The sequence below is a fragment of the Lepus europaeus genome, chromosome 18, assembly GCF_033115175.1.
Source record: "Lepus europaeus isolate LE1 chromosome 18, mLepTim1.pri, whole genome shotgun sequence".
Classification (NCBI taxonomy): Eukaryota; Metazoa; Chordata; class Mammalia; order Lagomorpha; family Leporidae; genus Lepus; species Lepus europaeus.
Genome location: NC_084844.1, coordinates 3276835 through 3342316, shown reverse-complemented (window position 1 = coordinate 3342316; position 65482 = coordinate 3276835). Strand labels below are relative to the sequence as shown.

The 65482-nt window shown below is 64.1% G+C and overlaps 6 protein-coding genes across 9 annotated transcripts; 4 read left to right on the top strand and 2 right to left on the bottom strand.

Moving 5' to 3' along the window:
• The first annotated feature begins 4756 nt into the window (after positions 1 to 4756).
• C18H17orf99 (chromosome 18 C17orf99 homolog) lies at positions 4757 to 9301 on the top strand. Its single transcript, XM_062216143.1, has 3 exons — positions 4757 to 5054; positions 8815 to 9084; positions 9201 to 9301. Exons 1-3 carry the CDS (start codon positions 4757 to 4759, stop codon positions 9299 to 9301), a joined length of 669 nt encoding a protein of 222 aa, XP_062072127.1.
• A 2143-nt stretch (positions 9302 to 11444) lies between these two features.
• SYNGR2 (synaptogyrin 2) lies at positions 11445 to 14610 on the top strand. The gene is made up of 4 exons (XM_062216011.1): positions 11445 to 11579; positions 12918 to 13155; positions 13445 to 13584; positions 13670 to 14610. The coding sequence occupies exons 1-4, from the start codon at positions 11481 to 11483 to the stop codon at positions 13865 to 13867; spliced, it is 675 nt and encodes a 224-aa protein (XP_062071995.1). The 5' UTR covers positions 11445 to 11480; the 3' UTR covers positions 13868 to 14610.
• Positions 14611 to 15321: 711 nt separating this feature from the next.
• Positions 15322 to 27113, bottom strand: TK1 (thymidine kinase 1). Its single transcript, XM_062216281.1, has 7 exons — positions 26982 to 27113; positions 26878 to 26909; positions 26168 to 26278; positions 23945 to 24038; positions 16808 to 16897; positions 16423 to 16542; positions 15322 to 16344 (listed from the first exon to the last, which is right to left on the bottom strand). Exons 1-7 carry the CDS (start codon positions 27045 to 27047, stop codon positions 16153 to 16155), a joined length of 705 nt encoding a protein of 234 aa, XP_062072265.1. The 5' UTR covers positions 27048 to 27113; the 3' UTR covers positions 15322 to 16152.
• A 235-nt stretch (positions 27114 to 27348) lies between these two features.
• On the top strand, positions 27349 to 37483 carry AFMID (arylformamidase). 3 transcript variants are annotated; one of them, XM_062215969.1, is made up of 11 exons: positions 27349 to 27434; positions 28483 to 28573; positions 31965 to 32069; positions 32172 to 32220; positions 33223 to 33308; positions 33570 to 33642; positions 33833 to 33930; positions 34130 to 34208; positions 34706 to 34847; positions 35040 to 35144; positions 35512 to 37483. In XM_062215969.1, the coding sequence occupies exons 1-11, from the start codon at positions 27372 to 27374 to the stop codon at positions 35542 to 35544; spliced, it is 924 nt and encodes a 307-aa protein (XP_062071953.1). In that variant the 5' UTR covers positions 27349 to 27371; the 3' UTR covers positions 35545 to 37483. The 3 variants fall into 3 exon arrangements, with proteins under 3 accessions (XP_062071953.1, XP_062071954.1, XP_062071955.1); XM_062215970.1 differs by lacking the exons at positions 33570 to 33642; positions 33833 to 33930; XM_062215971.1 differs by lacking the exons at positions 33833 to 33930; positions 34130 to 34208.
• Positions 37484 to 42138: 4655 nt separating this feature from the next.
• Positions 42139 to 53862, top strand: BIRC5 (baculoviral IAP repeat containing 5). 2 transcript variants are annotated; one of them, XM_062216664.1, is made up of 4 exons: positions 42139 to 42306; positions 43380 to 43489; positions 44481 to 44630; positions 53448 to 53862. In XM_062216664.1, the coding sequence occupies exons 1-4, from the start codon at positions 42196 to 42198 to the stop codon at positions 53653 to 53655; spliced, it is 579 nt and encodes a 192-aa protein (XP_062072648.1). In that variant the 5' UTR covers positions 42139 to 42195; the 3' UTR covers positions 53656 to 53862. The 2 variants fall into 2 exon arrangements, with proteins under 2 accessions (XP_062072648.1, XP_062072649.1); XM_062216665.1 differs by having other exon boundaries at positions 42143 to 42306; positions 44481 to 44598; positions 53448 to 53624.
• A 6539-nt stretch (positions 53863 to 60401) lies between these two features.
• Positions 60402 to 64991, bottom strand: LOC133746720 (uncharacterized). The gene is given in 8 exon segments (XM_062174965.1): positions 60402 to 61346; positions 61588 to 61780; positions 61941 to 62078; positions 62242 to 62427; positions 62780 to 62868; positions 63273 to 63356; positions 64694 to 64847; positions 64849 to 64991. Coding segments are annotated over 8 exon segments (1176 nt in total). The 5' UTR covers positions 64897 to 64991; the 3' UTR covers positions 60402 to 61062.
• Positions 64992 to 65482: the final 491 nt, after the last annotated feature.

Here is a 65482-nt window from a genome sequence, read left to right as displayed (position 1 = left end):
GAGCACAGGAAGCAGGGGCCAGCCAGGTCTCTGTGGCCCGTGGAGGAGTCACTTTGGTCACTGAGTTGGGACGGGAGAGCCGTGAGGCTGGGACCTGGGAAGCGAGGGGGAGGGATGGGAATGCTGGGCTCAGGGGGTGGGGGGGTCCTGCCCTGAGGCAGCTGGGGGTGGGTGGGGGCGGAGGCCGGGCACCAGGTTCAGAAGTAGAGGACGGAGCACCAGCACTTGGACAGGTGGCCTGGTGCAGGTGGGGACCCCAACAACCCTGGTCGGCGTGCGGGGAGACTCCAGGGATGGTGGCTAAGGTGGACTAGCTCGGAAGCCGTGGCCTCGTGTCCAGGGGTTGGTGAGCGAGAGTGGTGGGGAAATGCCAGGAGGATGTTGACCCCCCTCCCGATCCCGTCCAGCCCAGGGCCAGGAGGGCAGTGGGGACCCAGCACCCCAGACAGCTGCGGCTGGGGGAAGCCCACGGCCAGGGCAGAGTGGGTTTGGTTTCCGTGAGTGTAGACAGCCCATTGGAAACACTGAGGGTCCAACGGCCCCCTCTGGCCCTGCTCTCACTTTGAAAAAGTATTTATGTATTTATTTCCTTTTAAAAAGTACTTATGTGACAGGTGTAGGGAGAGAGAGAGAGAGCAAGAGAGAGAGATAGAGTGAGAGCGAGCTTATAGGAAGTGACCCAATGAGGCTGGTGTCACCGGAGATGGAAGACCCTCCCGCCCCTCCCCACCAGCCATCAGGAGAGCTAGGAGCAGGCAGGACAGCCAGGGGCCCCCAGGAGGACTATAGGACTATAATCCGAGGTGTGAGTTTGCTTCCCATGGTCCAACAGGTTTCCCCAGCCAGGTAATCTGCATTTCTGGGCGGAGCTAAGACAGGAGAGAGGGTGTTCCCACTCGCTGGCTCACTCTTCAGATGCAGGCCAGGGCTTGGGGCCAGAGCCAGGAGCCTGGAACCCCATCCAGGGGCTGAGTCCTGGAAGCAGGACCGCGGGCTCCCAGGGTGTGCGCGGGCTCCCAGGGTGTGCGCTAGCAGGAAGCTGGAGTCAGGAGCCGGAGATGGGAAAGGAGCCCAGGTACATCCTCACCTCCAGCCAGAGGCCGCTCCCTGAACACAGCTTTAGGGGAACCCGGTCCAACCTTTGACAAATCGGGTTGCTTGCTCAAAATCCGGTCCCTGGGCCCTCGCTCGCTCCCCAGGGTTGGGAAGCCCTAAGCCTCTGCTGTCACAGAGACAAGTCGGGGTGGGGGGGGCAGGGCCCGTCCTGAAGCCACACAGGCCAGTGTCCAGAGCTGGGCCTAGACTCCAGACAGCATCCCCTGTCTCCAGCACCATGGACCCTTGGCCCAAAGAAGGAGGCTCGGAGCAGCCACCCCTAGCCCAGGTCCCAGGGGTGTGGCCTTTTGATCCTGGGTGTGGCATCCTGTCACTCAAGCATCCTCACCAGCAGGTGAACTTTAGGTGGTAGATGGCTTGTTATCACAGGGCTAGGTTCATGAATGGAGTAATCACAAGGGAACCCCCGGGGCCAGCGCTGTGGTGTAGCGGGTTAAAGCCCCGGCCTGCAGTGCTGGCATCCCACATGGGCGCCGGTTTGAGTCCCGGCTGCTCCACTTCTGCTCCAGCTCCCTGCTGTGGCCTGGGAAAGCAGTAGAAGATGGCCCAAGTCCTTGGGCCCCTGCACCCACGTGGGAGACCCGGAAGAAGCTCCTGGCTCCTGGCTTCAGATGGGTACAGCTCCGACTGTTGGGGCCATTAGTGGAGCGAGCCAGCAGATAGACGATCTCTCTCTCTGTCTCTGCCTTTCAAATAAATAAATCTTTAGAAAAACAGAAAAGGAACCCACAGGTCTGTTGGAGTGAACGGTGGGTGCCCCTGGGCAGTGCACTTCAAACGGGTCCCTCTGAGAGCTTATGCAAATCCGGCTTCTATTCACAGCGATCGGAAATGCAGGAGGCAGCGAGCAAAACCAGGGGTGGGGGCGGTGATGGCGCCCTCAGGCCCCTGCCACCCCCACGTGAGCGGGGACTGTGGTCTTCGATGTGTTTGGACCACGAGCAGGAAGCCACTGGCCCGCCCCCGCCCCCGGAGGGCTGCAAGAAGGCTGCCCTGGGGAGGGAACAGATCTCAGCGATGAGAGAACACGTGCCGGTCGGCAGCTGCGCAGTGACGATGTGGGCATGGGACCCCCGCACCCACATCCTTGTGCTGCTCCAACTCCAGCCTCCCGCTGATGCCCACCCTGGGAGGCAGCAGGCCCCGGCTGCAATGGCTGGGTCCCCACGACCCACTGGGAGACCAGGATGGGGCTCCTGGGCCCTGGCTTTGGCCTGGTGTAACCCCATCTGTGGCAGGCATCTGGGCAGTGACCCAGCGGAGGGAAGGTCTCTGTGTCTGTCTCTCTCCCTCTGTCTCTCTGCCTTTTGAATACTTTTTTTTTTTTTTTTAATTTTTGATAGGCAGAGTGGACAGTGAGAGAGAGAGACAGAGAGAAAGGTCTTCCTTTTTTACCGTTGGTTCACCCTCCAATGGCCGCCGTGGCCGGCGCGCTGTGGCCGGCGCACCGCGCTGATCCGAAGCCAGGAGCCAGGTGCTTATCCTGGTCTCCCATGGGGTGCAGGGCCCAAGCACTTAGGCCATCCTCCACTGCACTCCCGGGCCACAGCAGAGAGCTGGACAGGAAGAGGGGCAACCGGGACAGGATCGGTGCCCCAACCGGGACTAGAACCCGGTGTGCCGGCGCCGCAAGGCGGAGGATTAGCCTAGTGAGCTGCGGCGCCGACTTTTTTTAAAGATTTATTTTATTTGGGGCTGGCGCTGTGGCACAGTGGGTTAACTCCCTGGCCTGACGTGCCGGCATCCCATATGGGCACTGGTTCGAGTCACGGCTGCTCCACTTCCAATCCAGCTCCCTGCTGTGGCCTGGGAAAGCAGTGGAAGATGGCCCAAGTGCTTGGGCCCCTGCACCCACGTGGGAGACCTGGAAGAAGCTCCTTGCTCCTGGCTTCGGATCAGCGCAGCCAACTGGGGAGTGAACCAGTGGATGGAAGACCTCTCTCTCTCTCTCTGCCTCTCCTCTCTCTGTGTAACTTTGTGACTTCCAAATAAATAAAAAAGATTTATTTTATTTATTTGAAAGGCAGAGTTAGAGTTACAGGGTGCAGAGGTAGAGACAGAGAGAGACAAAGACAGAGAGAGAGATCTTCCAACTATTGGTTCACTCCCAGGATGGCCGCAACAGCCAGAGTTGGGCCGGGCCAAAGCCAGGAGCTTCTTCCTGGTCTCCCATGGGGTGCAGGGGTCCAAGCACTTGGGCCATCTTCCACTGCTTTCCCAGGCCATTAGCAGGGAGCTGGATCGGAAGTGGGGCAGCCGGGACTTGAACTGGCGGCCCTATGGGATGGGATGTTTAACCTACAATGCTGGCCCCTACTTCCTTTTTCTCTTCTCCTTCTTCCCCTTTTTCCTCCTCCTCTACTCCTCCTCCTCTTCTTCTTCTTGTGAAATTCACAGAACAATGAAAAGCAGCCTCTTAAAGTGACAGTGTAGGGGTGGGCAGTGTGCACAGTGGGCTAAGCTGCTGCCTGTTTCGCCGGCATCCCATATGAACATCGGTTCACACGCTGGCTGCTCTGTTTGCAACCCGGCTCCCCACTAATGCCCCTGGGAAGGCAGTGGAGCGCGGCTCAAGTGCTTGGACCCCTGCACCCGCGTGGGAACCTGAGTGGCGTCCCAGGCTGCTGGCTTCAGACTGGTCCACGTGGACTCTGGTTCAAGTCCCAGAGAGGCTCCTGGCTCCTGGCTTTGGATCGGCCCAGTCCTGGCTGTTGCAGATATTTGGAGAGTGAACCAGCGGATGGATGCTCGCTCGCTCTCTCTCTCTCTCTCTCTAACTCTGCCTTTCAAATAAATAAGTAAATCTAAAAGTATAAATCAAGTGACAACGCAGTGGCCCCGCGTGTGTCCCAGCACTGCGCACCTGTCACCTCTATCTCGTTCCAAAGCCCCAGAGGAATGGTCACAGCCACCGAGCGGCTCTCCCTGCTGCCCCCTCCCCGGCTCTGCCATTTCACACACAGCAGCTTCTCCCGTCCCTCACTTCTCTTTCCTGAAGACCACACTCGGCCTGATCGTCAGCTGCGCAGCCCGGCAACACCTCATTCGGTTCCTTCCCGTTCTCCCATTTCTCAGAGGCACCGAGGCGTCCCCGTGTGCCGCTCGCCGTCTGCGCACCGTGGTGTTGGGGCCAGCGTGGCGCCACGTTCTGTGTCCCGCCCCTCTTTAATGCCGAGTAATATTGCTTTTTCTTGTTTATTGGAAAGGCAGCGTTGCAGAGAGAGAGAGAGAGAAACGGGGTGGGGAGCTGCCACCCACTGGGTCACTCTGCAAATGGCTACCACGGCCGGGGCTGGGCCAGGCTGAAGCCGGGAGCCTGGAACCCGCCCGGGTCTCCCACAGGGGTGGCAGGGGCCCAAGGACTTGAGCCATCATCTTCCTTGCCAGGACGACAACCAGGCACTCTGATACAGGACGTGGGCGTCCCAACCAGAGGCTAACCCACTGTGCCGCCACGCCTGCCCCAGGCCACCGCGTCTGCTATTGGCTGTGACGGTGCTGCCGTGACACGCGTGTGCATGTGGGTCGTTCCCGGCATCCCTCTGCTCAGCCTGGCAGCTGCCACCAAGCCACGTCTTCGTCACCTACTTGATTAATGCGTTTTTTTTTTTTCTTCCTCCTCCGACCACTTCTGCCAGAAATGGCCCCAGAGACCTCCATTGCCTACAAAGTCCTGGAAGTTTACCCCAGAAGGCGCCTGGTCGTCATCACCTGCCACGCACCGCAGGCGCCCCCGCCCGTCACCTACTCCCTCTGGGGGAGCCAGGACACCCTGGTGACCAAGAAGGTGGTGAGGACCCCCGTGCCGGCCTCCTTCACCATCAACGTCACACTCAAGTCCAGCCCGGACCTGCTCACCTACTCCTGCCAGGCGGCCTCCAGCTCGGGCGCCCACGCGGCCAGCGCCACAATACACATGTACTGGGAGCTGTGGGCCAGTGAGTGAGGGCCCCGCGGGGTGGGGCGGGGCGGGGCGGGGGGAGCTCCTGGGTGGGGATTGCGGGTTCTGAGGGCTGGGCGAGGAGGCTGCCACCTGCAGCCACCCTCAGTGTCCTGGGGGCTGGTCCCAGGTCAGGCCCCACCCCGGCTGGAGATCCCCTGGGCAAGAGCCCAAGGACGCAGCACGAAGGAGCTCAGGGTGGGAGTGACCAAGGCCCAGGTCCTGACAGGTGCAGCTCCGAGCTGTCCCGGCGGCTCTGAGGGTGGGCTCCAGGCTCTGGTCCAAGTGAAGCCCCAGATGTTCACGGGGGAGTGGAATTAAAAGACAAACTTCTTTTGGTGCAAAACAGCTTGAGGTTCATGAACTAAGAGGTCTTCAGGATGCTCAGCAAAAATCCATGTTGCAGAAAACACGGATTTCAAAAAATGTGGGGGCCAAAAGAGTCGTATCCTTATTTATTTTATTTGAAAGAGAGAGAGAGAGAGAGAGAGAGAGAGAGAGAGAGAGAGACAGGGAGAGAGAGGGAGGGAGAGAGAGGGAGAGGGAGGGAGAGGGAGGGAGAGAGGGAGAGGGAGGGAGAGAGGGAGAGAGAGGGACAGGGAGGGAGAGGGAGGGAGAGAGAGGGAGATGGAGGGAGAGGGAGGGAGAGAGGGAGAGGGAGGGAGAGAGGGAGAGAGGGAGAGGGAGGGAGGGAGAGAGAGAGAGGAAGAGAGAGAGGGAGAGGGAGAGGGAGGGAGATCGTCTGCTGGCCACTTCCCAGATGGCTGCAGCAGGCGTCTGGAGCTCTGTGCCCGTCTCCCACGTGGTGGCAGGGCCCCGTACTTGGGCCACCCCTGCTTCCCCCAGCACGCCCATCAGCAGGGAGCTGGAATCAGACACAGAGCTGGGACTTGAACCCAAGCATCCCAAAAGGCAGCTTGAGTGCTGAACCAAACACCTGCTCCAAGAAACTTTCTTTTAACTCCATTTTCCACAAAGTTCTCTCATGGATGTGGAAGCTAACGTTCTGAAAGATCCCCTAGGGCTGGTGCTGTGGCGCAGCGGGTAGAAGCCGCCACCTGCAGTGCTGGCATCCCATATGGGCACCGTTGAGTCCCGGCTGCTCCACTTCCGATCCAGCTTCCTGTTAATGTGCTTGGAAGAGCAGGGGAAGATGGCCCAAGTCCCTGGGCCCCTGCACCCACGTGGGAGACCCGGAGGAAGCTCCAGACTCCTGGCTTTGGCCTCCCCAGTCATGGCTGTTGCAACCATTTGGGGAGGGAGCCAGCAGATGCAAGATCTCTCTCTCTCTCTCTCAGTCTCTCTCTCTTTCTCTTTTAAATAAATAAATAAACAAACAGCTTGTAAGAGGCTAAGGTTGGCTTCCAACCACCGTGTCCGGTTCCACACCGCCTGCTTCCCGTCCCACTGCGATCCTGCTCCGCTCTCCTTGGAGGGGTTGGGGCACCAGGAAGTGTGCCTGGGCCAAGGTGGGCCTGGCACACGGCCCCATCCGTTCTTTGAACAGCCCAGGGAGGCGTGCCCAGGTTCTGCCTGCAGGTCGGGCCTCAGAGCCCTGCAAGGGCTGGGCACGCAAGTCCTCAGCCCAGGGGCAGACCGGGGCGAGAGGGAGAGCTCCATGTAGGTGGCCGGGGTGGAGCCGGGGGCCACGGCTGCCGCCCAGGAAGGATCTTTGAGCCCGGGGCTGAAGGGCCTGGAGATTCCAGAATCCAGAATCCCCTAAGCGAGGTCCTGCGGAGCTTGGCCCCCAGTAGGAGACACGGCGCCCAAGGACAGGCTCACCAGGCCAAGCCCTTCGCCGGCTTCACCTGCGGCCTGGAAGCCACAAGGCTGCAGGGGTGTGGGCGCAAGGCGGGGGCGGGAGACACAGCGCAGGGTTAACGTCAGGTCAGGCTCAGCTTGTTCGGTCCCCACTGAGGGATCGGGCAAAGGGCACTGGCGATGCTGCTGTCACCGACGCCTCCTGCGCGGTCATCCACAGCTTCCGCTGAGGAACCTGGCGCCTCCGTGCCTGGTCTGTGCGGGAACCCAGTTCAAAGCAAAGCCCCCACCCACACCAGCCCCCACCCCCGGTAACAACTGGAAGAACACGGTTAGGACTGCCAGGGAACTTCACTGCACATAAGGACAGACTGATGCTAGCAGCTTGTCCATCGTGTGTCCGACATGAAAATGCACCTGCGATTTTTTAAAGATTTATGTATTTATTTGAAAGGCAGAGGCAGCGAGAGAGAGAGAGAGAGATAGAGAGAGGTCTTCCATCGCTGGTTCACTCCCCAGATGGCCACAATGGCCAGATCTGATCTGATCCGAAGCCAGGAGCCTTTTCCAGGTCTCCCATGTGGGTGCAGAGTAGCCAAGGACTGGGCCATCCTCCACTGCTTTCCCAGGCCACAGCAGAGAGCTGGACTGGAAGAGGAGTAGCCGGGACTCGAACCGGCGCCCACGTGGGATGCTGGCACTGCAGGCAGCAGCCTTACCTGCTACGCCATAGTGCCGGCCCCCATACCTGCATTTTTATTTGCTGAGTCTGGCAACCCAAAATAAACTGCACACGAATGGAGCTCTCTTGCGGGGGCTGGTGCTGGGGTGCAGTGGGGTGAGCGGCCACCCCGGAAGCCTGCATCCCGTCTCAGACTGCCTGGGGTTGCATCCCACCCCCATGCCAGCCCAGCTTCCTGCTAACAGATCTGGAGGCCCCAGGTGATGCTGGGGCCCTGGCACCCAGGCGAGAGACCTGGAAGGGCTCTCTGGCTCCTGGCTTCCTCCTGGCGCAGCCCTGGCTGCTGCAGGCATTTAGGGAGTGAAGCCGCAGAGGGAAGTGCGCCACTCGCTCGCTCTCTGCCTTTCACATCAAAATGTATTTAAAAATAAATTTTAAAAACCTCAAATGTGAAACTGGTTTGCACTGCAAGCAGAGTAGACTGATAGTGAGTGGAGGCGGCACTCCAGCGGGCTGCCTGGAGGAGGCAGCGAGCACAACCAAGCCTCATTAGGTGATTATTTTTTGTCTTTTTGTTTTCTTTTTTTGCCCTTATTTTTAATTTTTTTAAAAGATGTTTATTTATTGGAAAGGTAGAGTGACAGACACAGAGAGAGACAGAGACAGAAAGGGAGAGAGCAAGAGAGGTCTTCCATCCAGTGGTTCACCCCCCAAATGGCTACAAGGGTCAGGTCTGGGCCAGGGTGAAGCCAGAAGCTCCATCTGGGCTCCCACGTGGGTGCAGGGGCCCAGGCACCTGGACCATCACCTGCTGCCTTCCCAGGGGCATCAGCCGGGAGCTGGACCGGAAGCAGAGCAGCCGGGACTCCAATGAGCGCTCTGGGACGGGATGCTGGGGTTACAAGTGGCAGCCTAGCCCCTGCCTCTGACTTGTTTTTATTTTACTTTATTTATTTATTTGAAAGGCAGAGTTACAGAGAGGCAGAAGCAGAGAGAGAGAGGTCTTCCATCCGCTGGTTCGCTCCCCAAATGGCTGCAATGGCCAGGGCTGCGCCAATCCGAAGCCAGGAGCCGGGAGCTTCTTCCCCGTCTCCCACGTGGGTGCAGGGGCCCAAGGACTTGGGCCATCCTCCACTGCCCTCCCAGGCCACAGCAGAGAGCTGGCCTGGAAGTGGAGCAGCGAATCAGTGCCCAGATGGGATTCTGGCACTGAAGGCGGTGGCTTTTACCCGCTATGCCAGGGCGCCGGTCCCCCCCGTGTTTTGATTAGGGAGGGGTCTAAAATGTTCCACCATGCCTTTGCCCCCCCTTCCAGAGCCAGTGTCGCAGCTGCAGGCCTCCTTCATCCTGCAGGACCAGGGGTCAGGCCCCGAGGCGCAGGTGTCCTGCCAGGCGTCCTCGGGCAGCCCTCCCATCTCCTACAGCCTGGTAGGGAGGGACGGGCAGGTCCGCCTGCGGCAGACGCCACTCCCCGGGCGGCCCGCCAACTTCTCCATCCCGCTCTCCCGGACGCCAGGCTGGCTCCAGTGCCGGGCCGAGAACGAGGTCGGAGCCCAGAGCAGTTCCTTCACGCTGCTGCCGCCAGGTGAGGGGCCCGGCGGCTTGCGGGGGCCACTGGCCCCCCGGGACCGGGAGGTCCACAGGGCGGGAGGGTGGAGGAAGTGGGACAGCTCCAGCTGGCCGCTGCCACCTCCCTCACAGGGGAGCTGCCCGAGGGACCCGCCTTCGTGCTGGCCAGCAGCCTCACCGTCATTTCAGCCATCACCTCCGGGATGCTGGGCTGGAACATGCGGACCAGGTAGGAGACGGGTGCCGCACACAGGGAGGAGGGGCTGTGGTGGCCTGGGGCACCCACGGGGCCTGGCTGGGGCGCGGGGGCAGCAGGGGAACAGGGCGGACTGCTGAGGAGTGGTGGACAGTGAGGACCACCACCTTCATGGTGCACCTGCCTGGGCCGCCCTGGGATGGATTCAGCTGGCTCTGGGTGCCCAGGAGCGTCCGCCCTCAAGGGGTGAGAGGAGCCAGGGGCTGGGCTCCCTGCTCCGAGGCCACGGCCCCACTGTCAAGTGTCCAGGCCTTTGTGTCACCCACCCACACAGCCTTTGGTGGGGGCTACCCCTGCTCCCTTGTGGACACTGCCATGTCCTGGCCAGTGGCCACAGGCTGTGCCTTGTCTTCCGTCCATGTTGCCCGAGGGGCTCCACCCTTTCCAGAGGCCAGATTCAGGGTGACCCTGCCACCTGAGCCTCCATTCTCCGCTCTATGAAGTGGGCACAGGGACCTGGCTCCCACTGGCCCATGACCCGGGCCAGCCTCCTCCCATCCTCCTGCCTGGACTCCCTTGGCTGACCGGGGCCTCCACGCCTTCGTCATCAGGCTGTGATCCGGGACGTGGCTTTGCTCCGTTTTCTTGGCTGCCCTAGAGAGAGACCCGCGGCGGAATGAAGACAGGCGCAGGTCGTGGTGGTGGGGGTGGGGAGTGGGCCATGCAGGTCAGGGGACAGGAAGTAGCGGACGTGTGGGAGGAGCAGGCCCCACTGGAAAGGACGCGCGGGACACTGGTGACGAACCGACCTGCACGTGGACTGTCAGCTGCTCTGACACAAGAATGCGGCAGCTATGTGAGCCCTGCACTGTGCACCTGCTGTTGCTGTCTCTGTGTACCCCTAACATTCACAATAAAATCCATCTAAAAAAAGGGGTGAGTGTTGGGGTGCAGTGGGTTAAACCAGCATCCCCCATGAGCACTGGTTCGAGTCCTGGCTGCTCCACTTCCGATGCAGCTCCCTGCTAATGCATCTGGCAAGACAGCAGAGGACGGCCGGAGTGCTTGGGCCCTGCACCCAGGTGGGAGACCCAGATGACATTTTGAGCTCCTGGCCACGGCCTGGACCAGCCCTGGTCTTTGCAGCCATTTGGGGGGCTGGTGAGCCAGTGGATGGACCATCTCCTCTCTCTCTGTCTCCCCTCACACACACTCTGTCTTTTAAGTAAACCTTTAAAAAAAGGCCAGGCCAGGCCAGGCCGCCAGCTGTGGCTCTGTAAGCGCCAAGGGCCTTTGGCAAACACTTGAGCAGCGCTGGTCTGAGAATCCAGCAGCTGACGGAAAGCTCCCGCCTCCTCCCGGCTGCCAGTCACCTGCTGTCACCCGCTGTCACCCGCAGCTGCTCCCTGGCGGCTGGACGCGGACTGCTGCTGGCCCAGTCCTGCAACTCAGCTCTTCCGCTGACCAGCTCCCTGCCGGGGGTACGCAGGGACCACCCCCACCCCGCGCGCGCGTGGGAATCCTCGCTTGAGGCCAGCCAGGTCGGGGGTCCCGGCCGGCTGTGCTGGGGTGGGGGGGTGGAGCTGTAACTGGCGTCCACCCTGGCCCCTGGCCCTCACCCTGGGAACCTGCGGTCGGTGCGTGCGGCGTCGGCGTCACGGAACCTCCCCGTGCGACCACCCCGCCCCGGGAGAATCAAGGGGTGGGGGAGGCCCGGAAGGGAGGGGCGCCAGGCTGCGGCCCGGGGTGTGGAGTGCGGCGCCGGGGACGCGGCGTCTGCAGGGTTCGCTGACCCTTCCGGGCGCCCGGAGCGGGGACACGCAGCGCCCGCGGCGCCGCCGCCCCGCCCCGCCCCGCGCCGCGCCGCGCCAGGCCCCCACTCTGCCCCGCCCCCACTCTGCCCCGCCCCGCGCTGTCCCCACCGCCGCCGCCCCGCGCGCCCGCCGCCCCGCGCGCCCGCCGCCCCGCGCGCCCGCCGCCCCGCGCGCCCGCCGCCCCGCGCGCCCGCCGCCCCGCGCGCCCGCCGCCCCGCACTTTGGCCCCGCCCCGCCGCGCCCCCACTCTGGCCCCGCCCCCACTCTGCCCCGCCCCGCGCTGTCCCCACCGCCACCGCCCCGCCCCGCCGCGCCCCACTCTGGCCCCGCCCCCGGAGGCGGGGCGCGCGGAGCGGCCGGGCTGGTTCCTCGGCGATCGGCGGCGGCGGCGGCGGCGGCGACATGGAGAGTGGGGCCTACGGCGCGGCCAAGGCGGGCGGCTCCTTCGACCTGCGGCGCTTCCTGGCGCAGCCGCAGGTGCTGGCGCGCGCCGTGTGCATGGTGAGCCGGGGGGCGCGCGCGGGTGGCCGCGGGGACCTCACGGCGCCGCGGGCGCGACAGGTGGCGGCGGCCGAGCGTCCCGGGCCTGGCGGCGCGCACGGGGCCGGCGTCCGGCGTCCCGGGCCCCGCCTTTTGCCCTCCTCGTCCCCGGCCCCCCCAGCCCCGCCTGCCCCCGGGTCCCGGGCCCCCGCGCCGTCGGTCCCTGGCGCGGGGTGTCCCCGAGGCGCGGCGGGGAGCGGGCCTGTCGCCCTGCTGGCAGGGGAGGAGCCTAGGGCGGCTCCAGGACAGGTGGCTTTCACGCTGCGGCCCCAAGCGCGGGGAACCACCGGGTGGGGGCTTCTCGAGGCCACGTGCAGGGGCGGGGAGTCCAGGGAGCCCCCCTGGAAGCTGGCCGGGAGTCTGCTTCCCCACGCGAGACCCCACGTGCCCGTGGAGCGAGCCCTGCAGCCCTGGGTTCATGGTGCGGAGGGGTGTCCCGCCCTTGGACCACAAAGGCCGCCAAGGCCTTGGCAGTGGGCAGGCAGGGCGGTGGGCCGGTCCTGCTCACACCAGCCATGCCTGCGGGGACCCCCACAGCCTGACTGGGGTGAAGGCACCATTGGGGGCCGTGTGTGCCCTGTGGGCCGGGACGGCAGTGTCGGGAGTCCTGTGGGGCAGTGAGCCCAGCATCCCGGAGTTCCGGCTTCATCCCCAGCGTGGGGGTGGAGCCTGTGGAGTAGGCAGGGCAGGGCCAGGCGTGGAGCCCGAGGGGAGGCACCCAGGTGCCCACAGACCTGTGCCGCATCTGGAGGCCGAGGGTGGGCTTGGGCAGCAGCCTTGAAGTTCGGGGAGGAGGCAAGAAGGACATGGGCTACCCCCAAGGGGCTGGGGGATTCCCCGTCACCCCCTACCCCTGGGTCCCCTCTCCCCAGGTCTGAGTCCAGATTGGGTCTCTGAGACCACCTGGAGTGTGTGCCTGGACACAGATGGGCTGTGGGGAGGAGAGGGCCCTGCAGGGAGCAAGCTGGCCAGCCTGGGCCAGGGCAGGGCCGGGGGCTCTCCCAGGCTGGAGCCAGTCACAGCCTGGCACGTGGAAGTGACCTGCGGAAGACAGTGGGCTGGAGGGTGGCTGTGTGGCCCGTCACGTCCGAAACCCAAAGTGGGCGTGGGGCCGATGGGCCAGGGCAGCTCCTCCCAGGAGATCCCCTCCATTCCCCGTCCCTCCCCGGGCCGGGAATCCCCAGGGCCGTCGCGGGTGGGGGTGGCCTTCGAGCCCGGAGGGGCGGCGGCGCTGTGGGTGCGCCCTGCCACCCGGGCGCCGTGCCCCCGACCCGGCAGCAACGCCGTCTCTCCCGGCAGGTCTTCGCCTTGATCGTGTTCTCCTGCATCTTCGGCGAGGGCTACAGCAACAGCCCAGAGTCGGCGCAGCTGTACTGCGTGTTCAACCGCAACGAGGACGCCTGTCGCTACGGCTGTGCCATCGGGGTGCTGGCCTTCCTGGCCTCCGCCTTCTTCTTCGTGGTGGACGCCTATTTCCCCCAGATCAGCAGCGCCACCGACCGCAAGTACCTCGTCGTGGGCGACCTGCTCTTCTCAGGTACCTGCCTGGGGCGTCTCCTCCGCCTGCTCTCGGGAGCCGAATGTGAGCAGGAAGTGTGGGTTCTGGGGTCCCGCGCTGGAGCGGCTCGGGGGCCCCAGCGCCCCGCTGTGTCCCTTTGCATCCTGGGCAGGCAATAAGGGGCCCGGAGGTCCCAGGCCCCTGGGCCGGATCTCTGTCGGGCCTCCCGCTTTGTCCTCACCTCCAGCTGCTGCCTTAGCCCCCCTGGAGGCTCCCAGGAGACCCCTGCCTTGGGGCCTTCCTGGTGCTGACCCCCTCCCCTCCCCAGCTCTCTGGACCTTCCTGTGGTTCGTCGGCTTCTGCTTCCTGACCAACCAGTGGGCGGCCACCGAGCCGGGCAGCGTGCTGGTGGGGGCCGACTCCGCCCGGGCAGCCATCACCTTCAGCTTCTTCTCCATCTTCTCCTGGGTAGGGCCGGGCCGGTGGAGGGTGGCCGCCTCTCCCACGTGTGCCTCCTGCCCACCCTCAGCTGGAGCCTCGGGTCTCCCCGCAGGGCCTGCTGGCCTCCCTGGCCTACAAGCGCTACAAGGCCGGAGTGGACGACTTCATCCAGAACTATGTGGACCCCACCCCGGACCCGAGCACAGCCTACGCCTCCTACCCCGGCGCAACCGTGGACAACTACCAGCAGCCTCCCTTCACCCAGAACGCCCAGACCACCGAGGGCTACCAGCCGCCCCCTGTCTACTGAGCGGCAGCCGGGGGTAGGGTGCGTGGGCAGGGTGGCTGGGGGCTCCCCTGCACCCTGAACTCCCCCCTCGGAGTCCACCTCCTGGGGCTCCTGCCTCGTGCCTGCCCCAGTTAGCACAGCCTGGAGAGCGCACCCAAGTGCCTGTGCCCTCCGGGGCTCCGCAGCCACCCACTCACTCCTCCGAGGCGTTTTGTACTGGAGAGGGTTTTTAGCTATCTGCGCGTTTTCTCGTCGCTTTGAGTGGCTCCCGGCCACGGAGACAACCACGGTTCCAACAAGCACCACAGCTCCTCCACAGCCCCAGGGAGCCGGGCCCGGGCCAAGGCTGTGGCCGCTCCGGTGGTTTGGATTCTCTGCCAAAGCCGAGGCCCGGGGGTCCCAGCACCTGTCTGTGGCCCCGGCCCCTCACTCAGGTTACTCACTCACCCCCGCCCGCAGCGTGGGCTGGGCCTGTGCTCACTGCTGTATTCGCTGGGGTCCTCACCCTCTGCCCGGTGTTGCTGACAGCCATGGGGTCCGTGGGGCAGGGCTGGCGCCCACCCCAGCAGCCTGGAAGACACTTCCTCTTTGCTGGCCCCCCTGTAACACCCAGCTTTATGTAAATACCCCGCCACTGTTGTGAGGGGGGCGGGCCCGGGCCGTGGGTCCCGCAGCACCCAGACTGCGGGAGGACTCAGCCCGAGTTGCCCCTCGCCCTTGGGCTCCGTTAGCCTGGTTTGCAGATGGAATAAATGTTTTTCTCATTCTGCCTCCCGCAGTCCTTGGTCGGGCCCCAGGCTGGGGCAGGGAGGAAGGGCTCCGGCTGGGCAGCGGTGGCGCCCCCTCCCGCGGGCCTGGGCCCTGCTGGGGTCTCATTGCTCACACTGCCTTCCATCAGTCTCTTAAAATAACCACTGCGCTCAGCTGGTAAACACGACAGGCTTTCCTGCTCCCTTCCCAGGGCTGGGGACGCCGGACCGGCCTGCCCGGCCCCTGGACGCCTCCCCGGGGAGAAGCTGCAGGGCTCGGCCTGGCCCAGCAGGAACTCCTCCTGGCTTCCTCTTCTGAGCAGTGACAGCCAACTGTGGGCCAGTTTCAAAATCCCAAGTGCACACACGGATGGGGTGGGGGTGAGCTCCCAGCCCCTGCTGTGGCTGCTCCCTGGGGGCCCACGCCCAGGGCCTGTGAGCCGGGGCCCCGGTGTACTGCCGCTCCCAGCAGCACGGGCCTGGGGGAGCCAGCTAGGTGTGCCGCGGCCCTCACACCTGGGCCTGCGCCCAGCCCAGCCCCTTCCTGCGCAAGCGAGCTCCCGGCAGCCCATTTTCCGAGGCACCGTGAGTGGCATCTTCTTGGCTCCTGGACGGCCAGAGTGTCTATTTCACAAACAACACCTGACCGCCGGCCTGGCGGGCGGCCTGAGACACCTCGGCTGCCCGACCTGGGCCTCGGACTCCCACTCACTCACTCCTCTCGTTGAATGTTCATTTGTTCTTTTATTCGGAGGGCAGAGAGACAAATCTGGCTGCTGGCTCCCTCCCCCCACCAGTCAGGGTGGGTCCCTGTGTGGGTGGCAGGGGCCCAGGCACTCCCATACAGGGTGTGGGTCCCCCGAGCAGCGTCCGAAACCCACTCGGAAAGGCAGGCGAGAGCTGGTGCCGCAGGAACATTGTCAGTTATGAGGAGTGTCACTCCAACGAGGACTGGCTCGGGATCCCCACGCGAGGCGCGTGGGCGCTGTCTACGCGAGACCTGGGAAGCCCCGCTCACAGAAGTGCTCTCACACCAGCTGGCAAATTCTAATATTAGTTATTAATTACTTTCATACACTATGGCAAAAGGGTAGACCCTGCCTCCCCCCAGGCCCAGCCCGGTGCAGCCCCTGGCGTCAGCCCCCTGCCGGTCTGGTGCCACCAATGGAGGAGGCCGATTCCGGGGAAACCCGCTGCCCCGCTGGGAGGGGCTCTCGGCCACGAGGGCGGCCAGAGAGGTCAAGTCTCAAGGTGCAGGGGCAGGGACTTCACAGGAAGAACAGAAACTCGGCAGTGAAAGCCACAAAGGGGGAAGAAGCCAGCGGTTAACGTCACGGCCACGTGGGGCTCTGCCCCTCTCCCCAGAGTGGGGGTGTCTGCGGCCGCCAGGCAGGGCCACCCCCGGCTGGGCGGGCCTTCCCAGCAGCCGGGAAGGGAACTAGAAGTGCCAGGGACGGAGACGGAACCCACTTTCCTCCCGGCTTCCTCTTGTGCGAAGCCACAGGGTGTGGGGCGTGGGCTCCCGCCAGGGGGTGGCAGCAGGGGCTCCGAGGCCCCTCAGTTGGCGGCGAGGCTGCACTGCAGGACCTGCTGGGGGGCGAAGAGCTTCCTGGCGGCTGTGGCCTCGGCTGGCTTGGCCAGCGCCGGGCAGTTCTCCTTGTCCGGCCCTGCAGGTGGGCCCGTGGACTTCTTGAAGTAGCACAGGCGGCACACGGAGTGGTACTTGTCCGCCCCACCGATCACCTCCACCTGAGAGCGGTGACACAGCGGGCTGAGTGTGGGGACGCGCCCCGGCCCGCCCGGCCCGGGAGAACTGGCGGGAGCTACCTCTTTCTCGGAGCCCAGCCGCTTGGTGTAGGCGGCCTCCCGGAAGCACTCCATGCACACGGCTGTCAGCTTCACCACGCTCTCGGCCAGGGGCACCAGGTTCAGGATGGAGCCGAAAGCCTACATCGGCACGGAGAGACGGCAGGGACCCGGGTCACCTCCGTGAAGTGCAAGCAAGGAAGCCAGGACCTCGATTCCCCCGCCCTGCTGTGTCCTGGGGCCAAGCTTGGCCAGTCTGGACAGACCAGGCAGTGCCGGGACTTGGGCACACCTGGGCTGAGCAGCCCGGCGTTGCACTGAGACGGGGAAGGGGCGGGCTCAGTGCTGCACCGAGGCCCTGCCCCCACCCCGGGTGCCACCCCGACACCCAGATCAGACGCCTTACCTTCCTCTGGAAGGTTCCATCCAGGGCAGCCACGATCACCGTCTTCCCGGAGTTGGCCATGGCCTCGCAGAACTCCACGATGTCGGGGAACTGGGGGGGGGGGGGGGGGGGACGGGACAGTGAGCTCCCGCCCTGAGCCGTGGCTTCTGGATCCAGCCACCAGGACCCACTGGGAGCGCTGCCCTCCGAGGCTCCCTAGGCCGGGGGCACAGCCTGCTTCCTGCCTCCGGGCCTAGGGCCCCAGGACGTAGGATCAGATGGCTGCCCCGGCACGGGCCCCGGGCTCGGCTGCCACTCGCGGTCGGAGCTGGTAGCTGTGTGACCTTGGCTATGGCGTTACGTTTCTGGCCTTTGTTGTTGGCTGAAGGTCTCAAGGGGCTTAGCTCTGTGATCTACCGTACGTGCTGCCTGGACACCAGGCGGCCCTTGGGAAGCAGGGACCGTCCACGTGACGCCCGGAGCAGGGAGACGAGGCTCGGCCTTAAATACAGAGCCTGCGGAAACACGCGCACGCGGGCAGTCAAGGGCCATCCTGTGTGGCCCAGGCAGAGGCTGCGGCTTACACAAACGAGAAATGTTGAATTTTCATCCGGCATGCAGATCCCCTTCGGATGATCACGTGAGGAAATGGAATTAAAGGTAAGTTTGGGGCAGGTGCTTAGCCCAGAGGCTAAGGTGCCTGGGTTCTCCATCAGAGCTAACGCAGACCCTGGCAGGAAGCAAGTGGCTCGAGTGCCTGCCACCTCCGTGGGAGACCTGGACTGAGACCCTGGCTCCTGGTGTCGTGGGCACTGGGGGAGGGACCACAGGGTCAGCGCTCGCTCCGTGCCTCTCAAACTGATCTTAAACGGTAAGTTTACAAGTAAACTGATCTTTCTAAAAATTTTGGTTTATATTTATATGGAAGGCAGAGACACAGAGAGAGAGAGAGAGAGATCTCACAGTGGCTGGCTTATACCCCAAATGCCCACAGGCCTGGCTCAGACGGAAGCCAGGAGCTGAGAGCTCGGGGGTGGCAGAGACCCGGGGGCTTGGGCCGTTGCTGGTCTCCCAGGATGCACTTGGTGGGAAGCTGGAGCGCGTGTGGAGCTGGGACTGGAACGGAGACAGGTTGATGGGAACCTGTGTCCCAGGCGGCATCCCAGCACCCCGATAGCTACCCTCACCGCCATCAGTCTGCTGGATGATGTGGCCCCCTCCCCCCGATCCTCACCCCCAGTACCTCAGGGTGTCGCTTCACAGGCAGGGGTGACCAGGTCAAAGTGCGGTCAGAGGTCAGAGGTCAGGCTCCAACCCAGTGACAGATGTCACAAGGGAAAAGTGCCAGCCACGTGGGTGAGACGTGGGAGACGCAGGCTCCCCACCTCTCCTGGCATCCCGGCCAAGGCGCCTGCTGTCCACCATATCCTCACGGCCAGGGCAGTCACCCCGGTGACTTCCGGGGTCTCTGCCCACGTACCCAGCGCCTGCCCCGTGGCCGCCTGGCCCCGGCCCTGTCACAGCCCCAGTATTTCCGCTATAGCCTCGCTGCTACTTCGAGGTTGCGTGGTGCACTGGGGGTCCCCACAGCTCCCTCCACACCCACGGAGCACCGTCCTCACCGGGCCCTTCCCTCTAAGGCACAGCACACCTGCCACTCGAGGCTCAAGGCCCAGCCCGTGGTAGGCGTCTCCCACACCCAGACACTGCTGCCACGTGGCACAAGAATGAACGGGACGGGCCCTTGGACCTGGCCACCTCAGCCGTAGACGCCAACGCCCGGCAGACGCCTCCACGTCACACACAGGGCTCAGGAAACACGGCGCACGCCTAGGATGGACCTGGCCACCTCAGCCGTAGACACCAACGCCCGGCAGACGCCTCCACGTCACACACAGCGCTCAGGAAACACGGCGCACGCCTAGGATGGGCCTGGCCACCTCAGCCGTAGACGCCAACGCCCGGCAGACGCCTCCACGTCACACACAGGGCTCAGGACACACGGCGCACGCCTAGGATGGACCTGGCCACCTCAGCCGTAGACGCCAACGCCCGGCAGACGCCTCCACGTCACACACAGGGCTCAGGAAACACGGCGCACGCCTAGGATGGACCTGGCCACCTCAGCCGTAGACACCAACGCCCGGCAGACGCCTCCACGTCACACACAGGGCTCAGGAAACACGGCGCACACCTAGGATGGACCTGGCCACCTCAGCCGTAGACGCCAACGCCCGGCAGACGCCTCCACGTCACACACAGGGCTCAGGAAACACGGCGCACGCCTAGGATGGACCTGGCCACCTCAGCCGTAGACGCCAACGCCCGGCAGACGCCTCCACGTCACACACAGGGCTCAGGACACACGGCGCACGCCTAGGATGGACCTGGCCACCTCAGCCGTAGACGCCAACGCCCGGCAGACGCCTCCACGTCACACACAGGGCTCAGGACACACGGCGCACGCCTCAGGATGGGCGTTGCTGACCTGGACTGACCTGGCAGCGTGGTTAAGCCACGGCGCGCAGACTCCTGGGGTCGCCAACATCAGGCAAGGACACCCTGCGACTGATGGATCAAAACAAAAACAATGACTGGCGCTGTGGCGTAGCGGGTGAAACCACCGCCTGCAATGCCAGCATCCCACATGGGCGCAGGTTCGAGCCCTGGCTGCTCTATTCCTGACCCAGCTCCCTGCTAACAGCCTGGAAAAGCAGTGGAAGATGCCCAAGTCCTTGGGTCCCTGCACCTGCGTGGGAGACGTGGCGGAAGCTCCTGGCTCCTGGCCTCAGTGTGGCCCAGCCCTGGCGGTTGCAGCCATCTGGGGAGTGAACCAGCAGGTGGAAGGCCTGTCTACCGTCTCTCCCTCTTTGTAACTCTGCCCTTCAAAGAATCTTTAATTAAAAAAAAAAAAAAAGACAAGAACAAGGCCCTCCCTAACCACGACTGAGTACAGACGAAACAGGGGCCTTGCCCAAGCCACTCCTGGCCAACGGCAGTGCCGATGGCCTTACCATCCTTCCTTCTCTATTGGCCCCAGGGAAGACCCCACTGGGCCTCTACTCCGGGCCCCAGGAGGACCCAACAGGAGCCCAGATCCCTTCTAACCCCTCTGGCTGAGACGGCCCCCGGTTCTGCGGGCCTGTGTCCTCCTGGTACCCGGTAATAAACCCATGTTGCTCGGCTCCAGGGCTGCGCCTTCCCAGGGAGCTCATCTCAAAGACTGCTGAGAGAGCAAATTACGGGCTGTTTTCTTGGTGGATGCCTAACGCCCAGGGTACACCAGCGAGCAAAATTAAAAATCACCCCCCGCAGGGGCCGGCGCTGTGGTGCAACGGGTTAAAGCCCTGGCCTGAAGCGCCAGCATCCCATGTGCGCACAGGTTCTAGTCCCGGCTGCTCCTCTTCAGATCTGGCTCTCTGCTACGGCCTGGGAAAGCAGTGGAAGATGGCCCAAGTGCTTGGACCCTTGCACCCACATGGGAGACCCGGAAGAAGCTCCTGGCTTTGGATTGGCACAGCTCCAGCCGTTGTAGCCATCTGGGGAGTGAACAAACGCATGGAAGGCCTCTCTCTGTCTCTACCTCTCTCTGTAACTTCTGTAACTCTGGTTACTGCACCCTGGGGTGGCCCAGGCTCTGGGGGTCCCACACAGAGGATCTCCCCAAATGCCAACGATCTCCATGAAGCACCCCAAGCACCCTGTGCCTTGGCCAGAGTCACACATTAGCACGGAAGCCGAGCTTCAGGGAGGCACAGCCGCTCCTGTGTGAGAAGGGAGGGACCGGGGCTGGAGGCCCTGCCACCACCGTGCACAGCGAGGCCCTGGCATCCGCCTCCCTGGCCCCGAGCTCCCGGAGAACAAAGGCCCCAGCGGCGAGAGAGCAGCGTGGAAGTCGGGGATGTTTTCACAGTGAGTAAGACAAACACCCCTGCTCGCGGGAGGAAGCAGCCTCACGAGGCGGCCCCTCCCACAGGTCGGCACAGGCAGCTGGCATGCGGGCTCCCTGGCCAGAGCAGACGGCAAACAAGGAAGAGGGGCAGGAGTGGCCTCGTCCCGGGCAGCATGCACGCCCCCACCCCAGGAGCCCAGCTCTGAGGGTCAGGGATGGAACCCAGGGGGGCACTGGCAGCCGACAGTGCAGCCCCCCGGGGGAGACGCCCCCAACAGCCTCACCCTGGGAGTGCAGTGCGTGGCTGGGACTTGTTCAGGAGGGGGGGGGGGGGGAGGCAGAGCCGGGCCGGGGCTGACAGCTGACTGTACCGAGAGGCGGGGCAGGCTGACGGGCAGCTGCTCCCTGAAGCTCAAGTTGGTTCTCCCTGCCGAGTCCAGGAAGTGGACCGTGTGCCGCTGGCTCGGGCCGACCACGGCGAGCCTGGTGGGCAGGAGCGGCCACGCTGTCACTCGGGTTGGAGCCACGGAGGAGCGTGGGGGAGGAGTAAGTTTCCACTGTGGCGTCCGCCTTGGGACTATCACACCTTGACCTGACGATCTGTTGTTTTAAAACGTCCCTGACGCTAAGCGACGAGAACTTGGGGTACATTTGTTAGAGCAGCACTCACGATGGCCCTAATACATTGGAGGCAAGCCTAAAACTGCCCGAGGGGTGGGGCCAGCGCCGAGGCATGGTGGTTAAGCCGCCACCTGCAGAGCCGGCATCCCACCTGGGCACTATGTCCCAGCTGCTCCACTTCCGATCCAGCTCCCTGCTGTGGCCTGGGAAAGCAGTAGAAGATGGCCCAAGTGCTTGGGCCTCTGCACCTGCATGGGAGACCCGGAAGAAGCTCCTGGCTCCTGGCTTCAGATTGGCTCAGCTCCAGCCCTTGCAGCTAATGGGGGAGTGAACCAGCGGATGGAGGACCTCTCTCTCTCTCTGACTTTCAAATAAATAAATAAGTCTTAAGAAAAGGAGGGGGAGAAAAGAAAAGAGGTGAAACCATTTCTGGCTCTCTGTGCTATGGAACAACAGAAGAGTGGCATACTCAATTCTGGGGGGCGTTGGCAGTCTTGGGTGCGGTGTCTCAACCCACAGGCGGTGGGGTTTACAGCCCACAACACAGAACGCACCGACTGGCACGCACGAGCCACAGCTGTGCACCTCACTGGCCAGCTCAGTCAATCAGAACGCGGGCCCCCGGGAGCACCTCTGGGCGCCGAGTCTCCCTAACACTTCTGTGAACGTGCGGGGAGACGGGAAGCCCGAGGGTGTCCCGGGCAGGACATCGCTGGGAAGGGTGGGATTCCCGTAACAGCGCGAGGACTCTCCACGCTCCTGCTGCTTCGTTGCCTCTTAAGGAAGAGCTGCCTGGGCCGGAAAGTCCCTGGCATCACTCGGCGCGTGCCGGGAACCGAGCACAAGCCGAAGCCGGCTCTCGACCCCAGCAAAGCCTCAGCTAGGAACAAACGCTTGGATGCCCACAAAAAAAGTATCACAGGATACAGGGAACAGCACCTCCCCCGGACGCGGGCCGGAGACTGCACGTCACCTGCCCAGGAAGTGGCCCCACGTGACCACAGCCGTCTCCCTGGCAACAAGGCAGCGAGCGTGGCCACCGCTGAAGGTCGCAGATCACCCTCATTCGCCGCCCCGCTTACACGGAAAGACACTTAGAGAAAAAGCCGGGACAGCTGCCCCCCACACACCGAGGCTCGGGGAGCTCCTAGCAGGGGCCGGTGCTGCCGCCTGGGACGCCAGTGCCCCACACCGGAGAGCCGGCCCGAGTTCCGGCAGCCCCACTTCCGAGCCAGCGTCCTGCCACTGTGCCTGCAGTGGAGGGTGGCCCAGGCGCGTGGGGCCCTGCCACTCATGGGGGAGACCTGGACGGAGCTTTGGCCTGGTCCGGCCCTGGCCGCTGCAGGTATTTGGGGACTGTCTCGCCCGTGGCCACATGAGGCCCACGAAGCCCTCTGGTCCGGCCCTGCCAAGGCAACCACAGGCAGGAGTGGGAAGTCACTAAATCTGTGCCAGGCTAATTTTTAAGCTGGTGATTGGTATGGCCCACGAATGTGCTTCTCGATACCCAAGCCGCCCTTGGCGTAAAAAAGGGCCCCCACCCCTGCAGAAGACGGAAGATCTCGCTGTCCCTCCCTGTCCCTCTGCTTCCAAATAAATTAATGAATTCTTAAAAAAAAGAAGAAAAGCAAAACAATGAGGAGCAAGCAGGAAGCAACAATGAGCCAAACAAAACACTCCCATCAGCCAGTGCGGAGAGAGCTCCACTTGTTCACTAGGAAAATAGGAGTTTTTTTAAAAGATTTTATTTATTTACTTGAGAGGTAGAGTTAGAGAGAGAGAGAGAGAGAGAGAGAAGTCTTACATCTGGGCTGGTTCACTCCCCAAAAGACCACAACGGCTGGAGCTGCTCCTATCTGAAGCCAGGAGCCAGGAGCTTCTTCTGGGTCTCCCATGTGGGTGCAGGGGCCCAAGGACTCGGGCCATCTTCTACTGCTTTCCCAGGCCGTAGCAGAGAGCCAGATCTGAAGAGGAGCAGCTGGGACTAGAACATATTTTCACCAGTCCCAAAAATATGTGCTTATTAAAAATAGGAAAATACGGGGGCCGGCACTGTAGTGTAGTGGGTTAAGACTCCACCTGGGATGCCGGCATCCCACACGGGTGCTAGGTCATGTCCTGGCTGCTCCTCTTCCGATCCAGCTCTCTGCTGTGGCCTGGGAAAGCAGTAGAAGACGGCCCACGTGCTTGGGCCCTGCACCCGTGTAGGAGACCAGGAAGAAGCTCCTGGCTTTGCATTGGCCCAGCCCCAGCCTTTGTGGCCATCTCAGGAATGAACCAGCGGTGGGAAGATCTGTCTCTCCGTCTCTCTATCAGTAACTCTACCTCTCAAATAAATAAATAAAAAATAAAAAAGAGTTATCCTTGTTACACACTACACATCCTTAGTCTAAAAATCCAAAACCTGAAACGCTCTCAAATCCAAAGCCTCTTGGGGAATCTTGGATTTTTGGACTGGGAATGCTGGAGCAGTGAGGTCTAAGCAAGCACTCCAGAGCCCCCAAAACCCCACGTCTGAAACACTTCTGGTCCCAAGCATTTCCGGTAGGGAATACTCAACAGGCAGAGAATAACGCCCACCGGCAGGGAGAGAGGCAGAGGGGGCGCAGGGCGCAGGGGGGAGGGGCCAGCCGCAGCCAACTTACAAACTGCCCTTCGTCGATGCCTATGACGGCCACGGCCAGGGCCTCCTGAGCCACGTCCCGCAGCAGGCAGGCCGGCAGCGCGTCCATGGTGTTCCTGGGAAGACAAGGTTGGCAGGGGAGCAAGGTGAGGGGGGGACCAGAACGCCGGGGCCAGGGAACAGCCACTGTCGCTGCCATCCTCCACCCGGGGCACACCAAGGGACTCGGCATCCTCCACTGGACTGGGGCACCTTTCAGTGCCGGCTGCTCCACCTCGGATCCAGCTCCCTGCTGATGCGCCTGGGAAGCTGATTAATGGCTCAAGTACTGAGCCCCTCTTCCCACGTGGAGCTCCGGGCTCGGTCCTGGCCCAGCCCTGACCACTGCAGCCATCTGGGGAGTGAACCAGTGCGTGGAAGAGCTCTGCCTCTCAATATATAAATCTTTTTTAAAGTGACCGTGGTGTAGTGGGTTAAGCTGCCTTCTGTGATGCCAGCATCCCACGTGGGCACAGGTTCGGATCCCGGCTGCTCCACTTTCAATCCAACTCCCTGCTAAGGCTTCCTGGGAAAGCAGCAGAAGATGGCCCAAGTGCTTGGGCCCCTGCGCCCACGTGGGAGACCAGGGTGAGGCCCCAGCCACTGTGGCCATTGAGGGAGTGAACCAGAGGATGGAAGCTCTCTCTCTAACTCTGCCTTTCAAATAAATAAATGTACCTTTACTTCCAGCCCAGCTCTCTGCTGTGGCCTGGGAAGGCACCAGAGGATGGCCAGAATCCTTGGGCCCCTGCACCTGTGTGGGAATCCCGGAAGTAGCTCCTGGCTTTGGCCTGACCCAGCCACAGCCATTGTGGCCACTTGGGGAGTGAGCCAGCAGATGGAGGATCTCTCTTTGTAACTCTGCCTTTCAAATCAATCAATCAATGTTTTAAAAACAAATAAATAAAGCTATTAAGTGCAAGCCATCTCACGTGATGCTTCGGACTATAAGTTAGCAATGTCTAGTGTGAGGGCGTCTTTAAAAAGTTCATGAAAAGTACATATTCTGAAACATGGATTTCAAAAACTTTTTGCACCAAAAGAAATGTATCTCTTCATTCGACTTTTCCACGAGCTTTTTGAAATACCCTCGTGTGAAGCTGGCGCGACCCCACAGCTCTCCTACCCCACCCCATGCAGCAGGCGGAGGCAGCCGAGGCTGTCGCGGGGCAGTGCCAGGCTCACAACACCCCAGGCCAACAAAGCCTTTCCACTTCCAGAAGCAAAAATAAAGTCCGGTCTGGATTCCTTTGTCTTCAGCTCTCCGTGGTCATAAAACATAACATGAAAAACTTATATGGAGGGAGGCGCCCAGAGCGGGAGACTGGACCGAGCCTGCGATTCCAGGAGCCCCGCCCAGCAGGGACCCCAGGAGCAGAGAGCTTCCTCCCCGTGGCAGCGCTGCAGGGGATCAAAGGGCTTCTCGGAGGTCAGAGGAGAGGGGCCAGCGTGGGCCAGCGTGGACCTGCTGTCGTGTGGAGGTCGTGAGGTGTGCGTGGGGATGCTCTAGTGACTAAGTGACACCGGGGAGCCCGCCCCTTCCAGGGCCTCATCTGAAGGGGGACACCGCGGTCCCCACCCTTGCCCGCTGCTCTGAGCCGGCCTGCAGCGGGACAGGCAGCTCCCAGCTGTGTCTATGAAAAGATGCCACACTGGGCGGATTCCGCTCCCTTTTCGTTGGCCATCACCCCCTCCTGGATCGGGACTCAAACGTTTCTCTGCCAGGCAGGCGGCTGAGACGCCGCCCGGGAGACCTGGGTTCGAGTCCCAGCACCCACTGATGACTCAAGGACTTGAGTGGCAACCACTGAGGCATCTGGGGAGAGACTCTCCGCCTTTCAAATAAGTCAATAAAAATAAAAGGAAAACCTCTTCCCAAATGGAGGGAACCCGAGGGCGGACAGCGCCCCGAAGCTGTCAGGAAATCTGACCCCCGACCGAGCACAGCCAGCCAGAACTGCACCCGCAGGCCGCACAGAACTGGTGCGCACGGCTTTGCCACCGGGCCAGGCGCGCTGGGCGCTCGGGGTCGCTGTCCCCCCCCCCCCCCACAAGTACAGGCGCCTGCAGCCGTTGTCACGTGGATTCCAAGGGCTGAAGCCGCCCCTTGCCCACCGTGCACGGCTGGGTCCCCACGCGGGCATCAGCTCTATCACCCTATGGGCCGGGGTTTCCCACAGGAGGGCCCGAGTGGGCAGCGACTGACCGGTCATGTGTGCAGAAGCTGTTGCTGTAGCGGACGTCCTTGGCGTACTTGATGACCAGGCACTTGTACTGGGCGATCTGGAAGCGGCGGACCCGTCTCATGAGCTCGGTACTGGGAGAGCAGAGAGGGCCGGCTGAGCCAGCACACAGGCCCGGCCCGGCCCGGTCCGGTCCCCAGGCCCCGGCCCCCGGCCCACAGCCCGGCCCCCCCCCCCCGGCCCAGCCCCAGCCCGGCCCGGCCCGGCTCCCGCCCCAGCCCCAGCCCCAGCCCGGCCCGGCTCCCGCCCCAGCCCCAGCCCCAGCCCCAGCCCCGGGCCTCGGCCCCCCGGCCCCCGGCCCCCAGCCCGGCCCCCCGGCCCCCGGCGCCCTCTGCTGGTGCAGCCAGCCCGAGCGCCGCCGTCCAACCCGAGCTGGGGAGCGCCGCTCCCAGGGGTCAGGACCGGGGCGCCTGTCTGCGGGCCGCACCCCTCCGGAGGGCGGGAGGCGAGGAGCACCTGCCCAGGGCGGGGAGGGCGAGCGCGTTCCCAAGGAGCCTGCTCCCGGGGTCGTGGGCTGCAGGGGTGCCCGGGGGTCCCGGGGAACCTGGGCGGGCGGGGGAGCTGGGGAGGGGCTACAGTTCATCCGGCGGGGTCCAGCTCCAGGACTTGACGGGAGGGTCCCGGCGGGGGGTCTCCGGGGAGGAGGGGCTCACGCGCCCCCCGGGGTCATTACCTTTTCCCTGAGAACATGGGCCCGAGGATCACCTAGGAGGGAAGGCGAGGTCACTCGGCGGGCCCCGGCCGCCACCCCGGCCCCCGCAGGCCCGCGCTCCGCACCTGGATCTGTCCCCGGGTCTTGCTGGGGGAGCTGGGCAGCACGGTGGGCAAGTTGATGCAGCTCATGGCGCCGCCTGGAAGCTCGCAGCACGGAGACCCTACGCAGCAGGACCCGGCAAGTTCCCGCCAGACCCGCGCCTCCCGCCTTTATTGGCGGCACTCTGGCCAATCGGGAGCCGGCGCCGGCGACCCGCAGCCAATCAGCGCCCGGCACGGGCGGCGGGAGATTCGACCGCGGCCCGCCCCCTCGAGGCGGTGATCCAGGCCGCGCCCTGGGACGCCACCCGGTGGTGGGCGGGGCCTCGTCAGGGGCGTGGCTGGGCGGAGCTTTCCGCCCCGCCCACCACCAGGCATAAAAGGGCGCGCAGGCCCCGGGCCGGAGCTGCGCTGATGATGGACGTCCCGGGGGCCGGCAGCGGGCGCGAGGCCGCGTGGAAGACGATGCCCCCCGAGGTAGGCGGGACTGGGAGCCCGGGGCCCGCGCAGACCAGCCTGATCCGCTTTTCTGCTCCCAGGCTCAGAGGTCGCGGGAGGCCGGGAGCCGAGGGTGCGGGCCTCTGGGGAGTTTGTGCAACGCCTTAGGCGGAGGGGCGGGGCCCCGCCGGGTGCTGGGTTGGAAAGGCGCCTGGCGTCCGTTACGGAGTCCTAGCTAGCCTCCTGGGGAGCTGGTGGACGCGCTGGACCCCGCCCCGCCCACCACGCGTGCACCTGCTGTGTTAGCGCGCAGGGGCCCTGAGCAACAGCGGGAAGGGGGCGTCCGCAGGTGAGCGCCTCCCGGGTACAGCTCGGTTCTGGTGTGCGCCTGGCCCGGAGCCCGGGGCAACGAGAGAAGGAAGCAGCCCTGTGAGGTTGGCTGTGACACAGTGCCAGGGAGGACGGAGACGGTCACCCGGCAGCCTGCAGAATCGGGACTGGTGCCGGGGTGTATGATTGGGTTCAGCTGTGCCGGTTCCAGTCCCGGCTGCTCCACTTCCGATCCAGCTCCTGCTATGGCCTGGGAGAGCAGCGGAAGATGACCCAGGTCCCTGCACCCACATGGGAGACCTGGAAGAAGCTCCTGGTTCCTGGCTTCCGCCTGGCCCAGCCCTGGCCATTGTGGCCGTCTGGGGAGTGAACCAGGGGATGGAAGATTCTCTCCCACCCCTCTCTGGGCCGCAGCGAGCTTTCCCATAATGGTGGCCCTGAGCCCTTCTCCAAAACCTGACTGCCTGATGCCGCCCGAGACCCTGCAGCCTCCGGCCCAGCTTCCCAGCCCTCAGCCACCTTCCCAGGCAGCCCCTGCAGACGGAGCCTGGTTGGTTCCTCCTCGCCCCTGCCTCGGGCTGCGCTGCGCCCCTGCAGGTGGAACTAGCTGTCTGGAGGGACACCAGCTCCATGACACTGGCTCCGGGCCCCAAGTACAGGGGAGCCTGGGCTCTGGGGGAGGGGCTCTCGGGCCAGCAGTGGGGGTGCGCTCCGGGTTGAGGGCGGAGGTCTTAGGCAGTCTGTGTCTCTCCTGTAGGAACTGGAGAACCAGTACTCGCCCAGCAGATGGGTCGTCCGCCAGGGACCACAGGAGGCCTTGAGGACCTACGCACAGACAGGACTCCAGGGTACCACTGGGACCTCTGTGGCCGCCTCGTGTGGCCTTCGGCACGTGCTGCTGGTTCAGAATGCTGGGGGCGGGGAGGAGGGGCCCTCAGCCGAGCCCCCAGGGGGCCGATTCCCAAACACCCAGCTCCAGGTGCCCAAGACCCCCACAGCAGGCGGGCTGCACAGAGGGGCTGCACCGCAGGACTGGGATTCTGTAAAAGATGCCACGGTCCCACCTAGGTCCCACCTAGGCCACCCACTGGGTGCTGCCGGGGGTCCTGAGCTTTTGAGAACAGGTGACCCGTCTTCCTGCCGTGCGGTGGGTGCCGTGCAGCCTGATTTTAGGCCTGACGTTGTTGGTCTGCATGGCCCCGAGTAATGCAGCAGCAGGTGCCCGGGGCGCCCTCAGCAGGTACTGGTGAGGGTCATGGCTAGCTCCAGTGCACTGGGCCTGCCCTCCCACATGCCCAGGGCCGGTGCTGTGGCGTGGTGGACTAAGCCTTCACCTGCAATGTCAGCATCCCATATGGGCTCCGGTTCGAGTCCCGGCTGCTCCACTTCCGATCCAGCTCTCTGCTGTGGCCTGGGAAAGCAGTAGAAGATGGTCCAAGTGCTTGGGCCCCTGCACCCACGTGGGAGACCCGGAAGAAGCTCCTGGCTCCTGGCTTTGGTTCAGCCCGGCTCTGGCCACTGAGGCCATTTTGGGAGTGGGCCAGTGGATGGAAGACACCTCTCTCTCTCTCTCTCTCTGTCTCTCTCTTTATATATATATATATATATATATATATATATATATATATATATATATACATGTAACTGCCTCTCAAGTAAGTAAATATTTTTTTAAAGATTTATTATTTATTTATTTGAAAGCAGAGTTACACAGAGAGAGGAGAAGCAGAGAGAGAGGTCTTCCATCCTCTGGTTCACTCCCCAAATGGCTGCAACAGCTGGAGCTGCACCAATCCAAAGCCAGGAGCCAGGAGCTTTTTCCGGGTCTCCCACGCAGATGCAGGGGCCCAAGGACTTGGGCCATCTTCTGCTTTCCCAGGGAGCATTAGCAAGGAGCTGGATCAGAAGTGGAGCAACGGGGACAGGAACCAGGGCACACATGGGATGCCACTGCTTCAGGCCAGGGCGTTAACCCACTGCGCCACAGTGCCAGCCCTGTAAATCTTTAACTTAAAGCAAATAAAAGGCCAGAGAGAGGCGTGAGAACAGGCAGCATCTAGCTGGAGCTGGGGGCCACGGCTGTGGGGGAGGGAGCAGGGACACCTCCTTCTCTTTCGGGAGATCAGGGCTTGGGAGCCCAAGTGGCTTCAGGTCACCAACGTCCATCCGCGGCCTGGCCAGGCCCCGTGCTGGGCTGGGGCAGCTGCCCCCAGGACGTGGCCCCGGGCAAGCAGCAAGGCTGGGTGCTGCGACTCTGGGTTTCAGCAGGCAGCCTGGAACCTTCCAGAGCTGTCCGAGCAGTGGCTCTCTAACCTGAGATCTGTCCTGCTTGTCCCCAGGGACGTGGGGAGCCGTGTCCTCGCCCCTTCAGGTCCCTTCTGTGCCAGCTTTGTACTGGTTGACTCTTTGTTTGCCCAGTAAATATTTGAGTATGTTGTGAAACGCATGAGCTTGAAGGAAACCTATGTTCTTAGATTTAAAAAACTTTGTTAACATTTATTTTAATTTTACTTGAAAGATCTTTTGCCCACTGGTTCCCTCCCCAAATGCCCGCAGTAGCCAGGGCTGGTCCAGGCCAAAGCCAAGAACCTGGAACTTAACCCAGTTTTCCCATGTGGGTGGCAAGGTTGCTATGATTTTCTCAGCCCTAGTTTGATTTTTTTTTTTTTAATTTTTATTTATCTGAGAGGCAGAGTTACAGACAGAGGGAGAGACAGAGAGAGAGGGATTCCATCCACCTGTTCACTTCCCAAATGGCCGCAACAGCCAGAGCTGGGCCGCAGCTGAGCTGGACCACCAAAGCCAGGAGCCCGGAGCTTCCTCCAGGTCTCCCATGCAGGTGCAGAGGCCCAAAGACCTGGGCCATCTTCTGCTGCTTTCCCAGGCCACAGCAGAGAGCTGGATTGGAGGAGGAGCAGCCTGGACTTGAGGCCAGAGCCCATATGCGATGCTGGCACTGCAGGCGGCGGCTTTACCTGCTATGCCACAGCGCCGGCCCCTTAACCAGCATCTTAACTCCAGGTCAAACGCCCACCCCTGAAAATATTTTTTTAATATTACGTCATTTTTTAAAAATATTTATTTTATTTGAAGGGCAGAGTTAGAGAGCGGAAGCAACAGAGACAGAGAGATCGTCCATCCACTAGCTCGCTCCCCAAATGGCCACAGTGGTCAGGGCAGGGCCAGGCCAAATCCAGGAGTCAGGCACCTCATTCATGTCCCCCATGTGGGTGCAGGGGCCCAAACACTTGGGCCATTATCTGGGATCTGGGTCAGAAATGGAGCAGCCAGGGCTGGCACTGTGGTGTAGCGGACAAAGCTGCCACCTACGATGCCGGCATCCCATAATGGTGCTGATTTGAGACCCAGCTGCTCCACTTCCGATCCAGCTCTCTGCTGTGGCCTGGGAAAGCAGTGGAAGATAGCCCAAGTGCTTGGGCCCCTGCACCTGCGTGGGAGACCTGGAAGAAGCTCCTGGCTCCTGGCTTCAAATCAGCCCAGCTCCAGCTGTTGCAGCCATCTGGGGAGTCAACCGGCAGATGGAAGACCTACCTACCTCTCTCTCTCTCTCTCTCTCTCTCTCTCTCTCTCTCTCTGTAACTCTGCCTTCCAAGTAAATAAATAAATCTCAAAAAGAAAAGAAATGGATACTTACCTGGCAGGGGAGATACCACATCATGAAAAGAAATGGAGCAGCCGGGACTTGAACCGGCGCCCATACGGGATGTGAGCATTGCAGAGGCTTTACCTGCTACGCCGGCCTCTCAAATACATTTTAAAAAGTTATATGTGAAACATAAGTCAATTTCATGTTTGGAATTGGATTCCATCTCAGTATAGATACACAAGGATCCCCAAATCGGAAACACTTCTGGCCCTAATCATTTTTTCATAAGGGCTACTCAGCCCATACTGTTTGATTATCTGTTTATTTCTGGTGAGTTTAAGTCTCCCTAGATTATTTTCCCAAACGTCTGGACCTGCGTTCACTCCCTAGAGAGCGTACTCAGTGCTGTGCACGTGATAAGCCTGGCATAAAGTACTGGTGAGGCCGGGGCTGCTGGCACCGGGAGTTCCCGTGCCGACGGACGTCAGGACGCAGGGTCCCCTTCCCGCGATGCTCACAGCCAGAGGCCACTCGTCCACCCAAGGGTGCTCTCAGGAAGCCGTGTCCACCTGGGCTGGCTAGGAGTGGCCCCTGAGCCCGTGCTGACCGTGACCCGTCTGCTTCCGAGACAGCCACCACGAGGGCCCGGGCCACCAGGAGGTGCCAGCTGCATGTCCCTTACGGAGATGGCGACGGGGAGAAGATGGACATCTACTTTCCTGACGAGCAGTCTGAAGGTGAGCCGACGTGGGGCGGAGGGCTGGCCGCCGAGCCCAGCCGGAGCCCAGCCGGAGCCCAGCCGGAGCCTGGCCTCGCTCACCGCCCCGCCTGTCTTCCAGCCTTGCCCTTCTTCCTGTTCTTCCATGGCGGGTACTGGCAGAGCGGCAGGTGCGTGGGGGTAGAGAGGGCAGGGGCGGCTCCTCCCTCCCCGGTGCGTGCGTTTCCCCGGGGCTGCTGCGGCAGTGGACCTCGTGCTTGGCGCCCTGAACACCGGAAGTGCGTTCTGGCCCCGTGCTGCCATGGTCCAGGAAGCAGGGCTGGGAGGAGCCTTCCCTGCGTGTCAGCTCCTGGTGGCGCAGGCACTGCTCGGCCGGGGCCCCGTCGGCGCAGCCTCCGCCTCTGTCTTAGGATGACCCCGGCCGCTGCCCTCAGGAGCCGTTCTCATCCAGGCGGAGCGCCCCTCACCCTGATTCCAGATGCAAAGACCCCGCTCCCAGCCAAGGCCACAGTCACGGGGCCTGGGGGTCAGGATGTGGACGTGGTGTTTTGGGGAACACCATCCAGGGCCAAGCCAGTGGCCACTGTCCTGGTTTGTCACAACTGGGGGATTCCCAGGACGTGAGATTTCAGCACGAAATTAGAAAATAAATAAATACAAGGCAGGGAGGTGGGGAAGGAAGCAGAGTCCAGGCAGACAGAGCTGGGCACCCTCTGTTTGAAAAGTAGAGTTGCGGGGAGAGAGAGAGAGAGAAACAGACAGACAGGTTTTCCATCCGCTGGTTCACTCCCCAGATGGCCTCAACAGCCGGAGCTGTGCTGATCTGAAGCCAGGAGCTGCTTCCAGGTCTCCCATGTGGGTGCAGGGGCCCAAGGACCTGGGCCATCTTCTACTGCTTTCCCAGGCCACAGCAGAGAGCTGGATTGCAAGTGGAGCCGCCGGGACTCAAACCCGCGCTCATATGGGATGCCGGCGCTGCAGGCTGTAGCTAACACCCCCCCCCCCCCCGCCGCTGTCCCTGTTTTACAAGTTCCCACGCCGGCGTGTGATGTGGTGAGGACAGAGCTGCCCTTGGCCCTGTGCCACGTCCTGCTCTGCCTGGACATGACACAGGGAAAGCAGCCTAGTGGCCACCAGTGGTCACGTCTCTGTCCATGTCTCTCTCTCTGCAGTAAAGATGAGTCGGCCTTCATGGCTAGCGTGCTGACAGCAAAGGGAGTGGCCGTGGCGATAGTGGCTTATGACATTGCTCCCAAAGGTACCAAGTCCTGCTGCAGGTGGGGGCCAGGGGGCCTTGGAGGGGGCCGAGCACCCCGGGGGACCCTGGCCTTGGAGGGGCAGAGCACCCTGGGGGGACCCTGGCATAGGAGGGGGCAGAGCACCCAGGGGACCCTGGCATAGGAGGGGGCAGAGCACCCTGGGGGACCCTGGCCTTGGAGGGGGCAGAGCACCCAGGGGACCCTGGCCTTGGAGGGCGCAGAGCACCCGGGGACCCTGACCCAGCTGGTGCTCTCTGCAGGAAACCTGGACCAGATGGTCGGCCAAGTGGCCCGCAGTGTCGTGTTTGTCCAGAAGCGGTATCCTTGCAACCAGTGGGTGTCACTGCAGGGGTTCTGGGGACGGGGCTGGGCGGGAGGACAGTGGCCCAGGTTGGCTCCGTGGAGGCGGCCAGGCTGCCCCTCTGGCCGTGTGGCAGCAGGCAGAGCCGGGGCCTCTTGATCCTAGCCTGAGGCTTTGAGGAGACTGAAGGCAAACCCGGCTCTCTGCTCTGACCCGTCCCAGGGGCCTTTACCTGTGTGGACACTCTGCTGGGGCCCATCTGGCCGCCATGATGCTCCTGACCGACTGGGCCCAGCTCGGAGCGGCGCCCAACCTCAGAGGTGCCGTGGGGACCGGCCTGGCTGGCAGGGGCCGAGAGTGGCCTGACCTGGAGGGCCCCAGCCCCGTGAGCAGGCCCCTCCTTGCCTCCTCCCTGTACCCCCGCCCCCAGCCCTGGCCCTGCCCTTCTGGGCTGGAGGGTAGGCGGGTCCTGTCTTCCTCTCCCTGGCGCTGGCCCTGTGACTGCTCCTCCCTCCACAGGCTTTTTCCTCCTGAGTGGGGTCTACGACCTGGAGCCCCTTGTGCACACCTCACAGAATGCCCCTCTCCTCATGACCCCGTGAGTCGCTCACCTCCCAGCTCTCCGCTACTGCCTGTATCCGGGCCCCTCTCTGTGCTGACCTGTCCCCCTCCCAGGTCTCCCCGGCCACCTGCAGCCTGGCCCCTCTCTGTGCTGACCTGTCCCCCTCCCAGGTCTCCCCGGCCACCTGCAGCCTGGCCCCTCTCTGTGCTGACCTGTCCCCTCCACCCAGGTCTCCCCGGCCACCTGCAGCCTGGCTCCTCTGTGCTGACCTGTCCCCCTCCCAGGTCTCCCCGGCCACCTGCAGCCTGGCCCCTCTCTGTGCTGACCTGTCCCCCTCCCAGGTCTCCCCGGCCGCCTGTATCCAGGCTCCTCTCTGTGCTGACCTGTCCCCCTCCCAGGTCTCTCCGGCCGCCTGTGTCCGGGCTCCTCTCTGTGCTGACCTGTCCCCCTCCCAGGTCTGCCCCTGCCCACCCCCAGATGCCCCTCTCTGCTTACCTGGCCCCTGTCTCCACCCCCCCCCCCGCCTTCCCCAGGGAAGATGCGCAGAGGAACAGCCCACAGCGGCAGCTGGAGGCGGCCCGGGCACAGCCTGCAGACCCAGCCTGCCCCGTGCTGGTGATCGTGGGCCAGCATGACTCTGCCGAATTCCACCGGCAGTCCAGGGAGTTTTATCAGGTACTCCCGAGACCCACCCGGTCTGTGGCCAGGGGCTGTGTGGTCTTCTCGTTAGCTTCTCTCTGTCACCCACCTGGACCCCATGTCAGTTCCCCGACAAATTCTTAGCGAGCACCCGACAGGTGCAGGTGCTGTGGAGGGCGCCCTGCCCTTCCTGCGGCCACACGCGCCCTCTGCCCTCTCCCCGCCCAGGCGCTGTGCCGGGGAGGGTGGACGGCCTCGCTGGAGGAGCTCCATGACGTGGACCACTTTGAAATCGTGGAGAATCTGACCCAGGAGGAGGACGCGCTCACCCAGGTGGGGTCTCGCCCTCCTGCTGCCCTGCAGTGGCTGGTGGGGGTCCTTGGGGACGTGGAGCGGAGGTGGGCGGGCTGCAGAAAGGGGTCTTGAGAATCGAGCAACATAGGGTCGTTCCTTGGTGCCAGAGCGAGAGAGCGAGAGCGAGAGGGAGGGAGAGGGTGGGAGAGGGAAAGGGAGTGGGGGAGAGGTATCTTCCTTCCACTGGTTCCCAATTGTGGGCGTTTGGGGAGTGAACCAGTGGGTGGAAGATCTGCCCCCCAACCCCATAACTCTGCCTTTCGGATAAATGGAGTAAGTCTTTAAAGAGAGAGGGGGAGAGAGCGAGCGAGCGAGCGCCACACCAGGTCTTCTCTTCCCGCTGCAGATTATTTTGAAGACAATATTCCGGAAGTTCTGACGACACTGACCCCGGCCCACGTGCACCCTGACCGCTGAAGCCCTCCCCGGGGCCCCCATGGCCTGGGCTCGTGTGCCTGCCCCGCGAGGGCCACTCTTGTCCCCGCTGTGGACCCTGGCGAATCTCTCGCTCTCCCTTTCCCCAGCCTGGACGGGGCTCCAGGGAAGGTCAGCTGGGGTCAGTGCTGTGAGGGGCCCAGAGCTGCCTCTGGGCTGGGCCTGGCCTCGCTACTTACTGATGGGACAGGCAAGGCTCCCCCCACCCCGCCCCGGCCCCGGCCACTTTGGCGTGCCCGCTGAAAGTCACGAGTTCAGTGGGGTCCCTTGGGTCAGAGCCCAGGAGAACAGAACCAGGAGGTCATGAGGGAGCCTCGTGCACACGTGCCTACCGTGAGAACAGCACAGACATGTTGGAGAGTTTCTAAAAATTTAAATTAAGCGCTGTGGCACAAAAGGGTAAACTCGACTTGCAAGGCTTGCCCCATATCAGTGCTGGTTCAAGGCCCGGGGCTGGGCTCTGATCCGGCTCCCTGCTGACGCGCCTGGGAAAGCAGCAGACGATGGCCCAAGTGCTTTGGCCACTGGCACTCGTGTGGGAGACCCGGATGAAGCTCCTGGCTCCTGGCCTCGGCCTGACCCAGCCCCAGCTGTCGCAATCATTTGGAGAGTGAACCAGCAGATGGAAGATCTCTCTCTCTCCCTGCCATTAAAAAACTAAATCTTTTCAAAGTAAAAATTTAATAAAAAATAGAATAAGGGGCTGTGCCAAGGAACACGTGAGGATGGCAGTGACGCTGACGAGCTGTGTGCTCGGGGACACCTGCCGGCCATGCGGTCTCCACCACCGACCAGATGCCAGCACCCGCCACAGCCCTGGCTCCAGCAGGCCACGGCTGTGAACCCCACCCACCGCCTGCTGGCGCCCGTGGGGTCCACCCTCGCCCGAGGTCCCAGCGGCTGCCCCGGCCACCCTGAGTAGACGGCCCGAGGAGAGTCGGTCAGTCTGCCGTTGCTTGTAGCTGAGACCACATCACATTTTTATTTGAAGTTTTTAATTTAACAGTTAACCCACAGGGTAAAGCTGCAAGCAATTCTAACCTTATTTAATACAGTGTTTCACACTGATATAAACTATAATTGAGTTTTAATAAAATTCTGATGGGCCGAGGTTGATGACTCTAAACATGTTTCCCAATACTGAGGATCCTGGTTATGTAAGAGTTGGGGGCCGCGTGTCATCTTAACCTTCAACTTATAAATGGTCTAAAAACCCATGTCCAGGCCGGCGCCACGGTTCAATAGGCTAATCCTCTGCTTTGCGGCGCCGGCACACCGGGTTCTAGTCCCGGTTGGGGCGCCGGATTCTGTCCCGGTTGCCCCTCTTCCAGTCCAGCTCTCTGCTATGGCCCGGGAGTGCAGTGGAAGATGGCCCAAGTGCTTGGGCCCTGCACCTGCATGGGAGACCAGGGGGAAGCACCTGGCTTCTGGCTTCGGATCAGCGCGGTGGGCCGCCTGCAGCATGCCAGCCGTGGTGGCCACTGGAGGGTGAACCAACGGCAAAGGAAGACCTTTCTCTCTGTCTCTCTGTCCACTCTGCCTGTCAAAAAAAAAAAAAAAAATGTCCAAGGGGCTGGCGCCGTGGCTCACTTGGTTAATCCTCTGCCTGCGGTGCCGGCATCCCATATGGGCACCAGGTTCTAGTCCCGGTTGTCCCTCTTCCAGTCCAGCTCTCTGCTGTGGCCCAGGAGTGCAGTGGAGGATGGCCCAAGTGCTTGGGCCCTGTACCTGCATGGGAGACCAGGAGGAAGCACCTGGCTCCTGGCTTCAGATTGGCACAGCACTGGCCATTTTGGGGGGTGAACCAATGGAAGGAAGACCTTTCTGTCTCTCTCTGTCTATAACTGTCAAATAAAAAGAGAATCATTAAAAACCCATGTCCACACATGTGTGTGCGTGGTGTCTGTGCACATGTGTGCATGCGTGTAGAGAATGAGGAACCAAAAACCCGGGTGAAGGCTGTGTGAGCCAAAAACCCGGGTGGAGGCTGCGTGAGCTACCCGGGTGGAGGCTGTGTGAGCTGCCCGGGTGGAGGCTGCGTGAGCCGCCCAGGTGGAGGCTGTGTGAGCTCTCCTTGGCTGCTCTAGAGACGTTGAAGTGACATCACAAAGCACAGGCATCTGAGGCCCCTGGTCCCCAGCCGCTGAGGCCACGTGCTGTCCGCGCCGCCCAGCCTGGCACGCGCCCTCAGAACACCCTGCTCCGACACGGTGCCCTGGTGTCCTTTTACACGAGACTCTTGTCAGTGGGCGGCAGGACTTGGCGCGGCTGGGGGAGGAGGAGCTGGCCCGGCCTTTCCCAGCTCTCCTGTCCCCTCTGAGGGCGGCCCAGCCCCGGGCTCCCGGCCCCGACCCCTGTCGGGGTCCCCTTTCTACAGAGGTGCTCTCCCCCGGGAGTCTCGGTTTTGCTGGCGAAGCCTGGGCAGGTCTCCGGCCTCTTTGGCTGCCCAGACCCCGAAGCTGCCCACGGATTTGCTCCCGGCTCAGTGCCTGGGCTCCGTGTACCTTCCAGACCTGCGCCTGTGTCTCTGGGTCCCACCTACTCACCCATGAAATAACGGGACGGGGTGGGGGCAGACGGATCAATGAACAGAACCGTGGGCCGTGGGCCTGGTCCACCACATAGGGGAATCTGCTACGTGGGGAAGGCAGAGCTGCAAACCTGCTGTGCGAAGCTGGTTACTGAATAAACCCGAGGGGAGGGCAGGCGTCGGGCCGGGCCTCGGCAAACACCCATCTGACCCCCCCCACCACGCGCCTTCCCGCAACCTGGAGGGGCCAAGACGTCAACGCAGAGACCAAACCCAGGAGAAACCAGAAGTCATTAGTTCAGCTCTTTGATAAATCTTGGAGCAGAAACTTTTTAACCTGGACAGAAGCAAACCCAACCCAGCAGAAACAGTAAACAGACATCAAAGATGTAAAAAAAAAAAAAAAAGATAATGACGCAGGTGTTGACGCTCCGGACTAAGCCACCACTGGCGACGCCCACATCCTGTGCCGGGTGCCACGTCCTCTCCTGGCCACTGTGTGATTCTGATCCGGCTCCCTGCTAATGTGCCTGGGAGGGAGCAGGTGACGGCCACCCTGGAGGAGACCCAGATGAAGCTCCTGGACCCTGGCTTCAGCCTGGCCCAGCCCTAACTGTTGTGGGCATTTGGGGAGTGAACCAGCAGATGGAAGATTTGAAGTAGCACCTTGACAACAGGGACTCCATTTTGGAGCACTTGAGACTCCATTCTGGGACACACCCCCCCCCCCCCGTGAGACTCTGGTCTGAAACTACGATCTAACACAGCAGTCCACTACGTCACCCTTGGCAGAGCATAGGAACCCCCAGCATGATCGCTCAAGCTTGAAAGTAGAAAGGTTGCACCTGGGTTAATAATAAAAATGTAATTTGTCTATGTCCTACATATAATTAAGACCAATACCTGGATTAATGTCAGGATTATAACATTGTAACTGGTATTGTCAAGATTATAATTGATACTAGTTTCACATAGGTTTTAGGTCAGCTTGACCCCAGTATCCATGTATTCCCCCCGATCCTAGCAACCATGAATTCCCCTCCTGATTTTGCGGTTTTTGCCTTTATAAACCCTGTTGCTTTGGGCTTCAGGGTCGAGAGTTCTTTAGGGCGTGAGCCCACTCTCCACCGCCGGCAAATGAAGGATCAATGTGTGGAGCTCCCTTGTTCATACTCGCTCAGGGACAACAGACTCATTCTCTCTTCCTCTTGCTGCTACTCCGCCTCTGAAATAAGTATATAAATACATAAAAGTGACAAATACGGCTGCAAAAATTTTTTAAACTTTTGTAGGAAAAAAAAAAACTAGAGCCCAGAGTGGAAAGACGGAGCCCAGGGGGCGGGGCCGGGAGTGGCGCTCGCTCCCTGACGTGGGCACAGCGTGCTCGCCAGGCAGAGGAAAGACTCCAGCGACCCCACGGCAAGGGGCAAAGGGCGCCAGGAAGAGGCAGCTCCGAGGGGCCAGTGACCTCGGCGAGGGCCCCACCCCCCCTCGGAATTGAGAGTGGACAGCGGCACCTGCTGTCTCAGGGCAAAGGTCACAACAGGTGCCGTCACACAGCATGCTGGGAAAGCACCCTGGACCTTTTCAGGGGGGCCAGGGAGCACTTTCGGCCCCGAGACCTGCACAGCCTCACCCCCCCCCCACCCCGCTGGCTGGGGTCTTTTCTCGCTCTTCTCTCCTTTTCTCTCACAACTCGTGCAAAACAACTCAAGAGTTTTCTCGTGTTAAATTAAGCTGAGAAATAGATGTGGGTGGCCAGCGACCTATGCTGCTGGCGAGGAAACTGTCAGAAAGGAACGAGACCCCCTTCCTGCCTCGCCTATCCGGCTTAGATGTTAGGAAGCTGGCACGCACCCCCCCCACCCCCCCACCCCCGGCGGGCCAGGCTTTGGATCAGCGGTTACACCCACGTCCCACACGCGAGAGCCTGGCTGGAGTCCACCTGGGGGGCAGCAGGTGACGGCTCAGATACCCAGGCCCCTGCCTCCCACGTGGGAGACCCAGACGGATGCCCCGGCTCCTGGTGTCGGCCTGGCCCAGGCAAAAGAGTGTTCAGGCTGGGCCTGAGTTGATTTCATAGTGTTGGGGAAGCAGGAAGAGTGAACCCCCGTGGCACCACAGCCCCAGGTCAGCACCGGAGACGCCGGCCAGAGGAGGGATCTCAGCTCGGACCCAAGGCCTTGGTGGCCCCAGTCACACAGGCACCGCCGCTGTTTTCTCATCAGCTGGCAAACAGCACTGCTCCAGGCCGCCGCCGAAGCCCCCAGCCCAGCTGCCTGGCCCTCGCCCGGGAGCCCTGCACCTCCCTTGACCCGTGAGGCGGGCCTGCCCCATCCCAGGGGACCACAGCCCAGGCTGAAGCCACGACACTTTGTGAGGCCAACCAGGACCGCGCCTGGGACGGAACGCTGCTTGTTCGGCCTGCCTCTCCCAGGGTGACGCCGCTGCAGACAGCGACCTGGTAGGAACAGAGCCGCGGGGGGACGGGGGGGTGCAGGCCTGCGAGGCTGAGTCCACCTGGGGCACCCCGGGAGCCGTGAGTGGGCCTGCCCACCAGCCGTCCCTGTGCTGTCTGCGTGCCCCACTCCTGGCCTCCCTGAATGACACCCAGGCTGTGCCGGTCCCAGGTTCGGCAGGTGCAGCAGGGTGTGGCCTCGGGGATCCCATCCAAGTCCCCGACCACACTTCTGCCTTCTCTCCGTGGCTTCATCCGTGGTCGTCACCCCACGGGAAATCCCTACTGTGCGGGGGCGGGGGGCTGCTCAGGTCCGAGACACGGACGGGGAGACCGGGCCTCAGAGGGGCCCAGGCCTCGCGCTGGTGTTAGATGGAGGACTCACACCCCATCCGCCACGCCAGGATCCCTGCGCCACCTGTACACAAGCCTCATTTACAAAACGATTTGTTTGAAAGGCAGAGTTACTGAGAGAGTGGGAGACAGCGAGGGATCGTCCATCCAAGGGTTCACTCCCCAGGTGGCCGGGCCAGGCCAGAGCCAGGTGCGCAGGTCCCCCGAACGTCCCCCAGGACCAGGCAGGGCCAGAGCCAGGAGCGCCCCCCAGGACCGGGCACCGGGGCTGGGCCGGGCCAGAGCCAGGAGCGCAGGTCCCCCGAGTGCCCCCCAGGACCGGGCACCGGGGCCGGGCCGAGCCAGAGCCAGGAGCACAGGTCCCCCGAGCGGCCCCCAGGACCGGGCCGGGCCAGGAGCGCAGGTCCCCCGAGCGGCCCCCAGGACCGGGCAGGGCCAGAGCCAGGCGCGCAGGTCCCCGGAGCGCCGCCAGACTGGGCGCCGGGCCGGGCCAGAGCCAGGCGCGCAGGTCCCCCAAGCGCCCCCCAGGACCGGGCCGGGCCAGGCCAGGCGCGCAGGTCCCCCGAGGGCCCCCCAGAGCCAGGAGCGCAGGTCCCCCGAGCGCCCCCCAGGACCGGGCCGGGCCAGGCCAGGCGCGCAGGTCCCCCGAGGGCCCCCCAGAGCCAGGAGCGCAGGTCCCCCGAGTGGCCCCCAGGACCGGGCACCGGGGCCGGGCCGGAGCCAGGAGCGCAGGTCCCCCGAGCGCCCCCAGGACCGGGCACCGGGGCCGGGCCGGGCCAGAGCCAGGAGCAGACGCCGGCCTCGCCTCGGAGCCCCCCGCCCCCAGGGGGCCACGCCGGCGGAGAGAGCGGCTGTCCGAGCCCCGCGCGCCCTGTGCCGCTGGCCGGCCGCGGACGCAGGGGATCCCCGTCCTTGCGGGAACCGTCGGCGACTGGGACCTGCACCTGACGGCGGCTCCCGGGGAAACAAGCAGCGGGCCCTCGGCGAGGGTCGCACACAGCCGTGCCGGGCCGGCGACCACCCACCGCCGGCGACGCCGCGCACCAGCCCCCGCGCAGCCGTCGCCCGCCGAGCGCCCGGCCGAGGCTCCCAGCATGCCGCGCGCCGCCCCGTCCCGGAAGACTCGCGTTCCCAGAAGGCCGCGCGCGCCGGCCGGCGCAGGGGGCGGGGCGTTCCCGTCGTGCCCCGCGCGGCGCGCCCGGAGCGCCGGATTTGAATCTCGGGACCCGTCCGCGCCGGCGGGGGCGGCGGCGATGGACGCCCGCTCGTTGCCCCGGGCTTGGCAGCTCTATCTCAAGGACCACCGCGTCTCGACGTTCAAGAACTGGCCCTTCCTGGAGGGCTGCGCCTGCACCCCGGAGCGGGTGAGCTCGCCGGGGCCCCGCCCCGGTCCTCTGAGGCCTGCGCTGCCTGCGCGCTGGCCCCGGCTGGGCGCCCGGACCCCCGGCGACCCCTCTCGGGAGGCCGCCGGCCCACACGGGCCGGGCCCGGGGTTCTGGGCCGCCTTGAGCGCGGCGCGGCCTGCGACGCGGGCCCCTCGGGGCTGGGGGCCCGGGCCCGCACTGCCCCCGGGGTCCTGGGCCCGCACTGCCCCTGGGGTCCCCGCACTGCCTCCGGGGTCCCCGCACTGCCCCCGGGGTCCCCGCACTGCCTCCGGGGTCCCCGCACTGCCTCCGGGGTCCCGGGCCCCCACTGCCCCCGGGGTCCCCGCACTGCCCCCGGGGTCCCCGCACTGCCTCCGGGGTCCTGGGCCCGCACTGCCCCCGGGGTCCTGGGCCCGCACTGCCCCTGGGGTCCCCGCACTGCCTCCGGGGTCCCGGGCCCCCGCACTGCCTCTGGGGGCCGGGGTCCCGGGCCCCACACTGCCCCCTGGGTCCCGGGCCCCGCACTGCCTCTGGGGGCCGGGGTCCCGGGCCCCACACTGCCCCCTGGGTCCCGGGCCCCGCACTGCCCCCGGGGTCCCGGGGCCCCACACTGCCCCTGGGGGCCGGGGTCCCGGGATCCGCACTGCCCCTGGGATCCGCACTGCCCCCCGGGTCCCGGGATCCGCACTGCCCCCGGGGTCCCGGGCCCCGCACTGCCCCCGGGGTCCCAGGGCCCCACACTACCCCTGGGGGCCGGGGTCCCGGGATCCGCACTGCCCCGGGGGCCCCGCACTGCCCCTGGGGGCCGGGGTCCCGGGATCCGCACTGCCCCCAGGGTCCCGGGCCCGCACTGCCCCTGGGGTCCCGGTCCCCGCACTGCCCCTGGGGTCCCGGTCCCCGCACTGCCTCTGGGGTCCCGGGCCCCGCACTGCCCCTGGGGTCCCGGTCCCCGCGCTGCCCCCGGGGTCCCGGGGCCCCACACTGCCCCTGGGGGCCGGGGTCCCGGGATCCGCACTGCCCCCGGGGTCCCGGGCCCCGGCCCCGCTCACGAGCTGCGCCGCCCTGTCTTGCAGATGGCCGAGGCCGGCTTCGTGCACTGCCCCTCTGAGAACGAGCCCGACCTGGCCCAGTGTTTCTTCTGCTTCAAGGAGCTCGAGGGCTGGGAGCCGGACGACGACCCCCTGTGAGTAGCTGCCCTGCGGGCCGGGGCTCAGCCCGCGTTCCCAGGGCGCCCGCAGCCTGGTTTCGGGCAGGACCCGGCCCGGCTCTGGAAGGGCTCATTGCGCGCTGGGCGCCTTTCCTGGTCGGGATTCTGTTTGTTTTTTTGTTGAGGTTTAACCCACGGGTGGCGACATCACCGGTCCCGCCCCAGGGCGCTCCTGGCTCTGCCCGGCCAGCGCTGGCCGTCCGGGGAGTGAACCAGCAGGCAGAGGACCAGCCGACCTGGCTCCCACTCTGCTCGGCCTCTCAAATAAGTAAAGTATAGGGGCGACGCTGTGGTCGAGCAGGTAAAACAGTGCCGGCGTCGCCATGGCGCGGGTTCAGGCCCCTGCTCATCCGGCTCCCTGCTGTGGCCTGGGAAAGCAGCGAACATGGCCCAGGGGCTTGGGCCCCTGCACCTGCGTGGGAGACCCGGATGGAGCCCCTGGCTCCTGGCTCCTGCCTGGCCGTTGTGGCCAACTGGGGAGTGAACCAGTGGATGGAAGACCTCTCCTCTCTCTGCCTCTCCTTCTCTGAAACTCTGGATTTTCAAATAATTTTTTTTTTCAGGATTTTATTTTATTTATTTGAAAGGGTTACAGAGAGAGAGAGAGGTCTTCCATCCGCTGGTTCACTCCCCAGATGGCCACAACAGGTGGAGCTGGGCTGATCAGGAGCCAGGAGCTTCTTCCAGGTCTCCCATGTGGGTGCAGGGCCCAAGGACTTTGGCCACGTTCGGCTGCTTTCCCAGGCCACAGCAGGGAGCCAGTTTGGAAGTGGAGCAGCCGGGACTCGAACCCGGCGCCCATATGGGATGCCAGCACATCCCATCAGCAGGAGACGGGAGGCGGGGCTCCCAGGGTGCCCGTCAGCAGGATCCGGGCGCCCCAGGTGGCGTCTCGGCTGCACCAGACGCCGTGGGCGGGGTGGCCGTGGGCCCTGGGCCGTCTGCTGACGCTGTGCTCGACTTCCAGAGAGGAGCATAAGAAGCACTCGTCGGCGTGCGCTTTCCTGGCTGTCAAGAAGCGGCTGGAAGAATTGACGCTCAGCGAGTTTCTGAAACTGGACAAAGAGCGCGCCAAGAACAAGATCGTACGTACCCACGAGGAAGGACGTCTGGGCAGGTCGGGCATCCCTCGTCCAAACGTCCGAGACGCCCCCCGTGGCCCCACGCGTGGACGGTGCCACCCCTGGCCCCTTGCTGGGCTGAGGGCCACACGCAGACACAGAGTCTCCTGCAGGGTCACCTTCAGCCTGGGTGTGGAGGTCGTGCAGGACTTGGGGCGCGTCCCCAAGATAGCTCATTATGTACAAACAGGTCTCCCCAAACCTGAATGGCTTTTTGTCCCAAACAGTTTTTTTAAAAAGATTTATTTATTTATTTATTTGAATGGCAGAGTTACAGAAAGGCAGGGGCAGAGAGAGAGGTCTTCCATCCTCTGGTTCACTCCCCAGATGGCCGCAATGGCCAGAGCTGTGCCGATCCAAAGCCAGGAGCCAGGTGCTTCTGGTCTCCCATGCGAGTGCAGGGCCCAAGCACCTGGGCCATCCTCCACTGCCTTCCCGGGTCACAGCAGAGAGCTGGACTGGAAGTGGAGCAGCCGGGACTCAAAACAGCACCCATATGGGATGTTGGCCCTGCAGGCGGCGGCTTTACCCGCTACACCACAGCGCCAGACCCCATCCCAAACATTTTGAATAAGGGTTTCCCGATCTGTACTAAACTGCCCAGTCCCTTAGGAACCCTAGAGGGACCCTGTTTTCCCCAGGAAGCATTCGAAGTTTTTTTCTATTTATTTTCATTTTACTTGAAAGGCAGAGGCGAAGATCTGCTGTCTGGTGGCTCACTCTCCGATGCCTGCAGCAGCCAGGGCTGGACCAGGCTGAGGCCTGGAGCCCAGACCTCCACCCGGGGCTCCCGTGTGGGTGCAGGGGTGCCCTGCTGCCTGTAGGGTGCACATTACCAGGGGCCCAGAGTCAAACAGAACTTGACCCCGGCACTGTGATGCGGGGTGCGAGATCCCACACGGCGTCTTAGCTCGTGCTCCGAGTCCTTCCCACCAGCACCTGAGGGAGCTCTCTTACTGTTTGAAAAGCAGAGTGGCGGGGAGATGGCAGGAGACAGGGTGCTGGTTCATTCCTGAGTGACCACACCGCCTGGGGCTGGGCCGAGCCCAGGCCAGCAGCCAGGAACTCATCCAGGTTTCCCGTGTGGGTGGCAGGGACCCACACTGGGACCATCGCCTGCTGCGTCAGAGGCCAGGGAGTGGAGCAGCCACGGCTCAGGTTGGCGCTCTGATAGGGGTTAAGGTCAGCTGAACCCACAGCAACAAGCACCCACCTGAGGAAGCAGTTTGAAGACCCCCCCTCGCGCGCACGTGGTGGTGGGGGGGACAAAGGACAGAGAAGCATCTGCCCCTGTCCACAGCAGTTTTCCTGGGGTTCCTGTGAGTGATGTTGGGGTCGTGCAGTGAGAAAGCTGTGTTCCCTGAGCGCACGTTCTGGGGTCCTTGGTTGTGGGGCACAGTGACGGTTAGGATTGTCTGTCTGCCTTTAGGGCCGGGCCGTGTGCTTGCGTGTGAGGGCGGGGCCCGGAGCACAGGGCGTGTGAGAGGGCGGGACCCAGGGCACAGGGCGTGTGAGAGGGCGGGACCCAGGGCACAGGGCGTGTGGGAGGGCGGGACCCAGGGCACAGGAAGTGTCAGGGAGGAGACAGGTGACCACCGCAGGTGAGTTTTTTTTTTTTAAGATTTACTTATTTATTTGAAAGGCAGAGTTACATAGAGAAAAGGAGATCTTCATCTGTTGGCTCACTAGGGGCTGGGCCAGGCCTAAGCAGGAACCGGAGCTTCGTCTGAGTCTCCCACGTGGGCACAGGGCCCTTGCATTCAGGCCGTCGTCCCAGGCACATTAGCAAGGAGCGGGGCTGGACCCGGTGTGCGTATGGGACGCCGCTGCTGCAGGTGGTGGCTTCGCCTGCTCCGCCACAGCGTTGGCCCCCAGAGGCAGGCTTTGTCTGGCCGCACAGGCCGCTGGGAGAGCAGAAGGTGACCCAGCTGTGGGTCCGCAGAGGCGGCTCCCAGGCAGCCTGGATGTGGAGGACTAAGGGCTAGAGATGTACAAACCTCACAAACCAAGGGTAACTGCTGTGTGGGCATTGACTTCATCTGAAGTTCGAGCCGAACGGGGCATCCCTGCCTTCTCATTTGTGGGTTTAGTGTTGTGCAGACAGCACGGGGCGTCGGGGTGGCCTAGCCCGTCTGCCAGGCACTGTGCGAGCTCCGGCTGATCCTGGCTCCCTTTCCGGGCGGCCCAGCCTCGTGGTGACTGAGGTCCTTTTCAGAGAGCAGCGTAAAGGCATTCTGTCGGCACAGCAGCATCCGAGTGCTGAGGGCCAGGGGTTTCTCGGGAAGAGGGAAGAGTGGCCAGGGACGCGCCTTCACGGAGGTCTGGACGGCGGGCCGGGGAGAGCCGTCCGGGGCGGGGGCTGGCAGGCCGTCTGTCAGGTGCCCACACGGTCTCTGATTGAAAAGTGTGAAAACCATTCCTGGCCCAGGGGCTGTACTTGGTGGCCTGGCCCGCGCCCTGGCTGGCTTAGGCCCCAGGAGCGGCCGTGGGGAAGGGGCCCGGGCAGGGGCGGGCGTGGTGTGGAAGGCAGGCCAGGGAGCCTGAGCAGGACCGGTGAGCCTGCTGCAGAGGGAGAGGCCGGCTCCCGCCAGCTCGCTTCCGAAATGCCCGCTCTTGTGTGCCCTAGGACTGTGCAGCCGGGCTGTGGGGAGAGACGTGGGAAGGCCAGGGAGCCAGCTTCCAGGCGCTCTGTCCACCCAGCAGAGCCCCGCACTTCCCAGTCAGCGTCAGGGGCCAGACCCAGCCTGGAGGAGGCGTAGACACCCAGCCGGGGCGAAGGGGGGAAGGTTTGATGGAGCGCTTGGCTTTCATTTGTAACTTTTGAACTGGACAGATCAATGCAGAGATTCTCAGGACAAGGAGGGAAGCCCCGAAGTTCTCGTCTGCTGGGTCGCCCCAGATGCCCGCAACGCCCGGGCTGAACGGGGCCAGAGCCCAGTTGGGAACTCGAGCCAGGGCTCCCACGTGGGTGTCAGGAACCCAAGTACTTGGGCTGGATCCCGGCGGTCCGGTGTGGGACGTGGGCCTCCCACGTGGCGGCCCACCCACCATACCACAACACCCACGCCTGAATGTAGTGTCCGAGAGGACCAGATGCCAAGGTATTTATTCTTGAACCCTCCACAGCAGTGTTGGCGTGAGCCGGGGCGCTCCACTGTATGGCTGTTCAGGGCCCGCTGACCAGCACTGTAGCTGTTGTCTCCATGAGGCCGTAGAATTCATGAGTGGAGGGTGCGCTCCCCCAGGCTGTGTCCCTCGTGGAGGTGCGGGTGCGCAGGCGCGTGGCCTAGTGGGCGGTGCAGTGAGTGAGGTCGGGCAGCTGTGCGCTGTGGCGTGTTGTCGTGGCACATGGTATAGGCAGCAGTCCGTCATCGGGCCTTTTCCAAAGAACCAGAGGACAGCGCCGTGTGCCGCGGCTGCAGGTGCAAAGGTGAGGCGCCAGGGCGATGCAAAGCTGGGTGTTAGGGTCTCCTTGGGGCCTCCCTCACTCTCTGGCTCTTTTTTTTCTAGATTTATTTTTTATTTATTTGAAAGGCAGAGTTAGAAGGAAAGACACATTGACCTTCATCTGCTGGTTCACTCTCCACATGGTTGCAATAGCCAGGGCTGGGCCAGGCCGAAGTCAGGAGCCAGGAGCCTGTTCAGTGGGTCTCCCTCGTGGGTGCAGGGGCCCAGGGACTTGGGCCATCTTCCACTGCTTTCCCAGGCCACAGCAGAGAGCTGGATCAGAAGAGGAGCAGCAGGGACTTGACCCGGCGCCTGTAGGCACTGCAGGCGGTGGCTTCACCCGCCACGGCCACGGCGCCGGCCCCTTTCTCTGCTTCTTATTGCAGCTGCTGCATCAACACCTCTGGCCTTTGAACCAGGAAATGAATGAGAACCAACCTGGCTAAGTCAGCGAGGGTTAACATGGTAGGTGAGGTGAGAAACTCGGTTCCTGCTGAGGAGGAGCTGTAGTTCTGGCAAGAACGCAGTCGGAGCCCGGGGCGGGTGCGTCCGTGAGTTCGTTTGGCTGTCGGGAGGGGCTGCTTCTTCGCTCTGCCTTTATTGGAAAATGTATTAAATGAAACTTTTGGGAGTTGCCGGGAGGAGAGCTTTATGACGTGTGACACGAAGCAGACTGGGGAGGTGGCATCCCAGCGAGGCCGCTCCCCCAGAAGCAGTTGGCCGGGGCTTTGCTTTCCAAGGTCTATTTTTATATTTGAAAGGCAGAGTGACGGCGGCTGAGGGAGGGAGATCGTCCTGCTGACTCACTCCCGAGGTGGCTGCAGCAGCCAGGACTGGGCCAGGCAGAGCCAGGAGCCGGGAGCGCCAGCCGGCCTCTCGCAGGCGGTGGCAGGGCCCCAGGACTGGTTTCCCAGGCACATTAGCAGGAAGCTGAGCAGCCAGGGACTGGCACCGGTGCTCTCGGGGGGGACAGTGGCATCGCAGGCTTGGCGTGACCCGCTGCAGTGTTGCCAGGCCCTGCCAGAGCCCATCGCCCAGCTCGGGGGTGTCTGTAGGACGTGCTCAGCCACGGACGAGCGTGCGTCTGCACCGTGCAGGAGAGCGGCCGGCACTGTGGTGCAGTGGGTTAAAGCCCCAGCCTGCAGGGCCGGCATCCCACGTGGGCGCTGGTTTGAGACCTGGCTGCTCCTCTTCTGATCCAGCTCCCTGCTATGGCCTGGGAAAGCAGTGGAAGATGGCCGAAGTCCTTGGGCCCCTGCACCCACGTGGGAGACCTGGAGGAAGCTCCTGGCTCCTGGCTTCAGATTGGCGCAGCTCTGGCCGTTGGTGGCCATCTGGGGAATGAACCAGTGGATGGAAGACCGCTCTCTCTCTCTCTCTCCCTCTCTCCCTCTCTCTGCCTCTGCCTCTCTGTAACTCTGCCTTTCAAATAACATAAATCTTTATTAAAAAAGAAAGAAAATGCAGGAGAAGGTATGTTGTGGGGCGACTGTGCCAGGCCCTTGTCTGATACAACAAGGACAAGATACAGGGAAAAGGGGGCAGAGACGCAGGTGCAGTCTGGGAGGAGCCCGGGTGCAGGTCTCCTGTGTGGGATCATAGCCCCAGGTGGATTCTGGGAGGAGCCCGGGTGCAGGTCTCTCCTGTGGGATCATAGCCCCAGGTGGATTCTGGGAGGAGCCCGGGTGCAGGTCTCTCCTGTGGGATCATAGCCCCAGGTGGATTCTAGGAGGAGCCCGGGTGCAGGTCTCTCCTGTGTGGGATCATAGCCCCAGGTGGATTCTGGGAGGAGCCTGGGTACAGGTCTCTCCTGTGGGATCCTGGGCCCAGGTGGATTCTGGGAGGAGCCCGGGTGCAGGCCTCTCCTGTGTGGGATCATAGCCCCAGGTGGATTCTGGGAGGAGCCCGGGTGCAGGTCTCCTGTGTGGGATCATAGCCCCAGGTGGATTCTGGGAGGAGCCCGGGTGCAGGCCTCTCCTGTGGGATCCTGGGCCCAGGTGCAGTCTGGGAGCCCAGGTGCAGCCTGGGAGGAGCCCACCGCCATTCCCGGGAGGGCGGAGTTTGAGGCGGCCTTGTCCTTGCCCTTCCTGGAAGTCTCGGAAGTCACGGCATCAGGTCCGTGATGGGAGCGGGCTGTCAGCCATGGTGATTTCATTACAGTGACCTTATAATTAGCTAAAGGTCGCTGTGGGGCTGTGACCGGCAGCTGTACTGGATATTTTTAGCCAAGGCAGTTGCAGGCTGGGAAGGGGTGGTGGGCTTGGGCAGTGCAGCCGGGGCTGCCGGGAGCTGCCGGGGACCTTGGCTCCCTCGTGGCCACCCCCCTGCCGTCGTCCCTGGGCCAGGAAGACCAGCCCACACCGGTTTCCTGCACCTGCAGCTCCTCTGGCCCCTGACCCCGGGTGCCTCATGGCCAGCTCTCCTGGAGCGGCCTGCACATGGCCGGAGAGCCGACTGACCACCCACGCCCTGAGCCCTGCGCCCCTGCCGTGTTCTGACCCGAGTTGAACAGCGCTGCGATGGATTTGAGGCAGTTTTTTGAAAGGAAAGAAGTCCAGTAGGGATCATTCGTGTATGTCAAGGCCGTGGTCATCTGGCTGCAGCGCTGTCCTGTAGAAGGCACTGTTGCCAGTGTTTCCTCTTGTCGGTTTATTTAAGTGTTTAAGAATTATGACAGAATTTAAGGTGCATAAACTATATATATTGAATACAACTTTTTCAAAAAGCCTTTGAGCCGGCGCCACGGCTCACTAGGCTAATCCTCCGCCTTGCGGCGCCGGCACACCAGGTTCTGTCCCGGTTGCCCCTCTTCCAGGCCAGCTCTCTGCTATGGCCTGGGAGTGCAGTGGAGGATGGCCCAAGTGCTTGGGCCCTGCACCCCATGGGAGACCAGGATAAGCCCCTGGCTCCTGCCATCGGATCAGCGCGGTGCGTCGGCAGCAGCGCGCCAACCGCGGCGGCCATTGGAGGGTGAACCAATGGCAAAAGGAAGACCTTTCTCTCTCTCTCTCTCTTGCTGTCCACTCTGCCTGTCAAAAAAAAAAAAAAAAAGTTAGCCTTTGGAGCTGGTGTTGTGGCACAGTGGGTAAAGCTGCTGCCTGTAACATCGGAATCCCATATGGTAGTCAGAGTCCCGGCTGCTCCACTTCCGATCCAGCTCCCTGCTGTGGCCTGGGAAAGCAGCAGGAGATGCCCAAGTCCTTGGACCCCTGCGCCCACGTGGGAGACCTGGAAGACGCTCCTGGCTCCTGGCTTCAGTCTGGCCCAGCCCCGGCCGTTGCAGCCATTTGGGGAGTGAACCAAGGGGTGGGAGATATCTCTGTCTTTCCCTTCCCCGCCCCCTGTAACTGTGCCTTTCAAATAAATAACAAATTTTTAAAAAGATTTATTTATTTATTTGAAAGTCAGAGTTACACAGAGAGAGAAGGAGAGAGAGATAGAGAGAGAGAGAGAGAGAGGTCTTCCATCCACTCGTTCCCTCCCCAATTGGCCGCAATGGCCAGAGCTACACCGATCCAAAGCCAGGAGCTTCTTCCGGGTCTCCCACATGAGTGCAGGGGCCCAAGGACTTGGGCCATTTTCCACTGCTTTCCTAGGCCAATAGCAGAGCTGGATCGGAAGTGGAGCAGCTGGGACTCGAACCGGCACCCGTGTGGGATGCTGGCACCACATGCAGCAGCTTTACCTGCTACACCACAGCTCCATCCCCAATAAAATGTCTTTAAAATAAAAAGTGAGGGCCAGCGCCGCGGCTCACAAGGCTAATCCTCTGCCTGTGGCATCGGCACCCTGGGTTCTAGTCCCGGTCGGGGCGCCGGATTCTGTCCCGGTTGCTCCTCTTCCAGGCCAGCTCTCTGCTATGGCCCGGGAGTGCAATGGAGGATGGCCCAAGTGCTTGGGCCCTGCACCCCATGGGAGACCAGGAGGAAGCACCTGGCTCCTGGCTTCAGATTGGCACAGCGCTGGCCGTGGCGGCCATTTGGGAGGTGAACCAACGGAAGGAAGACCTTTCTCTCTGTCTCTCTCTCTCACTAACTCTTCCTGTCAAAAAACAAAAACAAAATAAATAAAAAGTGAGCCTCTCTGAGTTTTCATATTAGAAAACAACTAATGCAGTAGTGGTCTTCGTTTGTTTTTTAATGTGGCAGAGAAAGTGAGATGAGTGAGGGTTGGTCGGGGAGGCGCTCCCTGGGTTTGCTAACGTGACCGCCCTTTGCCCCTGTGGAGAACGCTGTTAGAACGAACATGGGGAGGAGGTCAGGGCATGGGCACTTACTGGCCCGGGGCAGGATGTGGCCATGAGCCCCACCAGCATGGCCCCGACCCGAGCCGGCCTGGGGGGCGGCCGTGCTGACCGCAGTGCCCGGGAGCCTCCCGGCCCGCCAGTTCTGGGTCGGCCCGGTCCCAGCTGCTGCAGACACTGGCAGTGGGTGAGGGGGCGGGAGCTGGGTCTGCCACAGCAATAACAAATCAGTTGAAAATGCAGAGACTGGAAGCAAGACTCAACAGACCGGAAGCGAACGCGGGTTTTCCGTTTGAGGTGGAAGCCGGTGACTGACGAGGTCTAACTGGACGAGAGGAGGAGGTTCGGACTTTGCCGGCAGGGGGTGCAGACTGGCGGGAGCCCGCCTGGGCCTCGCTGTCCGCGTCTGGTGGGCACGTGGGCGTCCCGCCTCTCGGCTCTCTGAACAGGACCAGTGTGTGACAGTGACCGCCGCTGCCACCCACAGGGCCCCGGGTTGAGTTCCAGTTCCTGTCTGGCCTGGAGCAGCCCTGCAGGTTGAGTGTTTGGGGCGGGGCCGTCCGAATGGGCACTGGTTTGAGTCCCGGCTGCTCCACTTCCAGCCCCGCTCCCTACTGAGGCGCTAGGGAAAGCCGTGGACGATGGCCCAAGTCCTTGGACCCCTGCACGCACGTGGGAGACCCGGGAGAGGCTCCTGGCTTCGGCCTGGCCCAGCCCTGGCCGTTGTGGCCATCTGGGGAGTGGGCCAGCTGATAGGAGATTCTCTCTGTAACTCTGCTTTTCTAACACGTTTTTTTCTTAAAGCGCTTGAGGAGCAAACCAGCAGAGGGAAGATCTTTCTGCTCTGTCCGTCGCCTTTCAGACGGATTCAGGAAAACAATTCCAGGGATGACTTGAGTGGAGTCCGTTAGCCGGCCTGTGGAGCGGGGAGGGGTCTCTCCCACCCAGTGACTGGCCCCGCCCTCCAGGGTTTTCCCAGCACCCGGCCCCGCCCTCAGGGGTCTCCCAGCACAGTGCCCGCCCCACCCTCAGGGGTCTCCCAGCACAGTGCCCGCCCCACCCTCGGGGGTCTTCCAGCACCCCGCCCGCCTGCCAAGACTCAGCGTGTCTGCTCTATTTCCAGGCCAAGGAAACCAGCAGTAAGCAGAGAGAGTTCGAGGAGACCGCGAAGAAGGTGCGCTCCGCCATCGAGCAGCTGGCCGCGCTGCAGTGAGGCCGTCCTGGCCCCCGTGGGGTCGGCGCCAGGAGTGGATCAGCGCCGAGCAGCTGGGCGTGGGCTTTTGCCCGTGGCACGGGGCCCTGTGCCGCGGCTGGTGCCGCCCACGCAGTGACTGCAGTGACTGCTCCTCTTCCTTCGCTGGTGTGAGCCCCGGGGCCGGGGCCGGGGCCGAGGCCGAGGAGGGCTGTGGCCTGGGCCTGGGCCTGGGCCTGGGCCGGGAGCCGTGGTGTAGCCCACCCTGCAGCGCTCCCAGTGAGCGTCTGCGCCCGTGACTCCCCTTCCTCCCGCGGGCAGTGAATAAATTCATCGAAAAAACGGCCTGGAAAACTCGTGGAGAAGGTTTTGTTTGTGTCGCGGTTTCTACGATCGCAAGCCCAGTGGTGGGTGAGCGTCAACCCCCCCATCTGCCCCTGTGCCGACCGACTCCCAGCCTGCCCCTCAGCTGCCCACCTGCTCCAAGCCGGCTGGACCTCCTGCGTGCCCCATAGACTCCCAGCTCCCCCTTTGGACCCCACTTGCTGCCCCAGAGAGGCCCGGGGCTGGGCATGGGGGGGGGGGGGTCTGGTGGTTACCATGGAGACGGACATCCACTGGACCCGTGGGCTGAGCTGGTGGAGCGGTTGGCATCCAGGCAGGTTCTCCCTGGGGAGCAGGTCCCAGCCTGGCCAGCACCTGCTCCCCCCCACCGCAGTGCTGCACCGGGCTGTCATGGTGACGCCACCGCTGAGCCCGATCCTCACCGTGTACGGCTGGGTGTGCGGCCTGCTCAGCTCCCTGGCCGAGTGCCCCCCTGCTGCTTCTCGCCGGCTGCTACTTCTTGCGGGGAAGTGAGTCTGGGGTCCCTGGGGGGCTTCGCTCTGGGCTGCAGGTCCTGGGAGTGGGGTGCTGTCCTCCTGCTCCTCTCGGGGTTGGCACTGGACCTGCGCCCTGTGGGGCCCTCTAGGGGCAGCAGCGTCTGTGGGGAGTGCCAGGGCCAAGCTTCTCAGACCGGTGATCTCCAGGGTGACCCCCAACCTTCCCTACTGGGGGCAGGGGGCCGGCTCCCCACCTGCTCCCGCATTTGCGGACTGCCCTGGAGGGAGGGGGGTGGGCGGGCAGGGCTCTGGCTCAGCACGAGGAGGGTGGCGGAGCCCTGGGCACCCCGGCTGTACCTGTGCTGGCTGGTTCCACTGCTGTGTTGGTGCAGCAGCTGGCCTGGACCCGGCGCTGGGCCCAATACCGCACAGGGGCTCCCTGGTGGTACTTGGAGGCCCGGAGAGGCCTGAGGATCTGCCCAGGTCAGGGAGGAACTTGCCCCGGGGCCCGCATCACCCAGTGCCCCCGGGGCCCGAGGCATGCGGCCAGCAGAGGCGGACAGGTAGCTTGCGGGGTCACCCCTTGGTCATCTGGGGCCAGGTCCGAGCTGCTCTGGCTGCGCCCTCCCTCCTTCTCGGGGATGCTGGGTTCCTGGGGAGACCTTTCCCACAGGGAGGAGCCAGGCGTGGGGAAGCAGCAGCCTGCTCAGGCCACGGGAGACCAATGCCCAAGTCCAGGTGTCCAGAAAGTGAAGCCACGAGCAACCCAAATGTCAGCCGTGACTCCGGGCCCTAAAACCCAACTCCGAGGCCCCTGGGAAGCCTCCTCGGGGGACGACTGGGTTGGGTCTGTAAGCGGAGGTCTCAGGGAGGGGTGAGGAGGAATGACGGCGCCCGCCCTGCCCCAGCAGGTGCCTGACCCCAGGGCTGGGGGACAAGAGGGCCTGGTTTGACGAACATCCCGCCAGCCAGCCTTGGGCAGGGTCCCACTGGACGCCAGTTGAAGGTGGAGGGAAGCAGAGGGGCCCGGGCGCCCTTCCCTGGGGAGCCCACCGAGGTGGGGGCCTGATGAGGTACACTGCAGGGGCAGGGCGGGAGGGGCGCCTTCAGGAGCCCAGCCCAGGTGCCTGACCCCGGGAGAGTCCATGGGCGCCCCTGCTCTGGCAGAGCGGCCACCTCTGCTGCTTGGAGAGGGGGAGCCCAGGGCGGGGGTCAGGAGCTGGGCTGGCAGCCGACAGTGCTGCAGCCTGGCCCCCAGCTGAGCGACCTCCTCCTGGAAGCCCCGGAGGAGTGGCCAGCCCCCCATCTCCGGGCTCCATCTCTCATCCTCCCAAAGATCGGACACAGGGCTTCTGCTGCCCCTGCTCAGCCTCACAAGGGTGACAGCTGGGCAGTACGGACCCTGGGGACCCAGGGAGATCCCGACATGGCCCTGAGGGTAGCCTGGCTCAGTGCCCTGGCTGCTCCCGGGAGGTGCCCGTGGCATTCCCCACAGTTGCCTCCGTGGGCAGGTTTTGTTGTTAGCCTGTGGCCGTGGGACAGGGTGGTCCTCCGGGCTGGCCGTCCTGAGTCCCCGGGCAGGAGGTGACCCTGCAGCTCCAGACCAAGGGTCACCATCCTCCGGGCAAGGCCAGCCATCCTTCCTGTATTTAAAAACATTGTATTTATTGTTTTATTTACTGTGGAGCCAGAGAGAAAGAGACAGAGAGAAGCCAGTGGCTGGGTTCACCCCAATGCCCACAACAGCCGGGCTGGAAGTCAGTCCTGGTCCCCCATGTGGGTGGCGGGGGCCCAAGGACTGGGGCTGGCGCCTGCTGGAGGCTGGCACCGGAAGCAGAGGCAGCCGTTGAAGCCAGGCCCCCAGGGTGGGGTGCGGGGCGTCTTGTCTCAACCTCTGTGCCAGCGTCTGCCCTGAGACGACCTTTGAGGACAGCTCTGATGGTGCGGAGACGGAGGGGCAGGGGGCGCGGGGCCGAGAGCTTAGACCTGGGGGCTCGCAGGGGGCGCGGGGCCGAGAGCTTAGACCTGGGGGCTCGCAGGGGGCCTGGGGCTTAGAGCTTAGACCTGGGGGCTCGCAGGGGGCGCGGGGCCGAGAGCTTAGACCTGGGGGCTCGCAGGGGGCGCGGGGCCGAGAGCTTAGACCTGGGGGCTCACAGGGGGGCCTGGGGCTTAGAGCTTAGACCTGGGGGGCTCGCAGGGGGCGCGGGGCCGAGAGCTTAGACCTGGGGGCTCGCAGGGGGCCTGGGGCTTAGAGCTTAGACCTGGGGGCTCGCAGGGGGCGCGGGGCCGAGAGCTTAGACCTGGGGGCTCGCAGGGGGCGCGGGGCCGAGAGCTTAGACCTGGGGGCTCGCAAGGGGCGCGGGGCCGAGAGCTTAGACCTGGGGGCTCGCAGGGGGCGCGGGGCCGAGAGCTTAGACCTGGGGGCTCGCAGGGGGCGCGGGGCCGAGAGCTTAGACATCGGGGGCTCGCAGGGGGCGCGGGGCCGAGAGCTTAGACCTGGGGGCTCGCAGGGGGCGCGGGGCCGAGAGCTTAGACCTGGGGGCTCGCAGGGGGCGCGGGGCCGAGAGCTTAGACCTGGGGGCTCACAGGGGGCCTGGGGCTTAGAGCTTAGACCTGGGGGCTCGCAGGGGGCGCGGGGCCGAGAGCTTAGACCTGGGGGCTCGCAGGGGGCGCGGGGCCGAGAGCTTAGACCTGGGGGCTCGCAGGGGGCGCGGGGCCGAGAGCTTAGACCTGGGGGCTCACAGGGGGGCCTGGGGCTTAGAGCTTAGACCTGGGGGGCTCACAGGGGGCGCGGGGCCGAGAGCTTAGACATCGGGGGCTCACAGGGGGGCCTGGGGCTTAGAGCTTAGACCTGGGGGCTCGCAGGGGGCCTGGGGCTTAGAGCTTAGACCTGGGGGCTCGCAGGGGGCGCGGGGCCGAGAGCTTAGACCTGGGGGCTCGCAGGGGGCGCGGGGCCGAGAGCTTAGACCTGGGGGCTCACAGGGGGGCCTGGGGCTTAGAGCTTAGACCTGGGGGGGCTCACAGGGGGCGCGGGGCCGAGAGTTTAGACATGGGGGGGCTCACAGGGGTGCAGGGCTGAGAGTTTAGATCTGGGGGGGCTCACAGGGGGCCCGGGGCCGAGAGCTTAGACCTGGGGGGGCTCACAGGGGGCGCGGGGCCAAGAGTTTAGATGTGGGGGCTCGCAGGGGGGCCTGGGGCTTAGAGCTTAGACCTGGGGGGGCTCACAGGGGGCGCGGGGCCGAGAGTTTAGACATGGGGGGGCTCACAGGGGTGCAGGGCTGAGTTTAGATCTGGGGGGGCTCGCAGGGGGCCCGGGGCCGAGAGCTTAGACATGGGGGCTTGCAGGGGGCGCGGGGCCAAGAGTTTAGATGTGGGGGCTCGCAGGGGGCGTGGGGCCAAGAGTTTAGACGTGGGGGCTCACAGGGTAGCCCAGAGAGGCAGGAGGGCAAGGCGCCGGCTCAGGTGCCTGGCCAGAGGGTGCCATGTGGGGGGTGAGGGGCCTGTGGGCTGGGGGCACAGGCGGAGCAGGTTGCAAGGGGGCTTCGTGGGCCGCGGTCTGTGGGACTTGGGAACTGGATTGGAGACCCCTAAATGCAGTGTTACCCACCACTGGTGTTGATTCCCCACCGAGGGGCCAGGTGGTACCTGGGAGGGGGGCCCAGCAGAGTGGTGGGCAGCCCCCCCAAGCCGCACCTGCAAGACCACCCCCCCGCCCCCTCCCTCCGCAGGTGCCCTGACCCTGGAGGGCTCAGCACCTACGTCTACTACTCACACCTGGCGCTGGTGGAGACGGCGCGCCAGTACGGCCCGCAGTGCGTGCAGGCTTCGGCTGGTCCCTGGGCCTGGCCTGGGGCTCCTGGGCCTCGGAGACGCTGAGCGGCGCCCTCCTGCTGGCGGCCGCCCGGGCCGTCCGCCTGAGCTGGCTGCTGGCTGCGCCCCACGCCGTGGTCATCTGAGTCCCAGGCAGAGGGGCGCTGGTGGGGGGGGCTCGGTGTTTCCCAGGAGGTCCTGGCGGGAAGGAGGGGCTGGGGGCGGGGCCAATAGTCCAGGCCCCTGCTCGCCCCCCACCCCCGGGTTCAGCCTCCTTGCAGTGGACAATTTCAGAAGAGGAAGACGGTGGCTGGGGCAGCAGCGATGCCTCCTTCCCGCCGGCTGGGCAGGTGCCCTCAGCTTTCGGTGCTGTGGTCGGCGTGCTCCCCTCTCCATGGGTCCGGGCCCAGAGCGGTGGACTGGGGCACCTGGTGCCGAGGGCTGCGGACAGGGCTGAACCTGCAAGCCGGAGGGCAGCCTGGGGGCCGGATGTCCCCTGTTGTCCCTCGGGCGACAGGTGGACAAGGACAGGTCCTTGTCCTGCCGCAGATGCTGCCCTGCTGGCCCCTGGCCCTCGCTCTGCAGCGGCCGCCTGAACCAGCGCCGCGGGGTTGGGTGGGGCCGCCAGTTGCCTGCCTCCCCTGGGGTTGGCTGGAGCTTGGTGACCAGGCCCCCAGGCCGGGTGGGGTGCCGCTGGCAGGCCAGTGCTGGTCCCAGTAGTCGCAGGTGAGGCTTGGGAAACAGGGCCGGTCGGCACCCCACCCCTTGGCATCTTGGGCCATGAGGACTGGGGCACCCCCCTTCTGTGTAGGTGGACAGTCGGGGTGGCTGCAGAAGCCCAAAGGGCCCCTCTCGGGTGCGACCCCAAGTCTCCGGGCGTGTGCTACGTGAAGGCAGCGGCCTCTTGGCCTGGTCCTTCTGGGGTACAGACGGAAGCACTGGGGGCACCCGGGGCTGGCACCAGGGAGGCGCGGCCTCTGAGGACACAGAACCGGGGCCTTCCTTCCTGCTGGTGTTTCAACACACGCCGTTCCCTGGGGCAGTGTGCCCGTTTGTCCTTGGAATAAAGTAGCTGTCTGTGTGCAGCATGAGCCTGCCGTGTGGGTGTGGGCGTGGGTGAGCCGAGGACTGCACGGGCAGGAGCCAGCGTGGACACCGACTGAGAATGTGGCCCTTGTGTCTGCGTGTCCGCGTGTCCTCAGAGGAACTCACGCACCTGCCAGCTCCCAGCCCCCAGGTGACTGATGGCCTTTGCCTCACGGTGCTGCACCGAGTGGTACCGGTACCGTGTGCGCGGTACCGGACGTGGAGCCACGGAGGTTCTGAGCTGCGGGCTTTCCTCCTCCAGGCGGGAGAGCCGTTCTGGGGGAGCCCCGGAGATGGCTCCCCCAGGGCACAGATCTGGATCCTTCTAAGGGGGGAGGGGAGGGTCCCTGGCCTCCCCCCGCACTGCACACACACTGTGCGGGATTCCACCTCGTCTGTGTCTGTCCTGTCCTGAGCGCTCTGCCTAGATGTCTGGAAGCTTCCTGCCTGCGTCAGCGGACGTGAGTGGGACGGGTTCTGTGTTCACACCAGGAAGCATTCAGGGGTGGTGAGCCAGGCGGCAAGGTTTGGCAGGGCAAGGCGCCCATCAGAACGGATCGGAGAGCCAGCCCAGCCGCTCAGACCGGGGAAGCCGGGTCACGTGGCTGAGACCACACGTGGCAGGCCAGCGGCGTCCCAGGAGAGCTGAGCGCGCAGTCTGCGTTCAGACCGGGGCTTACAGGAGCGGGGGCCCGTCTGCCCCGCCCCCGCGCCCTGGACAAGGCTGTGCCGGCTGTGGGACAGGTAGAATTCCTCCCGAGGGCTGGTGACGGCTGGGCGCGGGGCGGATGGGGGAGGGCAGGACCGGCTGTGAAGGTGTCGGGGTGTGGGCAGGACTCTGTGGTGTGGAGCACCGGCCGCTCCCACGGTGTCCTGGGTGCTGCCAGGAAGCCACAGGTGTCTTGTTCTTCAGCCTAACTCCTCCCTACCACCGCCACTTGGGGGCTCAGCTCAACTCTCTTCAGCTGGAGTCTGCTGTCGCCGTCCGCAGCCGGGCCCGACCTGGCATCCCCGATAAGGGCTTCCTGGCACACTGGTGCCACCCCACACCCCGCACACCCAGTCACGCACACACACGGTGCAAGACACAAAAGAACGGGTGGGTGGTGGCCACTCTTGGCTGCTAATAACAGGCAGCTTTTGTTTTCACGTTTATCCTTAGGCGATCTGAGTCTCCCAGGCTCCTCTCCCGCCAGGTGGATCTCAGCAGGGGGTGCCCATTTTATTACTGTTTCCAAAGGACCACCCTCGGGGTCTGCTTTTTAGATGAATTTCCTCCTGATTTATCTTCCCCTTCATTAATTCTCTCTCCGGCCGTGTCTGCCTCTCTAGTCAACCTGTCCACCAAGTTTCCTGGTTTATTGTTCAGTTCTAGAATTTCCATGTGGTCACAGTTCCTGCTTCTCCGGCAACTTTACCTCACCTTGTGGCTCCTTCGCATTTCATTGTCAACTCTGACAGCCGCATTGTCCTCACACCCGAGGGTCCGTTTTGTCTCAGTGTTCAGTCACGTCTTTCATATTTATTTGAAACGTGGAGTGACAGAGAATGGAAGACCTTCCGCCTGCTGGTTCACTCCACAGATGCCTGCAACAGCCATGGCACAAACCAGGAACCCCTCTGGGTCTCCCACGGAGCAGGCCTCGCAGACGGGCTTAACCCACCGTGCCACGGCGCCGGCCCCCTCGGCCACGTATTGTCCGTCCTGGGCCTGGCTGGCTGTGACTGGGCGGGACGTCACCTGTGAGTGTGGAGGCTGAGAGGCGTGGGGACATCTCCACACCATGCCCTGACCCCAGCCAGGATGGGGCTCCCCGACTGCCCCGGCCTCAGCGCCCCAGCTGCCCCAGCACGAACTCCCACTTCCTCAGTGCCAGTTCCGTGTCCTGAGTGGAGACGTCGCGGTGCCACACGGCGCGCACAGCCCGCGCCGTCCAGGGAAACAGCAGCACACGCACCGCGCGGCCGGTCTGGGCCACCTCCTCGGTGCTCACTGCCTGCAGGCGCTGGCACAGCTCCGCCGGCGGCAGCCCGTCCAGGGTCACCATCACCACGTTGGTCTCCACGGTGCTGGGGTCCACGGAGCAGAGGGGCGACGCCAGCTCCTGGAGTCCTGGGCCAGGACCTGTGGTGAGTGCAGCCCGACCTGGAGCCCGCAGCCCCACCACCCTGCACGTCTCCTGGGGAAGGCGGGGGTCTGGATCCCGGCGCTGCCGAGCGCTTCCCGGTGCCAGGCAACCAGACCCGGGTCCCAGCCCGAAGCCGGGTGGCCTGCGGGGGATCTGGGCCCCCCAGAGGAGCCCCAGGCCCAAGTCAGAGGAAGCAAGGGCAGGTGAGGGGGGCCGGTCCAGCACCTTTGGCGAACCGCCGGGCATTCTCATGGTCCCTCGGCAGCACCTCCCGGGCATCAGCCAGGCCCACCAGGGCGGCCGCGGCCAGCACCCCTGCTTGGCGCATGCCCCCGCCCAGGGCTTTCCGGAGGCGCCACGCTTCTTCGATGAAGTCCGCGGGTCCCCCAACCAAGGCCCCCGCCGGTGCACCCAGGCCCTGGAGGCAGAGACGGGGAGACTCCTGGGAGCCTGGTGCATCCTGTCCCGGGGTAGGGGCGGAGCCAATGCTGCAGCCCCGCCCAGGGGAGGAGCTAGAGGGGATCCCAGGCCCAGCTGTTCCTACCCCCCTCCCGGAGGCTACTCCAGGGGCTTCTGACCTTGGAGAAACAGAGTGACACGGAGTCACAGTGCTGCACTATGTGGGCCGGGGGCACGCGCAGAGCCACAGCTGCGTTCATGAGCCGGGCTCCGTCCAGGTGCACCCGGGCTCCGTACGTCCGGGCCAGGAGGTTCACCTGTGGGCCAGGCGCAGGCAGAGGTCAGAGCGGCCAGAGCTGAGGGAGCCCCTCCCATGCCCTGGCCACAGAGCAGCGCCCAGGGCAGGAATCAGAGGGGGCTCAGGGGACGCAGAAGCCCGGGCAGCCGGGGGGGGGGGGGCAGTGCTGGGGCCGGGCCCACCTGGCGCAGGTAGTCGAGGGGGAGGACCCGGCCCCCGGAGCTGCTGTGCGTGTTCTCCAAGCAGACGAGCTCACACACTGGGTGGTAGCGGCTCCCCAGTCCCCGGGTGAGCCCCCTCTCCAGCGCACCCAGGTCCAGGGTGCCGTGGGGCAGGTCTGGGAGGGGCTCGGAGTGCACTCCAGCGATCTGCGAGGGGGGGAGGGGACAAAGGACCAGGGGCATCGCGCCCAGGAGTCCGGAGTTCGCCGCTGGCCGCCGCCGCTGCCCGGAGCCAAGCCCCAGAGCCAGGCACACGTCCGGCTCTCACCCGGAGCGCTCATGCTCTGTGTGACCACTAGGGGGCAGCAGGGCACCAGGCAGGAGCTCAGGCCTCTGCCCAGTGTCCCCGGGGCCAGCTGGAGTCTCTGCCTCCCCCATGTGGCACATAGGGGACCTGCGGGCTCTCCTCCCCTCCCCACCCCCAGGCTGCCGTCCCAGCTGCCCCGCGGCTCTCCCAACCTTTGAGGATGCCCAGGGCGCCGGCACCAGTGGTCCGTACCTGAGCCACAGCGCCCTGCTCGTACACGTGGAGGTGGCTCTCCTGCCCGAGGAGGAGCTGGGAGCCCCGGCGCCGGCAGTGACCCATCACTGAGACAGACGGGAGGAGGGCCGGGCCCAGCCCTGAGTGCGCCAGGCTGAGCCCTGGCCCCAGTGCACCCGCAGGTCTCCCGCTCTGCGGGAAACAGCGGCCACGTGCAGAACTGTCACTCGGAATCCACGGGCGGGATGGCTTGCTGGGCCCTGCACCCGTGCACCTGTGCCCCGTGGCCCCACCCACGGGGGAAGCTGGCCCCTTGCTGCCTCCTGGGACACAGGCGCGCTGGGAGGCTGCCGAAGGTTCGGGAAGGGCAGCTGAGAGGTGGGGCAGGGCCGAGCGCAGGGGCCTGGGGCTGGCAGGGGAGCCCCTCGGAGATGGGTGGGGAGCGGACTCCTGCCTGGGCGCCCCCTGGCTGCAGCCCACAGCGACCGGGCACGCGCACGGGCACACTCACCAGAGATGAGGTTGGCCATGGTGCAGGTGGGCACGAACAGGGTCCTCTCCACCCCCAGCAGCTCCGCGGCCTCTTCCTGAAGCTCTGGGGGGGGGGGGGGAAGGGATGGAATGGGGGGGGGGCCACGGCGCACGCAGGCACCTTCATGGACCTAGAATGACTACCGGGTTTTTATTCACAGACAATAAACGTGAGCCAAGGGCCGAGCTTAGAAGCGCTCGGAAGGCAGTGCGGGGCGGCCCGGCACCCAGCGGCCGCCGCGTCCCCAGCCCTGGAGGCGAGCAGGCAGCCACTCACGGCCGCACCTGCTCGGCCCCACGGTCAAGCTACCTCCTTAGAAAAGCACGCAGCTGCTGAGCGGCCGCTGCTCCGGGAGCTTCCCTCCCTCGGCTGCTCCCTGCGGGCCAGGGCCGCGGCCAAGCCCACTGGGTTCGAGGGGAGCCCCTCGCCCAGGCTGCCGGAAGCGGCCTGAGGTCTTGGTAACCACACAGCTGGGTCCAGGGGGGCCTCAGTGAACTGCACACTCCCCTCCCCACCCCACCCCACCCCGAAACCCTCCTGCGGTTTGAACTCCCGGTCCCACCCGGGCCTCACACCTGTCGCACTTCCTTTCCCATCAAGCTCTTGCAGGTGGGGCCCTGCGGTTTCTCTGCCGACTTCCTCTCCCCCTCAGAAGCTAGGACTCTGGGGAGGTGCAGGGCGGCTCCTGGCTCCCCTGGCTGTGACATTCGAGGCCGGTGCCACCTGGCCTCCGCCCCCCCCCCCCCGCAGGGTCCGGCCACCGATGTGCCCTGCCTGTGGGGCCCCTCCCACCCCTGGCCCCCAGGGCACCCTCTGCGCACCCCCGTGGGCCCCGGAGGGGGGCTGCCTGCTGCTCACTGGGGGCTGCGGCTCTCGGCGACAGCGCGTGTCTGTGTGCTGTGGAACCAGCCCCCAGCCCCCCTCGGCGCCCCCACAAATGGCCACCCGGCGGCCTGGCCCTGGCCCAGCCAAGGGCTGCACACGCCCTGGAAGCAACTCAGCTGGGGGCGTGGGTCAGTGCATCTGGGAGACACCCCGTTACTAGGGCCCCGCCTCGGGGACCCCTTCCCTGGACCGGTGCTACATGGGCGCACTTGGCTTTTAGGCTGAAGCCCTGCGCTCAGACCCGGTTCTGCCATTGGCCCGGTCCAGGACTTGAGGGCCTCCCCCAGAGGCTTCTCTGTAAGACGGGGCGACACTCGCCTCAAGGGACAGCCGGGGGACAGCGAGCGCGCACACGTCAGTCACTGTCGCCCTGACCAAGGCAGGCTGGGGCCCGAGAAGCCGCCGTCCGGCCGTGATGGGCCGCGCTGAGCCGCGGTCCCCGCCCGGGCAGCACCGTGGACAGCGCTCCGGGGTCGCCTGGAAGACCCCGGCCCAGGCCTGCGCGCCGGGCTCACCGCGGACAGTGGGGTCCTCGCCGTAGTCGTCGTCCCCCACGACCGCCTCGGCCATGGCGCGCCTCATGGCCGGCCCGGGCCTGGTCACCGTGTCGCTGCGCAGGTCCACCACGTGCGCCGGGACCCCAGCCCAGCTCCCAGACCCCCGCGCCCGGAGGGGCCCTGAGCGCCGGGGCCGCAGCCCTGGCCAGTCCGCGGAGCATGGCTGAGGCAGCGGCCGGCGCCCCACTCTGGCGGGAGCTGCTGACCCCGCTCTGGCCGGACTAGGGCAGCCCGCAGCAGCGGAGTCCGCGGCCGGACTTCCTGGACTCGGGTCCGGGAGGACCCGGGACAGCCTGGCGCGCCGCGCGGCACGCCGGGAGTCGTAGTTCGCGGCGCGTCACGGCGAGCGGGCCCCCCGCGGAACGCCGGGAGTTGTAGTTCGCGTCATGTCACGGCGAGCGGGCCCCGCGGATCGCTGGGAGTTGTAGTTCGCGCTCTTTTAGAGGCGCCGCTGCGGTGGACTATCCCCATTGTACAGGAGGGAAAACTGAGACTCCAGAAGCCAGCGAACTTGACCGAGGTCACCGGGCGGGAATTGGGGCTGGGGACCGGCTGTCTGGCCGTCCTTGGAGCACCTGCCACGTTCCCGGGTGGTGTGGGTGCCAGGCAGGGGGTCACAAACGTGGGTGCCTGGGGAGCCCCTCCCCCCGGGCCCTGGCCTGGAGACCGGACAGTGGTGGAGGCTGCGGTCCCTGGCTGCCTGCAGGGTCACCTGGGTGACCTCTCTGGCCTCAGCCTCCTCACCCA

What these genes read in the sequence shown, in the direction of transcription:
- C18H17orf99 (XM_062216143.1), top strand. Translation starts at nt 4,757, where the DNA reads ATGGCCCCAGAGACCTCCATTGCCTACAAAGTCCTGGAAGTTTACCCC. An exon ending in GTACTGGGAGCTGTGGGCCA is followed by an intron (nt 5,055 to 8,814) that starts GTGAGTGAGGGC and finishes CCCCCCTTCCAG; the next exon opens with AGCCAGTGTCGCAGCTGCAG. An exon ending in CTTCACGCTGCTGCCGCCAG is followed by an intron (nt 9,085 to 9,200) that starts GTGAGGGGCCCG and finishes CCTCCCTCACAG; the next exon opens with GGGAGCTGCCCGAGGGACCC.
- SYNGR2 (XM_062216011.1), top strand. Translation starts at nt 11,481, where the DNA reads ATGGAGAGTGGGGCCTACGGCGCGGCCAAGGCGGGCGGCTCCTTCGAC. An exon ending in TGGCGCGCGCCGTGTGCATG is followed by an intron (nt 11,580 to 12,917) that starts GTGAGCCGGGGG and finishes CTCTCCCGGCAG; the next exon opens with GTCTTCGCCTTGATCGTGTT. An exon ending in TCTTCTCCATCTTCTCCTGG is followed by an intron (nt 13,585 to 13,669) that starts GTAGGGCCGGGC and finishes GTCTCCCCGCAG; the next exon opens with GGCCTGCTGGCCTCCCTGGC.
- TK1 (XM_062216281.1), bottom strand. Translation starts at nt 27,047, where the DNA reads ATGAGCTGCATCAACTTGCCCACCGTGCTGCCCAGCTCCCCCAGCAAG. An exon ending in AGCTTCTGCACACATGACCG is followed by an intron (nt 24,039 to 26,167) that starts GTCAGTCGCTGC and finishes TTGTCTTCCCAG; the next exon opens with GAACACCATGGACGCGCTGC. An exon ending in GGCTGGGCTCCGAGAAAGAG is followed by an intron (nt 16,345 to 16,422) that starts GTAGCTCCCGCC and finishes CACCGCTCTCAG; the next exon opens with GTGGAGGTGATCGGTGGGGC.
- AFMID (XM_062215969.1), top strand. Translation starts at nt 27,372, where the DNA reads ATGATGGACGTCCCGGGGGCCGGCAGCGGGCGCGAGGCCGCGTGGAAG. An exon ending in GGAAGACGATGCCCCCCGAG is followed by an intron (nt 27,435 to 28,482) that starts GTAGGCGGGACT and finishes TCTCTCCTGTAG; the next exon opens with GAACTGGAGAACCAGTACTC. An exon ending in TTATGACATTGCTCCCAAAG is followed by an intron (nt 33,309 to 33,569) that starts GTACCAAGTCCT and finishes TGCTCTCTGCAG; the next exon opens with GAAACCTGGACCAGATGGTC.
- BIRC5 (XM_062216664.1), top strand. Translation starts at nt 42,196, where the DNA reads ATGGACGCCCGCTCGTTGCCCCGGGCTTGGCAGCTCTATCTCAAGGAC. An exon ending in GCGCCTGCACCCCGGAGCGG is followed by an intron (nt 42,307 to 43,379) that starts GTGAGCTCGCCG and finishes CCTGTCTTGCAG; the next exon opens with ATGGCCGAGGCCGGCTTCGT. An exon ending in GAGCCGGACGACGACCCCCT is followed by an intron (nt 43,490 to 44,480) that starts GTGAGTAGCTGC and finishes CTCGACTTCCAG; the next exon opens with AGAGGAGCATAAGAAGCACT.